We start from the raw sequence: 72,089 nt of genomic DNA, 5'->3' as shown, positions 1-72,089 counted from the left end.
TGATTTGATGTTCCTGAGTCTTTAAACTTTGGCCTTGATGGATTGAAAATTATTGTTCTTGAATGAGAGAGAAGTTTGCTTCTAAGATGGATTAGTAATTATACCACAAAATTACTGTGACCACTGAGAGTAACTATGGATAATCAAGATGTGGACCAAAGTAAATAAAACTGTTACTAAACTGATCCTTACAATGGAAGGGTGAGGTTGCTTATGTACAATGGAAGTGAGAAGAATGATTCTGGAACTCAAATGATTAATAGAGATGTCTCTTAGTGCTTCCATGCCTTAAAAGTGCAATGAACTATCAACTGCAGTAAACACAGCCTGAAGATGTCATGAAATCAAGGACCAAACCCCTCACATGTGAAGGTCTTACTGACCACATCAGGCAAACATAACAGATTATATAGTTCTGCCTGAGGATGAGAAAATTTTAGAATCTATGATGGAGAAAATTGATGATCAATTTCTAAGATGCTAATATGCAGCTGTAACAAGAACAGTGACTATTTTTCCATTCAAAGCTTTTGGTTAGCTCTCTTGTAGAGATTGAGGCCAGTAGCCATCTTGAAGACTTCAGTGGGTTAGATTCAGTGTGTGGTATAGGAAAATTTGAATATGGAAGGTTGGATATTATCAGCTACTTCTGCTTGTATCCTGACTCGCATATGTGTTATCTGTGACCACAGCTGCTGCTGGAGGAAATAGTTCCATGTGAGCTTCAACTCTCTTTGTACTATCTGCATTTTCCGTAAGCATGTATCACACAACTCCTTTAATTTCTGGTTCTATAGAGTTGAGCACCTGAAAAAAAGCTTCAGGACACCCCTGTACAGCCTGAAAGTCAAGAAGATATAAAGACAATATCTCACCCCAGAGACAACCTCAAACCAAAGGAATCCAAAGTTAATGGAAAAATGTTCCCTCCTATCATCTTTGGAGGAAAATTCTAACAAGCATCCAAACCACTCCATAATATACTCTATAATGAATTTGTATTGTTTTTTCTTCTTTCTGTTTTAGTACTGATAGTTTTAAAATTCTATGAAACTACATCACAAATAAACTTGTTGGAATATAGTTCCTAGTCTCAAACTTTCTTTCAGGGGAACCCTAAGCCAGAGTCATATGTGACCAAACTATTTGCTTCAAGAGACTCAAAACTCACATTCTATGAAAGAAAAGGATCAATCCTCCTTTGAGATGTAGATGTCACTGTGATAAAATTTACCACAAGCCAATACTTATCAATTGGCTGGTTCTAAAATGAAACACCTAGCAATTACATACTGAAGGACTGGAGGTGACATCATTAATGACACTGTATAAATGAGTCTCCTGAATAAAAGTGAATTTAGTGTTAAGTAGCTGTAAAAGCTGCCCCTAAAATGAATGCTACTGAGACAAACATAAGCAACTTATGACTCTATACTGGAACATCCTGACCATAGGTAGAAGGTTTAGTATCTCTTGTAAGCATAGAAACAAACATACAGGTCTAGGTTTCTTAGAAGAATAATTTAATCAATATTTTATACTTACAGATAAAGGGAGCATGGCAAAACTATTATTGATTTTACTTTCTGTGCAAAGATTTTCTGTGGTGGTGGTGGTGGTGGTGGTTCACAACCTCTTCCTAAATGTTGGTAGAAAAGAAAATGGAAGAGGGACAGGGAATTAAGCCATCTTCTCAGAGAAGATGGGCCATGCTTTCCATGAGCCAAGTTAAGTGTTTTGAGGAAGAAGATGTAAGTGGTAAAATTAGCAAGTAACAAAGGTAATATCAAGTACATATTTTCGAATGGAAACCTTCCCAAGAATTTTAAAATAACACCCAAATGTCTTACTTTAAAATAGTAATTTCTAACTTTTCTTGTAAAGAATTATATTCACTCAATATTATAATTCTCCAAATTTAGTGCAATATCTCTTTTTTAGTTGATTTTTAAATCATAAGATAATCTAATGACAGGGAAATATTGACTAGTAACTGAACATTAACTATTAAAATATTGTCTCTGAGAATTCAGAACAGAATTCCAACTTTCCTCCTGGGGCAATTTTAACTCATTATCTCCTATAATCTTCAAAGCCTTCAGAACTATACCCATATCCATTTTAAGGGTCAGGATTTCACTACATACAATGAGCCATTCTATAATTATTTGAAACTTAAAACATACTGAAATTGCAAAGATAAGCTAATTTGTTCTGATTAAGAATGAGTTAATGCACTGATCCTTGAAAATCATCAACACATTTTAACTATTTTATTTTCAATGAAAACTACAATGCAAGCTAAATAATATTTGTCATTTAATTTGTAAATCCTCAAAGAAATATCACTTCCTAGGTTTGAGGCATTAACAATTAACCAGATTTCTTAATATAACAATTGAATGAGATGAAACCTTGAGTTTTATGCAGCTCTATAATTTTTTTTCTTTATTTTTGACACTAAAATCATATTATTTCCAAAATCAGACTCAATGAGTGATAGCTTAAAAACAAAATTTATGCTTGGATCCAAAGGAGGGATTACAGCATCTTGCATATATTCTTATTTAAGTAAAATAGCATATTTTTAGATTCAATAAATCTCCCTAATATTTGAGTACATATTTATTTGCCAACAGAAATGAATGTCGATAAAATTTATCAGTCAAGAACAGCCAAGAGTAACTTCCTTAGATAAGCCATGTAAAATACACTTCAGGACAAATGATATCCAAGTATCTCTTTCCCTCCCCTGCATCTTCCATTCTAGAACAGCAGAGGGAGAAACTACTGCCATCAGATGAATGGCATCTAGGGCCAGAGGATGTCCATGTTTTTATTTTACCAGGCTAGGCCCTCCTTTGCATACCTCACATGAGCACCCAGTCAAATCAAATCAGCATAGTCAGTGCTGAGATGCCAAGGAGCCACCAGATGGCAGCAATGCTTTTATGAATAATGCAGCATTCTGTGTAGTCCGTCTAAGATTTCCTGTTAATAATAGAACGATCCTTACTTTAGCAAAAGGACAAATTTGTTCATAATGAAGCCAGCCATTATTTTCACATCACTGGGTATATTTTGTGGGGCTCATTTGTTTTAAAGTATTTGGGCTCCCCAAATGTTAATTTTCACATACATTAAACATTAAACTGCTGCTGGATTTTAGTTTGATACTGTGGTATAAAATGCCTGTGGCTTGAAACAAATACTTCCTTTTCTGGTGGACAAATAACATTTGCAGTTATCAATGTTGCCATATAGTTGTCAAAAGACAAGGGCTTCCTACAATTTTCTGCTATCCTGCTCAGGGTCTTCTATACATTGAGTGTATTCATCACCTTGCTTTCTACTATTTGATCTTAAATCGTCAATCAAGTATCAGAAGGGTGTAGAATTTTAAAATGAAGCACTGCTTGAATTCACATTCTAAACAAAACCAAGCCTCTCAGGTCTTCCTAAGTTGCTTGAGAAGAGAATCCTCAGTGTCAGTGTTTCTTTCCTTTTGGGAGATATCTCTGTTTTTTCTTAATTCTGCCACTGTGAAAGTCCTAGTTTCAGAATCAAATAGTTCACTGCTAAATAAATGCTCTAAATGCTCCCTGTGAATGTCCCTTCTCTGGTAGAGTAACTTCATACCTATCTGTTGACACGTTATCCAAAAAGAGTTTGAAAAGCTTCCTCCACAGTTATTCCCCAATATCAGCCATTTCATTTCATTGTTTCACTTGGGCCATCTCTCAACATACTCTGTTGCTGAGATAAAACAGCGACCTCCTCCCCTCTTCAGATACCAAGAATCCTTAACTTTCCTGTACCGTTTTATATCCTTGCTTTTGAATAGTTGTTATTTAACATGTTTTCAGTACCATGTTTCCCTGTCATGTCAGGAGTCTCTAAACACAAATCCTGCAAGTGGCCTCTCCAGTTCTGCGTGAGTGCTGGTGTTTTCCTTTCATCATAAACTTAGTGTATTTCCCTTGTATTCATTTCCAGCCTTTGTTTATGGATGTTTGCTTTATTATTTTCTTACACTGCCTTAAACATTGCTCTGAGGTTTCAGCGTTTTGTTCACCACTGCCCAGATTTTTCTCCTGCTCAGTGGCTTGTGGCATAATAAACAGTGAATATTTCTCTTACCTTCGGATCCAACCTCATTGCCTTACACTTCCCAGAATGGAATGGCACAGGCTACTTATCTGCCAGTGACCCTATGCTCTCTAAAAGCACTCAATTTTATTTCACCTTGTGTCATCGTTATGGACATAAAATGTGATACCATTTATTGGACCCATCTATTGTGTACCAGCTTTAGGGATTTTTGAAAATTAAACTGTACCTTTTTCTGGAATAGGTCTGTTTGTACAAAAAAAAAATCATACTCAGCATGAAGTTAATATGACTATTCTCTTTCACAAATATAAAGTAAGAATTTTCAAACAGATAATAAAAAGAGATCCCTCGGTTTGCACACTGTCTTGCCATAATCAATGTAATATTTTCTTTACATAAGATGAAAATCACAAGCGGAAAAAGAACATAACACTTGATGATTTTACTTCTAACCCGGAAAGTGCCTCAGCAGCAGTGGTCAATTTTGCTCAGGTTGTTGTATGTGGTCTAAAGTCGAGGGTTTGATCCCTATGTGGCTAGTTGGCCTCACTCTGACTATGTGGAGAGGGGGAAAATGTACCATTAGCCAAAGGAATGGATGGTACAAAATCCATCACACTTCTCTACCAAAATATCAAGAAATAGAGTATTTTCTGAGAGAGGGGATTCATAGCATGATGCCAGCAAACGAAGAATAGCTTGTTGCATTTCACCTGGTGTCAGTCTGAAACTCAGAATTCATTCCAAAGTCTCAATTCTTATCTTTGAGCACATAAAGTCAGCAATTCCAGAAGGTGAGGCAAAGTGACTGAGCCTAGCAGTGATCTAAGTTCATTAGATCACATGCATCCATTCTTTTCCTAGAATGTCAGAAACAGAATAAGCCACGCTGATAATTTTCCCTTTCATTTTTAAATTTTGATAGATTTTAGAAACTTTAAATTTTGGTTCCCTTGACTGATTTTAGAAAATTATGTATCAATGTGGCTATTGTAAACTTTTAGTTTTATTCTGCCTTGATGCTAGGTCAAAGAAAAATAATACAGTAAGGTTGCATTATGCCCTTCAGTAGTTGTAGAATGACAAAGTGTACAAATGAGTTCAGATCCTGAGCTAAGGCTTCAACCTGTGTGCTTCACAGAATCACACTTGGTATTGTTTTTGCTACCAATCTACCTAATTTATATATATAGAATCCAGGTTACATATACTTTTAAAAAGAACTTCATTGTTTTCCAAAATTAAATCTGCAAAGAGACATTGATTCTCAAGTCACCTGGTCTGAACTGAATGGCATATGCATCTCTAAGGAGTATGCTTTCTACCCTTCTACTCCATTTCGTTTCTCTTTGAATTCAGCAGAGCTAACATGTTCTTTCTGTCTCACTAAAATTGTTACAATCAGTTTTATTCCCTGCTCTTTATCTCTCTTTTCTGCAATCTTTCATATCCCTAACTTCCATAATACTAAATCATATCCCTCATTATAAAATTATGTCCTTCCTTCAGAAAAAAAAATTGTGTGATCCTACCAATCACAGTAAAAACAAACATCACAAAAATAATCATCTCTCTCTCCTTCCAATCAGACATAATTACCATTCCAATCTCAGTAGAGAGGCAATGTTAACATTGTCTCTGTCATTTGGGGGCATCCGTTTTGCACTTGTCTCTCAGTTACCTTTTACAAGTTGCTGTTTCATAGTTTGATAGAAGCTCCTTCAGAAAAGAAATGCTTTTCTCAAAGGGTTAACTTTGATATACTATTAACTAATTAACATATTGATTAGATAGTACATCATTGATACTATTTATTTTAAAAAGCATAATACTAAAAGTGATTTAAGTAAGGTTTGAAGACATAGTCTTTGTTACACAATGAATCAGAAGCCTTTCACATGGTGTATTAAAGTTTGGTCTATGGTTGAGAATGCATTAAAAAGAAATATTCAGAAATTCTGAGCTGCCTTTTACAAATATCCCCCTAATCTTGATTATTCTGAAATCCACATCTTGAATTTCCCTCAAAATATTATGAGATGATGTGGTTAGTAGTTGAATAATGACATCTTGTTGTACTTATATAAAACTCACTCCTTTGTAGTTGCTTTAAAATACATCAAAGAGTCACTTTATTTTAACATTAACACAGATGGGAGGTAGGTAGGGGGAGGCCTATTATCTCTTATTTTCTTGGTGTGACAAACTGTAAGGTAGAGGAGTGATCCTGCCCTGGTTCTACAAAAAGTTACAACTGACAAATCCAAAACTGGAACTCAGGTCCCCAGGCTCAGGGGCTCTCATCACCATATCTTCTGAATAATGGATGGATATCTAATAGGTAGATAAAATGATTGAGGACAAGCTATAAAGCAAAAAACAACTGTATTAGACATTAATGCTTCTCTTACTCTAGTTTATTTTTAATGTCATGCCTTTTAAGATCCTGTGAATAATTCTCTGAAGTGAAACCAGCTTTACTCAAAACCTAATGCATGTATAAATGTGAAGAATCATCCTTTTGCATTTAGTTTAACTACAAGCATTGAAAAATGAAAGAGAAAATCGGTAAAAGCTCAGATTTATTTTTAAACCACCACTTTTAACACAAGGAAATGGATAAAAGCAAAATACCAGTAGTTTTCCTTTTGGCTTAAAATGGTATTTTCCAAGATGTTATTAAATTATCTTCGCATTAATAAACTTAAGTAGTACTTAAACATTTTAAGCTAAGACATATTCAGATCAGGAAGAGCAATCAAATAATTTTTAAATGTAATGCATATCCATGGAAAATATTACATGAATATGTTTAATATACATTATAGCCAGAAGACTTCATCCAAACTCAGAAAAGTAATCCAAGTAATGATAAACCTGTTATGAGGACTAATTTACTTGTAGAGGAAAGAATCTGGAGCAGCCTGCAGCAGGGCCCGGAGAGCCAGGCCAACTGATTCGCCTGGCCTGCCCTGCGGCTACAGAAGGAGTGGCGCCTCAGTGAAGCCATTAATTGGCAAGCAGGGAGGTTAGGGAAGGCCATTAGGTGGAATCCCACCAGCCAAGCCCACACGGACCCTTGGGCCGAGCACGGGTTCTCAGAAGGGGAAGGAAGCGGTACAGTCCCATCCCCCACAGCGGACACTCCGCCGAGCCAGTCAGCGGCCACCATCCGGGAAAGCTGAAGGATACACCGCCACTCTCCTTCAGAGTGCGACATCAAAACAGGTCGGTGTCATTCAGCTCACCCCCCAGACAGCGGGAATTCGCATAAAATCTCTCCTAGGCTTGCCGGGAGAGGGAGTATCAAGCTGAGCCTCCATACAGGCTAGGGGGAAACCAGAGACACCTGACCTCCAACCCCTCCTCCCAGTAGCAGCCAAAAAGAAACCTGGCTAGCCAGCGCTGGGGGAGGGGCAAGCAGAAAAAATCAAAGTGATAGAGTGCCAGGGATCCCAGCAGCCTGCAGCAGGGCCCGGAGAGCCAGGCCAACTGATTCGCGTGGCCTGCCCTGCGGCTACAGAAGGAGTGGCGCCTCAGTGAAGCCATTAATTGGCAAGCAGGGAGGTTAGGGAAGGCCATTAGGTGGAATCCCACCAGCCAAGCCCACACGGACCCTTGGGCCGAGCACGGGTTCTCAGAAGGGGAAGGAAGCGGTACAGTCCCATCCCCCACAGCGGACACTCCGCCGAGCCAGTCAGCGGCCACCATCCGGGAAAGCTGAAGGATACACCGCCACTCTCCTTCAGAGTGCGACATCAAAACAGGTCGGTGTCATTCAGCTCACCCCCCAGACAGCGGGAATTCGCATAAAATCTCTCCTAGGCTTGCCGGGAGAGGGAGTATCAAGCTGAGCCTCCATACAGGCTAGGGGGAAACCAGAGACACCTGACCTCCAACCCCTCCTCCCAGTAGCAGCCAAAAGGAAACCTGGCTAGCCAGCGCTGGGGGAGGGGCAAGCAGAAAAAATCAAAGTGATAGAGTGCCAGGGATCCCAGCAGCCTGCAGCAGGGCCCGGAGAGCCAGGCCAACTGATTCGCGTGGCCTGCCCTGCGGCTACAGAAGGCGTGGCGCCTCAGTGAAGCCATTAATTGGCAAGCAGGGAGGTTAGGGAAGGCCATTAGGTGGAATCCCACCAGCCAAGCCCACACGGACCCTTGGGCCGAGCACGGGTTCTCAGAAGGGGAAGGAAGCGGTACAGTCCCATCCCCCACAGCGGACACTCCGCCGAGCCAGTCAGCGGCCACCATCCGGGAAAGCTGAAGGATACACCGCCACTCTCCTTCAGAGTGCGACATCAAAACAGGTCGGTGTCATTCAGCTCACCCCCCAGACAGCGGGAATTCGCATAAAATCTCTCCTAGGCTTGCCGGGAGAGGGAGTATCAAGCTGAGCCTCCATACAGGCTAGGGGGAAACCAGAGACACCTGACCTCCAACCCCTCCTCCCAGTAGCAGCCAAAAAGAAACCTGGCTAGCCAGCGCTGGGGGAGGGGCAAGCAGAAAAAATCAAAGTGATAGAGTGCCAGGGATCCCAGCAGCCTGCAGCAGGGCCCGGAGAGCCAGGCCAACTGATTCGCGTGGCCTGCCCTGCGGCTACAGAAGGCGTGGCGCCTCAGTGAAGCCATTAATTGGCAAGCAGGGAGGTTAGGGAAGGCCATTAGGTGGAATCCCACCAGCCAAGCCCACACGGACCCTTGGGCCGAGCACGGGTTCTCAGAAGGGGAAGGAAGCGGTACAGTCCCATCCCCCACAGCGGACACTCCGCCGAGCCAGTCAGCGGCCACCATCCGGGAAAGCTGAAGGATACACCGCCACTCTCCTTCAGAGTGCGACATCAAAACAGGTCGGTGTCATTCAGCTCACCCCCCAGACAGCGGGAATTCGCATAAAATCTCTCCTAGGCTTGCCGGGAGAGGGAGTATCAAGCTGAGCCTCCATACAGGCTAGGGGGAAACCAGAGACACCTGACCTCCAACCCCTCCTCCCAGTAGCAGCCAAAAGGAAACCTGGCTAGCCAGCACTGGGGGAGGGGCAAGCAGAAAAAATCAAAGTGATAGAGTGCCAGGGATCCCAGCAGCCTGCAGCAGGGCCCGGAGAGCCAGGCCAACTGATTCGCGTGGCCTGCCCTGCGGCTACAGAAGGCGTGGCGCCTCAGTGAAGCCATTAATTGGCAAGCAGGGAGGTTAGGGAAGGCCATTAGGTGGAATCCCACCAGCCAAGCCCTCACGGACCCTTGGGCCGAGCTCGGGTTCTCAGAAGGGGAAGAAAGCGGCACAGTCCCATCCCCCACAGCGGACACTCCACCGAGGCAGTCAGCGGCCACCATCCGGGAAACCTGAAGGATACACTGCCACTCTCCTTCAGAGTGCAACATCAAAACAGCGGACACTCCATCCAGGCAGTCAGTGGCCACCATCCGGGAAAGCTGAAGAATACACCACCACTCTCCAACAGCTTGTAGCATCAAAACAGCCAGCAGCAGGACCCCGGAGATCCAGGCCAACTGATTCGCGCGGCCTGCCCCGCAGCTACAGAAGGCGTGGCGCCTCAGAGAAGCCATTAATTAGCAAGCAGGGAGGTTAGGGACTGCCATTAGGTGGAATCCCACCAGCCAAGCCCACCGCCCACGCCCGGAAGAGGCCCAGTGATCTGCCAGCATTGTAGTCACGACACCCCAATTGGAATACGGACAGAGCAGAGCCGCCTTCCACTCCTGGAACAGGCCCAGAGAGCCGCCAGCGTGATAGACACGTCACCCCAATTGGAGTAGGGGCACAGCCGCCGCCCGCACCTGCAAGGGAGACTTTTCAAGTATACAAGAGCAACATAAATAAATAGGGGGTAAATTTCAAAACACAACAGTTGCACCAAGCAGAAAGAAACGCGGGCAGTATGAAAAGACAAGGAAAGAAAGGACCACAAGCAATGCAGGTCAACTCAACTTTAGAAGAGGTAATAGCTGCAACAGATGGAATATCAGATAAAGAGTTCAGGATATATATGCTTCAGATGATCTGGAGTCTCAAGGAAGACATGAGACAGCAAAATCAGACAATGAAAGATCACATTGACAAACAAATCCAGGAAGTCAAAGATCAATTTCACAGGGAGATAGAGGTAATAAAAAACAAACAAATTGAAATTCTAGAAATGCAGGAAACAATAAACCAACTTAAAAACTCAATTGACAATACTACCAGCAGAGTAGATCACTTAGAGGAGAGAACATCAGACAATGAAGACAAAGTATTTCAACTGGAAAAGAACATAGACAGCTCAGCAAGTCTGCTAAGAAACCATGAGCAGAACATCCAAGAATTATGGGACAATATCAAAAGACCAAATTTAAGAGTCATTGGGATACAGGAAGGCACAGAGCTCCATTCCAAAGGAATAAACAGTCTATTCAGTGAAATAATACGAGAAAACTTCCCAGAATTGAAGATTGAGACAGAATCCCAAATCCTAGAAGCCTACAGGACGCCGAATGTGCAAAATCATAAGAGATCCACACCTAGACACATTATAATGAAGATGTCCAACATACAGAATAAGGAGAGAATTTTAAAAGCTGCAAGAGAAAGAAAGCAGATTACATTTAGGGGTAAACCAATCAGGATAACAGCTGATCTCTCAACACAGACTCTGAAAGCTAGAAGATCCTGGAATAACATATTTCAAACACTGAAAGACAATGGGCTCCAACCAAGAATCGTGTATCCGGCGAAATTAAGCTTCAGGTTAGAAGATGAAATTAAAACCTTCCACAATAAACAAAAGTTAAAAGAATTCGCAGCTAGAAAACCATCTCTTCAAAAAATCCTTGGCAAAACATTACAGGAAGAGGAAATGGAAAACAACATTGAAAACCAACAATGGGAGGTAGGACAGTAAAGGGGGGAAAGTAGTCATAGAGGATAACAAATCAGGTTTAGTAACATCAATAAACAAATATGGATAGAAGAACAAACCATATCTCAATAATAACCCTAAATGTTAATGGCTTAAACTCACCAATTAAGAGACACAGGCTAGTAGAATGGATCAAAAAACAAGACCCAACAATATGCTGTCTACAGGAGACGCATTTGATAGGAAAAGATATACATAGACTGAAGGTGAAAGGTTGGGAAAAATCATATCACTCATATGGACCGCGGAAACAAGCAGGAGTGTCCATACTCATATCTAATAAAATAGATTTCAAGCCAAAGCTAATCAAAAGGGATATAGAAGGACACTTCATACTGCTCAAGGGAACCATACACCAACAAGACATAACAATCATAAATATATATGCCCCAAATAATGGTGCAGCTGTATTCATCAAGCAAACTCTTCTCAAGTTCAAGAGTCTAATAGACCAACATACAATAATCATGGGAGACTTCAACACACCTCTCTCACCACTGGACAGATCTTCCAAACAAAAGTTAAATAAGGAAACTATAGAACTCAATAACACAATTAACAACCTAGACTTAATTGACATATATAGACTATACCACCCAACATCAAGTAGCTACACTTTTTTCTCAGCAGCACATGGAACCTTCTCAAAAATAGACCATATACTATGTCACAGGGCAACTCTTAGACAATACAAAGGGGTAGAGATAATACCATGCATCTTATCTGATCATAATGGAATGAAACTGAAAATCAATGATAAAAGAAGAAAGGAAAAAGCAAGCATCACCTGGAGAATGAACAATAGGTTGCTGAGTGATCAATGGGTTTTAGAAGACATCAAGGAGGAAATTAAAAAATTCCTAGAGTTAAATGAAAACACAGACACAACATATCGGAATCTATGGGACACATTGAAAGCAGTTCTAAGAGGAAAATTCATTGCTTGGAGTTCATTCCTCAAAAAAAGAAAAAACCAACAAATAAATGATCTCATACTTCATCTCAAAATCCTAGAAAAAGAAGAGCAAAACAACAGCAAAAGAAGTAGAAGGCAAGAAATAATTAAAATCAGAGCTGAAATTAATGAAATTGAAACAAAAGAAACAATTGAAAAAATTGACAAAACTAAAAGCTGGTTCTTTGAAAAAATAAATAAAATTGACAGACCCTTAGCCATGCTAACGAAGAGAAGAAGAGAGAGAACCCAAATTACTAGCATACGGGATGAAAAAGGCAATATCACAACAGACACTTCAGAAATACAGAAGATAATCAGAAATTACTTTGAATCCTTATAGTCCAATAAAATAGAAGATAGTGAAGGCATAGATAAATTCCTTGAGTCCTATGATCTGCCCAGATTGAGCCAGGAGGATATAGACAACCTAAACAGACCAATAACAATAGAGGAAATAGAAGAAACCATCAAAAGACTACCAACTAAGAAAAGCCCAGGACCGGATGGGTATACAGCAGAGTTTTACAAAACCTTTAAAGAGGAACTAACACCAATACTTTTCAAGCTATTTCAGGAAATAGAAAAAGAGGGAGAACTTCCAAATTCATTCTACGAAGCCAACATCACCCTGATTCCGAAACCAGACAAAGACACATCAAAGAAGGAAAACTACAGACCAATATCTCTAATGAACCTTGACGCAAAAATCCTCAATAAAATTCTGGCGAATCGGATTCAAATACATATCAAAAAAATTATACATCATGATCAAGTAGGATTCATCCCTGGGATGCAAGGCTGGTTTAATATACGGAAATCAATAAATGTTATTCACCACATCAATAGACTTAAAAATAAGAACCATATGATCATCTCAATAGATGCAGAAAAAGCATTCGACAAAGTACAGCATCCCTTTATGTTCAAAACGCTAGAAAAATTAGGGATAACAGGATCATACCTCAACATTGTAAAAGCAATCTATGATAAGCCACAGGCCAGCATCATTCTGAATGGAGAAAAATTGAAGGCATTCCCTCTAAGATCTGGTACAAGACAGGGATGCCCTCTCTCACCACTTCTGTTCAACATAGTCCTCGAAACACTGGCCAGAGCAATTAGACAGTCAAAAGAAATTAAAGGCATAAAAATAGGAAAAGAAGAACTTAAATTATCACTATTTGCAGATGATATGATTCTATACCTAGCAGACCCAAAAGAGTCTACAAAGAAGCTATTAGAGCTAATAAATGAATTCAGCAAAGTGGCAGGATATAAGATCAACACGCATAAATCAAAGGCGTTCCTGTATATGAGCGACAAATCCTCTGAAACGGAAATGAGGACAACTACTCCATTCACAATATCCCCCCAAAAAATAAAATACTTGGGAATCAACCTAACAAAAGAGGTGAAAGATTTATACAATGAAAATTACAGAACCCTAAAGAAAGACATAGAAGAAGACCTTAGAAGATGGAAAAACATACCCTGCTCATGGATAGGCAGAACTAACATCATCAAAATGGCGATATTACCAAAAGTTCTCTATAAGTTCAATGCAATGCCAATCAAAATCCCAACAGCATATCTTGTAGAAATAGATAAAAGAATCATGAAATACATATGGAATAATAAAAGACCCAGAATAGCAAAAACAATACTAAGCAGGAAGTGTGAATCAGGCGGTATAGCGATACCAGACTTCAAGCTATACTACAGAGCAATAGTAACAAAAACAGCATGGTACTGGTACCAAAACAGGCGGGTGGACCAATGGTACAGAATAGAGGACACAGTAACTAATCCACAAAACTACAACTATCTTATTTTTGATAAAGGGGCTAAAAGCATGCAATGGAGGAAGGATAGCATCTTCAACAAATGGTGCTGGGAAAACTGGAAATCCATTTGCACCAAAATGAATCTGAATCCCTATCTCTCGCCGTGCACAAAAGTTAACTCAAAATGGATCAAGGAGCTTGATATTAAATCAGAGACACGGCATCTGATAGAAGAAAAAGTTGGTTATGATCTACACGCTGTGGGATGGGGCTCCAAATTCCTCAATAGGACACCCATAGCGCTAGAGTTAACAAATAGAATCAACAAATGGGACTTACTCAAACTAAAAAGTTTTTTCTCAGCAAAAGAAACAATAAGAGAGATAAATAGGGAGCCTACATCCTGGGAACAAATCTTTACTCCACACACTTCAGATAGAGCCCTAATAACCAGAATATACAAAGAACTCAAAAAATTAGACAATAAGATAACAAATAACCCAATCAATAAATGGGCCAAGGACCTGAACAGACACTTCTCAGAGGAGGACATACAATCAATCAACAAGTACATGAAAAAATGCTCACCATCGCTAGCAGTCAGAGAAATGCAAATCAAAACTACCCTAAGATACCATCTCACTCCAGTAAGACTGGCAGCCATTCGGAAGTCAAACAACAATAAGTGCTGGAGAGGATGCGGGGAAAAGGGCACTCTTGTTCATTGCTGGTGGGACTGCAAATTGGTGCAGCCAATTTGGAAAGCAGTATGGAGATTTCTCGGAAAGCTGGGAATGGAACCACCATTTGACCCAGCTATTCCCCTTCTCGGTCTATTCCCTAAAGCCCTAACAAGAGCATGCTACAGGGACACTGCTACATCGATGTTCATAGCAGCTCAATTCACGATAGCAAGACTGTGGAACCAGCCTAGATGCCCTTCAATAGATGAATGGATAAAAAAAATGTGGCATTTATACACTATGGAGTATTACTCTGCATTAAAAAATGACAAAATTATAGAATTTGGAGGGAAATGGATGGCATTAGAGCAGATTATGCTAAGTGAAGCTAGTCAATCTTTAAAAAACAAATACCAAATGACTCCTTTGATATAAGGGGTGTAAACAAGGACAGGGTAGGGACGAAGAGCTTGAGAAGAATATGTACAGTAAACAGGGATGAGAGATGGGAGGGAAAGGGAGTGAGAAGGGAAATTGCATGGAAATGGAAGGCGATCCTCAGGGTTATACAAAATGTCATATAAGAGGTAAGGAGGGGTAAGTCAAGAGAATACAAATGGAAGACATGATTTACAGTAGAAGGGGTAGAGAGAGAAAAGGGGAGGGGAGGGGAGGGGAGGGGAGGGGGGATAGTAGACAATAGGACAGACAGCAGAATACATCAGACACTAGAAAGGCAATATGTCAATCAATGGAAGGGTAACTGATGTGATACAGCAATTTGTATACGGGGTAAAAGCGGGAGTTCATAATCCACATGAATCAAACCGTGTAATATGATGTATTAAGAACTATGTAATGTTATGAACGACCAATAAAAAAAAAAAAAAAAAAAAAAAGAATCTGTCTCCTGAGAGGTATTAATGTATTAAAAAAAAGAATCTCAACTGGGAAATTCGACCATGATATTTGTTGAGGTTATAAATTGATTATTGGGGAAGATGAATAGACTTATCTATTCTAGTCATTTAATTTTTTCTGCCTTTCAAGTAAACAATTGACATATTCCTTATCAGCCATAATTCATTAATTTATAGAATTATCTTATTTGATAATGAATGAATGAATGCATGAATCTATAGAGGAGTCCAATGCATATTCAAAAGTAAAATTTTATTAAATATTATTTTAAATGTAAATAAAAATCTGAGGCCTAGTCACTGACTGCCTTGAGAAAAGATAAGACTTTAGAGTACAAAGAAATGAACCATTTAAATGAATAAATGGCTTGCTACTCTCTTATACCTTATAATGAAAAGTACCAATATCTTCATGTTCTATATTCCTGTTTCAACCTTGGGAATCTTTTACTACAAGGTCTGTATTGTGGACAAAATATCCTAAATATTTCATGAAAAAGATTGCTTTTCCTGAATGAATGCAACTTTAGCCTTAAAAAGTAATAGTTTAATCAGTTAAAATATGTCCAATCTTCTAGTATAGTAAATGTAGGGCAGTATTTGATATAGTTTTTCTTCATATTTTCTTTGGGAGGCAAAACTAATTTACATGACAGAATAAAGAATATTTAAATGCTAAATTAAACAGCATGGAATTAATTACACTGCATTAGAACTCTCGTATATTTAGTAAAGGGGTACTCCCATGGAGATTGGGGACTGTGTAAGAGGCATATCATCTATTTGATAACCATGTCAGGAAGTCCCTTTTCCTAGACTTTTGAAGGAAAAGAGGAAATATAAGAAACAATATAAGTAAACATTTTCTTTCAACTTTGAACCGGAAGGATATTAAAAACTAAAAAAATTCTGTATCATTTTAAACCATTTTTCAGTCATGTTCTCAGATGAATTTCCTATGAAAAGGCTTTGGAAGCCTAATGTGCCCAGTAAAGAGAAAGAAGGTGGAAGAAGCACTGTTTGTGTCAAGGATGCTGCCTGAGAGTACTGCTATCCTTCAACATGGTTTTATTTAGTTATTACAACTCTCTCTGTGTAAATGACATTTAGGATTATTTAAGATTATGTTGTAATCCTTTTAATCCTTAGTGCTTTAAATTTCAGGCTAAACACCAAAGAGCAAACTAGCACTTAGGAAGAATGTTTAAAGCATGTGATTTGAACATAAATCTTTTTATTCACTTCTTCCCTGATGAAGACCTAGTGTTGCTCTTAAGTTCACTGAGAAAACTTGTACCACAGTTCATTACAAATCACTTGGTTGCTAAATGTTTTATCAAGCAACAAATTTGTGATGGTCCTTGACAGTTATGCTTTCTGCAGAATTAAGCAAAAGTTAGCAGCAATGAACATTTACTAATTTGACTTAGAATTTGTGTTGAATTTATAACACAAAGTATCTTTCTGTGTTTGTGCATGTGTATGTGTGTATGTGTGTGTGTGTGTGTGTATACATAAATGCTCACTTTACTAAACTCAAGTATTAGATGCGTGTATACACATACACACATACATTATACACACAATATATATATATATTTACACATACTTATTTTAACATGTTATAACATTACTATATATTCCTTTGTACAGAAGTTAACAGTAATTTTAAAAATACATCACTTTTTATTAAGTATTATCAATTGGATCAAAGATGGTTCTGTTACAAAGTAGGTAGGTGTTCTTGAATTCAGCAAAAGAGCAACATTTTGATTTGATTGACCAAAAGTTCTTAAATACTAAAACCTAGTCATTAATGTTGTCACTGTAATGTCAACATGTGCCAATCAAATAAGGCTGAATTCACACAATGAGTTTGATAGGACTTTGACTATGAAGGAAATATAGCCTTTAATACAAAGAAAAAATGAACAAATATCCAAGCAGCATATAGAAACAAATGAAGCTAGTGAAATCTTCCAACATGTGTGTGTATGTGTGTGTGTGTGTGTGTGTGTGTGTGTGTGTGTGTTTATGTGTGTGTATGTGTATTTGAGACAAATGTGTGCCCATGTGGCTTTCAATTATCTCAGGCACTCGAAATTTTTTGTTTGTTTTTGTATTCATTTTAAGTTGGACTTCTCTGCAGACACTGTAATTATGTGACATATAATTGCTAATCCATCACCTTTCTAAAGACAGATTTCAAATTTTAAATTATTTCTAATTTTGCACTTCTTTGATTTTTCTTGAACTAAAAATCTCAATAGTCATTTGCTATCTGTAATCTATAATTCATAGACTGAGATTGAACACCAAGCCTAATTCAAACTTGGAATTTTAAAGCTATTTCTGATGTAGCGCATCAGCTGAAGCTCTGATGGTCTTTTTGTCAGGAAGAAACACTTCATTATTCTTAAGGTAATGAAACCCCTGCACACACACACTTCAACATCCACCAATGCCTTAATACCATGTTTTTGAGATATAATAGTGTTTATTCTGATCATTTGAGAGTTAGACCAGCTAATGTATCTAATCAAATATTGATGTAAGTCATCTAGATTTAGCTCTCTGGCAAATTCTTCCCAATGCTTTTTTGTTAACAGAACTACAAAAGCTGTTTATATTGTTCCTCGAAAGGCTTACTCTCATAGCTTGTATCTATGGATACATACTAGTAAATTTTACTTAAGTTTGTACATTTTGGTGATGAAATATTTTAGCATTACCAGAAACCTAATGATTCATCCATAAAGAATAAAGCAGAAAACAAAACTTGAATCATTTTTAAGCTTTGCTCATTCTTTTGTTTCTCCAAAGGATCTAAGACCATATGCATATAATCACCGAGGTCCCATGAATTGTTCAGTTACACTACAAACAATGCTAGCTACTGAGATTTTCATTCCCCAAAAGTTACAAAAAATGAGAATAATTTAAATTTTTTGGAAGTATCTATATTTAGAAATGTGGAAAGTAAGGAAAATTACAAATTGAGATATTTAGTGATATTCATGAAATCTTATGATTTTATATTCCACTAGTATAAGCAATTTTATTGTATAACTATGCTTACTATACCCATAAACCTTTTTCTTCTTGTAGCCCTGTATACATGATGTATAGATGACTGTCAACATCAATCGTGACCATTCACAAGGTCAACAGGATAGTTTAGCCCATTTTCAAAAGTTTCTATCATTCAAGATTTATGTCCATAAATTTGAATTTAATGTATTTCTTTTACAACTATGGTGATGAGGATGCTAAAATCACAATACTTATGAAGACTACAACACTTAGCATACCTGATCCTCTAGGTTGTTATACAGATTATGATTATAATCTTCAAAATTATTATTTATAGCAGATTAACAAAAAGAGCAAGAGTGGAGAAAGAATATATCACTGATATACCATTGCTCACTTTAAAGCAAATTTATTTCTCCTATTTTAATCTCACAAACCACTTTTTCATCACTCTTGGGATTAGACCATTGATTTCTGGGTGTGTTGGGCTGTCCAGATAGTTTGCCTGCCTTCCTGCCTTTCCTCTTTCCTCCTGTCTTTTAAATTTTATTTTTATTAAAAAATAATAATTGTATATATTCTCTCAATTTCATTTCTTTTTGGTAATAAAATATCTCTTCACCTAAGTAGAATAAAAACTAGAACCAAAAAAAAATATTCCAGAATATGACAAAAATTGTTGGTTTCTTTTAAAAATCTAAATGGTCCCAAATTAGTTGGCCATACCTGAATTACTATTTGGAAAAAGCAGCCTATACTGGAAAAGAGTATTTTTCCCCTCTAGTAAGAATGTAGGTATCAAATTTCACCTATCTATAAGATACATACTATAAGACTCCATATATTAATCTCACCACAAAATTTAAGAACAGAAGAATTTACTTTTCTTCAAGAACCTGATTGTTGTTAAAAGATACTTTATGAAAAAGTGCAATAATCTGGCTCCATTGGCTGCTAAATGATATAAAATGTGAAATATGCTTATAAAGTTATGGGTTATTTTAGAAATATAAAAGTTAAATTTCATTTAAAAGTGTAAAAAATATTAACCTCTATATTCTCAAATTATTAATTGCCAAAGAAAACCATGCCATATGATGTAGTTTGGTAACATATGTGAAAAAATTACCAATTTCTATTCTTTCAAGGATTTCATCTGGTTCTTTCCATTCAATGGAATATAATTATAATTTTTAACCACAGTGTTTTTTTTTCCAAAAACTTTATGCAATGTAAAATGATATAATTTTCATAGCTGTTCAGCTCTCTTCATCCTCACTACTTACACTGGTGAATGTAATTAATGACCAGAAGACAGTTGTGACAATGAATCAAAATAGTTTGTAATTAGTGAATCTTCATTTATGTACATTTGAAAATTTGACAACATATCTATTTAAGTAAAGCATTCTAGGTTGGAACTCCAAACAGCTATCAAATTCATTTCAAAATTCAATGGCCTATGTGTAAAGCTAATCAAAATCAACATGCAACATGTATTTTGTGTTTAGATAGCAACCAGACACCAGGGAAAAACAAAAAACAAACCAAAGATTCAACAAGGAAGAGAAGTCAGTCTTTCATAATGACCTTCAGACAACTAGTTCATGCACATGAAAACATCACAAGAAGGTAGTCTGATTTTGATTACCCAAGAGACATCAGATTTAGAAGGAATAGGAATAAATTGAATATATGTAACATTCTTACCTGAAAGACATTCTTTCTGCTTGATTTTTCTTTGGCCCATTCAATATGTGCTCCACACAAATCCACACTTTCTGGTTTGTGCCCACTTTTCTGTAAATAAAAATGAAATAAGAATAAAAAGCACACATCATTGGAGATACATGTCAGAGAAAATAAGAGTTTATTGAGTTAGAAGCTATACATATTTATGATTAAAAAGCCTATCTATTTTTTCTTATAGAAGAAACCCAATTTATAAGATTTGGGATGGAGAGAGACTTCATAATTTTAACTCTCTAAACTTCAAAGTCCATTTTAAAATTTCATTAATTCTAGATAATGACAAAAACAAATACATAAAATGTTGTTTTCTGATGTTATTTAGTAATCCTAAAGAAATGCAAGCTTTAAAATGTTTCCTTAAGAATGAATGTTGCTATTCAATGGCTAATGCAATGTAAAAGCATTTAAAGTCATATACTTAGACCTAAGAGGAAACATAAAGTTAGTAAATCATAATGTAATGGAAACCCCACACAGAGATTTAGCTTTGTGACTTTAACAAAGTTACTTGGGATTTGGCTACATCATCTAGAAAACAGATCAGGTGCATTAATAAATCTCAAAATCCTTTTGTAGGTTTGCCTTTTGCAGGTTTGTGTTTCATATGCTAACAAATCCAACAAGTATTTATTAATTGTCAACTATGTGCCTTTTATGAGTTCACTTTTTAAACTTGGAAGACTAAAGACTATGCACATGACTATATGTATACTTTTATCTAATAAGTTTAGTTTAGACCAAATAGATTATAGTGTGTGTGCTTCTAGTTACATGGTGACAATGTGGATACTACTTAAAAGTTGTTTTATGTCAATAATTCTTAATAGTCCATTAATAGAAATATTAATTCTGTTTGCCAAAATATTTTCATTTTAATCTGATTCAAGTGCATAACAATTAGAAAACATTAAATTCATACAACATAGCAAGTTTCTTCATTATTTTTCAAAGACATGTCACATTTGAAAGACTTTTCAACTATTTTCATAGTTTCACTCTAGGTTTCTCTATAGATGAGTTCAGTAACTTTCTTTCCTCAAGTATTTTTCCATAGACTATATTAAAATCTTAGCATACAAAGCTTATAATACTTTAGGCAGTATTTTCAATGGCAGGAACTTCAGGTTAAAACATGAAATTATGAATAAAATTATAAAATATTAAAATAAATTATCTATCCATAATTGTTTCCTTATAGTCACTGTGTCCAATTTTATCAGTTTAAAGAAATAAGTTTTTTTTTTTCAGAAAAAGCTGAAAAATCCATTTTTATAGTAAATTGTGAGATTTTAGTTTTGGGCAACTCAATCAATTTTTGAAGAAATATCATAAATCCCAGTGTACCATTCCTTCAGAATAAATTCAGCTGGCAAGACAGAGTTGATAGCATATTATTTCCATGTTATTTAATAGGAATCTCATGAAAAACCCAACAAAATAAGACATATCCCTTAAAGATATTTCAAATTGTGACAGATTTTTATTGGTTCACTCATCTTCTGCCACCAGGTGACCACTATTATGAATGATCCCCAAAATGATAATGATAATTATTGCCAAGGGATTTCTGGTAAAATAAATGTTTAAAATCAAATGCTTCTTGTAGAGTTCATTGAATTATAGGATAATCCAAACCAACAAAAATAACCATTAAGAGTATAAGATATAGCAAGACCCTCAGCAACTGAGGGCTGGTGATGTAGCTCAATGGTTAAGTGTCCCTAGGTTTGATGTGCCAAAACAAACAAACAAAGAAAAACCAAACAAAAGAGCTTATGTTTCCCATATAATATAGTTGGTAGTCGGGGGGGGGGGAGACCAAATTATTTCAAATAAGAGGCATTTTTAATATGCCAAGCCTTTTCCTTAGGCCTTTCATCTAGGAATTCATTTAATTCTTACAATTGTTAAGGTCATTATTATCAGTACAAATTATTAACAACTGAGGTGGCTATTATTATTATCAACATTCTAGTTAGGTAAGAAAGTATGCCAGAATGGTTCTGGCATGGCAGAACTTTCCCAAGGTAACACAGCTACAAAAGAAAAGGCCAGAATTTAAATGCAAGTAGCGTCACTTCTAAGTCTATTCTTAACCACTACTGGTCCTTGAAAATTGAATACACACTGTGATCATCCTCATTCTGAAACACAGAAGAATTTGGGAAAGCTACAGCTTTCTCACTAGAATCCAGGACAGACATATTGATCTTGTTTGTGTCCTCTGCTAAACTTGATCTTGCGTTAGGCCCTGTAAACCACCTGTTTATCTGGACTACCTCCCAATCTTCACATAGCTGGCTCCTTACCCAGTAGCTCCTAGTTGATTTCACCTTGCCAGAGAGTGTTCTTTGACTGTCTTTTATATAAAAGAGCTGTGCCCCAGAACTACTATCCTATGTCTTGTTTTAATTTCTTTCCTCCTAACTAAAATTAGCATATATATTTTTATATACTGACTGTTTGTGTTTCCCCCACTAGAATTAAGCTCCCTGAGTTAAGGCCTTGTTTGCCTTTTCCTCTGCTGTTTTTCCCAATGTATGGAACAGTGCCTGGCACATACTTGTTCAATGAGTATCTGCTGAATTCATGAATGAAGAAAAAATATCAAAATGCAACGAGTTTTTGTGCTTTGGAAAGAAGGGTTGAGTGTTTTAAAATTCCCAATTTTATAGCAATTAAGATTTGTAGTTTAAAAAAGTGTTAAGCAGTCTTTTGTTCATGATATAGAAAAATGATACAGTTTAATGGACTCCCGTGGGTTGAATGTGGAATTTCAGGGAATCATTGAATAAGTATTTACTGCATTCCTATTATGTGGCAATGTGTTAGTGACTTTCTCTGCTGGACACAAGCGCTGCAGAGTTAAGGAAAATAAGAATACCATATTAGATCTAGCTTTAACACAATTACCTGTAGACTCTATACGATTAATAGCTAGAGGAAACCAATTGAAAAGCAATCTAAGTTTGCATGGTGTTCTTGCCATCTAGTTATGCCAATCTATAACTGTTCTCTTCAGTATCATATGCTAAATCTCATGACCTTGGCACATGGCATGGGTTTATCACAAGTCAAATTCCGTGCATCACTCTCAGTCATCTCCAGGTGCTCATTCATGTGAATACTCCTTCCACAACTCTTACCCCATCTCCTGGCATTCTTTACAACCTCACTCCTCCACCTTCGCTGCAATTCACAGATCTTCACTATGCTTCATATCTAAGAAATTCCACTTTATGAGTTCTCTTTTCTCTCATCCTGTTCTCATGGTTGCCTCCTCCTTAGTACAGTCTCCCAGTTCCCAAGTCATTCCTGGCTCCCCTTCCTTTCATGTCCAAGCTGTATCCCATAGTCAGTTCAACCATGCCTTCACTAACCATCATCAAGTGACACCTCTCTCAACTATTTGTCCTTCTAATAATCTTTCTCATATATCCTCATTTTTGATAAGTGACTTTTGATTTCTCAGGGTAGCACTTTTATAAAGAATAACCACCTCCTTCACTGGGTCTTTGACTTTTCTTAAAAAATGTTTTGTGATCCTAGTCAATTTCTGTGCACATGACAATTCTATCCCAAAGCTTTAGCTCCTTGGATAGTTTGCTCTTCACACATAGAGATCAAAGGGCCTATTAATAAACAAAAATAAACAATTCATCTCAGAATGATATAATATTTCCATTTATCCTAACTTTAAGAAGAAACAAGTATTATGGAATAATCAAATTAAATAATAAAAATTTAGGGTGAATTTAGAAGTATGTTAGAACAACCAAAGTTATTAGGATAAAGTTAAAACAAATAAATAGATCAAATTCAAGAAGAGAAAACAAAAATTAATAGATAAAGAACTGTAAAACTGATGCTAATATGTACTTCATTTTCACAAACCTAATGTAGGCATAGACTGAAGAATAACTTTAGGGACAGAGGAGTATTAAAAGGAAAACATTTTTTAGTATTTAAGTGTTAAACATTGAAAAGAAGTAGTTCAGAAAAGTTGTAGAACTTTTTTGGAAGACAATCAAGATTTTATTCAAGAAGCCGGAAGTTAAAGCATCCTTTAATAAAAAACATATTTCTGATTCTACAGCTATACAACATACCAAAACGTCTGCTAATGAATTGCATGATGCCAATGGATCATATTGTACATCATTATAAAAATAAGTTTTTAAAATTTTGACTAAATATGGATTTGAATCTGAGAATGTATATATCAGATCTCTTCTGGGATAAACTTAAAATAGAAATGACTGATTTTTTAAATATTTAAACAGAATTATTTAGGAGTTACTACTTTTGGACAATAAAACATAAAAGCCTCTTTTGCTGGAGCAATATGAAGTCATTAAAAGCTGATCCTGGGTCTTAGCTACTTCTATTTTTTATTATTCTCTTAATCCATCTTCATCACTTCCTAATAATATAGCTGACAGAATATTCTATATATAACATTTTTTCTCTGACTTAAACTTTTGAGTTCAGCTTTTTTTTTTATTTGTGGGGTTATGGGGGTCCATAGTCTAATATATATTAAGAAAATATCAAAGAACAGCTGCTGTATTGCTAATATTTTCCATGGTGAAGACAGAGCATGTTTGTAAGCAACAAATCATCAGGCCAGTCGTTCTCATTCCCTCATTACAAGATGTGTTTTTTAAAAAAGATAAAGCTCAGATTTATGAAATAGGTTATTAGCTACCATTTTTTATTTTGGATTAATTGCTGTTCTAGAATATAGACTCAGATTGTCCTTATCATTTTGAAACATAAAACACAAAATCTGCTTAAAGGAATTAAGTTTTATCTCATAACTTGTTTTGATTCTGGAAAATTGTTCATGAAGGAGGACAAAACTCACTTATAAATTCTCATTTGGGCAAAATGATTTAGGAAAGAGTGCTGAATGGATACCTGATCTTATTAATGTCTAAAGTATGGCCCCTGTCAACAGAGAGAGGATACTTTGATTATAAGATGTGAGTTTTATGTATATGAATATAAATGATGTTAATAATAACTGAAATTGTTTCTACAGTGAAATTTCTCAATATATTACATGACCAAATCAAGCCAGATTTTCAGAAAAAGTAAACCTTTGCTAGTGATTTGGGTTATTAGAATGTTGTATACTGTTGGGTTTTTTGTTTATGTTTTTTATGAGAAAATATTCTCTACTTTTTAAGAAATTAACACTGTTTATTTCTGAATTAAAATCTCCCTAGAATAAACACAATAGCTTTTACTTAGTCTAGATTGGTTGTATGCTCATCCTGTTTTAAAAACGTACATTACATAACAAGCTAATTGGATTCTGCAAAGTAAACAGCTTGAGCATACTTTCAGCATCTCAGGTGCTTCTTAAGAGTCTGTTCTTAGATAGTTGTACACTGCATCAGCTATCACTTGTAGATGACTAACCCTGCTTGGGACATAAGAATGACCACTGGCCATCTTGAAATGCTAGGTCCTCATTCCAGACTGCCAGAGGGTAGGGCAAGCTTTTGCTTTCATCCGCAAATTCCAGATTTGGTTGAAATGCTACTTTTCAGGATGTTAGATCTGGCTTTCTGGGTAGCTACCCAACGGGGAGACCACTGTCTATATGAAGAAAGCAAGTAAAGGTGTTGCATAATGAAATTAAACCAAAGGGAAGTTGGAGATGGGAAAGAACACAGCAGATGAAATCTTTCTTCTTTTATTCCCTCATTCCCACAGTTACTTTAAGTTTTCTCCAGTCTATTTGCATCTTCTTTCTAAGCTGAGCAGGGTACCTACCAGTGATCCTCTTCATTGCTTTGAGGCGCACTGTAGAATGGCATGTATCATGGTAACACATCTCCTGCACCACTTTCCAACATTTCTTGCTCACTTTTTCTCTTATTTCATTCTCTGTGCCATCTAAGACACTGATGTTACTCTCCCTGTAGCAGAGATGGATACTTCTCCACCAAAATGTGTGCTGTGTTCCCTTCTTTGAGTGTCTAGAGATGTCACTGGTGAATAGCTCACCAGCTGGAGACACGTTTTTTTCTCAATTCCTTTTGCATCAAAATTTGGCATGTTCCTTATCTTTACCACTGAACATGAGCAAAAATGATGTCAGACATGTCAGATACTTCTAGGATAAAGACTTCTAGAGCATGCATATTTTTACCATTCTCCATCTGCAACTACTCATACCAATATATTGTTACATTTAGTAGTAATAACAATAATAAAAATATCAAATATAATTAAGATTTATTCTGTTTGTTATGTCCCAGAAGCATTACACCAACTTTGCAACATATAATTTTAAGTGGTAGGTACCCTTTATAGGTCCATGTTGCAGTTGAGCTAACCAAGGATTTTAGTAAAAAATAAATCTGATATTTCCAGCCTAGGTGTCTAACCTGAACACTCCTAAATCTACCTAATTTGGTATCCTGCTACATAATGCATTTCATTTCAGTAGTAAATTTTTAAGGAAGACTAAATGAATATATTCTGTAAATTTAAAAATTGCTCTGCACGGAAAAAGTCCATTTTATCTTAGATAAATGCAAGCTCTAAAACAGATGTATTACATTGACCAAAATGATAAACCACAGAAAGTCAAGCTTCATAATTAAAATAGTTTCCTGAGAGTGCCTAAGGTGAGGTTTATTGAGGGACAATAAGCTATTATCCATTTATAAGGAGTCCTATCAATTTCATAGATTTTTGTGGTTATAAAAATTATGTAAGATATAGAATTTATTATACTTAATGGCCAAATCTTGAGAAAATTATAACCAGAGAACATGGCTTCATTTATAATAATATCGATCACTGGATTTCATTTTTTTCTCACAAAGTTTATGTAAATAATATACTAGAATTCAATTTCTTTTTTCCTTTCTTCTTTTATTTCTATTTCTACCTGCCATCTTCCACAATGTGGGTGGTAGCATTGTTTCTCAATACTGGTTTCATGATGAAGGCTTGTGATGATGCACCCATGACAATGCTGCTAAGCTGCACTGATGACAACCATGCTGATGCTGCCACAGTGCTAACATTTCAAGAATCACAACACCAGGCAGAGATTTTAAAATGTCTGTTAGGCAAAGGTTGGTAGCTCTGTTGTTACCCCTCCATTCCTCATAAAATCTTGAACAAGGGTCTGTGTAAGGGCTCAATACTCATCTACAAAGATAAAATTATTTCATATTCATTTTGCTCAGAATACTCAATAATTCATGAATAGCTTTCTGATTGAAACTATTTTCATCTTTTTACTAAATCACATCATTTCACTCCCATAAATAAGTTCATTTTGTTGCTAAAAGTCATACTACAGTGAATGAACATTAGATGTATTGCATTATTTAATTAATGCTTGTGTGCATTATTCACACTGAAAGCAAACAGTATTAAAAAGAGTAAACAAATTATTTTAATGAGAACTTTTATATTATTACTTTTTTTGCTTCCAAAGTTATGACTGAATGAAGGGTTTGGTAAAATTAATAAGTTTATAAAATGCTTTGGAAAGTTCTCTGCTTTAAGAAAGAAGTCATAGAAGTAGAGAGTAGAATGATGGTTACCAGAAGCTGAGAGTGTGAAGAAGGGTATGTGGAGATGTTGGTCAAATGGCACATAGTTTCAGTTAGACAACAGGAAAAAGTTCTGGAGATGCACTGTATAACATGTGTGGGAGACAACCTTGCACGTGACTGAGTCATAATCCCCAGCTGGGTGCTGAGGCACTCAGTCACAGAAATGTGGCAGAGCTTTCCCCACCCTTCTTGGGATTGAGGGTCAGTGTCTCATGGGTGGGTGTGTCTTGCTACAGCCCCATAGGTGAAGCTATGCTCACCTGTTCCTTTGTAATATAACCCCTTGCCCTGTTTAGGATAGAATGTTCCATGCAAGGGCTTTGTGTGTGTCCCCTTCTCTTACTGTGCCCTTGGGTGTGGTCTACCCAGGTGTCAGTCAATCTACTGACAGTGGACATCATGAAGATAGACTCAGCCCCCTGAAACCTGACCCCTTGCCTCATTTGAATAGCTTCTCCTCAATAAAAGGTGTCAGCACGTGCTCTCACTCTCTGCCTTCCTGCGAACCCTTAAGGTCAGCCATCACAGCGACCCCAAAGAAAAAGGTATTTGTGTCTTTTGTGTGGTTATTTTGCACTGCCCAGTTAGCCCAGTTTACCTGAAGTGACCCCTGAGCCTTTTAGTCTCAAGAACAGAAACCTGGCAAACATGGGCATTATATTTGATGATAATTTTGTATGCTTGAGTATTGCTAAGAGAGTACATTTTATTTGTTCTAAGCATAAAAAAATAGAAAATATGTGAAATGATGGACACATTAATGGGTTTGACTTATTCATCCCATGATGTATAAATACATCAAACAATATGCCACAGTAACATACATACACAATTTTAAATTAAAATTTGCCAATTGTGTGTCCAATTAAAAGTATTGGTACAATTTAAAATGAGATATATACAAGTAGCAAAAAAAGAGTCTGGTAAACAATGAGTAGAGTATATAAAATATTTATAGTATTTGCTTCTATTAGGCTACGGTAGGTAGTCTATTGTTGCACCTCCATTTTTTACAATCGTCCATTTCTCAAAATAGTATAATGAAATGTTTATTGTGCTTCTGAATTCATGTCAAAAATGATACTAAGTTTTCAGAGCAGTAAGTAATCAATAGAATAGAAACAGGGGATCTCACCCATCTAACCAAGGAGCAGGAATTCCACTTGATCTAATTGTTGGTGAATGTGAAGACAAGAGAATATTTTTTAATGTAGAAAGACTTTACACAATCTGTTTGTTTTAATAGGGTGTAACACTGAACAAATCTTCTGTAGCAGTATAAATAAATTTCCTTCTATGTTTGCAACTGGGACTCATTATTGTACTAATACACCTAGGTTCTTAGGACAATTTATTTTTAGTTCTCCTAAGACGAATTGCCCTGCTTGTTTACTTTGCACTAGAACTTCTGTAAAAATGACTATATTGTTAAAGGTCAAAGACATATAAGAATATTGAAATTTTTTCAGTGAAAAGATGGTCTGTTATTTACTAAATATATCTGAGACACAATGATGACAAAGTTAGCCATTTTGCAATTATATCTATCAATAAGAGTCCAATCCTTACTGTTCTCATCCATATTTGCACTATGTGATGCCTGGCAGTAATTATTAATTGTTCATAGAATAAATTATCCTTTGACTCTAGGATAATTTCACATGTCCTATGTTGTTTTTTTAATTTCAATTAACATGTTGTTGAAAACTCTGAATCTCTCTTAATATGGTAATGCTTTTGTTTATTATTGATTACAAATGGCTCCATATCACCTAAAGAACAAAATCATCTTTTCTCATCTTGCTCTTCAAGGTCTTTTGTAAGCCAGTTCTGTGTTGACTTTGTAACCAAATTCTATTCCTTGCTGTTTCAGAACTTAGTTCCTCACCTGTTATGAAGCATTGCTGGCATTGCTCCCAGGCATTTTGTAGAAGAAATACAAAACAGTCTGGACTGGGGCACATTCACTCTAGGCCTCAGGGAACCTCCATTAAAATGTTTTCAAGACATGACCAGCACACAGTGCATTGAGGAAGGCATGAGATCTATAATCTCTATAAAGTAAACCTACCATTTAAGAAATTAATTTCTAATATTTTACCATTGTTTTCTCTTATTTCTATACAAAATTACTTATGTTCCCATATCTGCATCAAAATCTCATTTATCAAAAACATGTTCAAATATCACTTCCTCTACAAATATACTGAGAAGGCTTTCTAGTCAGAACCAATTCTGGTTCCTCTGAGTTACCAAACACTAACACAGGCCCCTTTTGTGCCATTTTAGGGAAACTACTAATGCCTGTTTTTTTTTTTTCTGTAGTTACTTAATTTATGGGCATACTTTCTATTTGCTTTTAGACCTTCCATAAAATGTTCTGAGTCTGATTTATATTTTTTTAAACTTTCAGAACAATTAGAATAGTAGCTTAAATGTTGAAGCTGCCCAATGATATTTGCAGCATGATCAAATGGAGTCATATAGGCTGAGCATTACTTGCAAAATCAGTTCTTAACAAGGACTATCTATACTTAAATCTATGGCTCTATCTAACATGTTTCCCTATAATTTTTATGACTTTGATTATGGTTTATTATAATAAAATATTTATGTCCACATCACCTTTACCATATTGTAAATGCCTTGGGAGCAGGGGTTATATGTTTATTATTCATGTGAATTTCCCTGTGTTTTAAAAAAATGATATTTGATACCTGGCAGTAATTGTTAATTGTTCATAGAATAAACATATGAGGGATTCTCTAAATTAAACAAATAAAAAAAACATTCTTATTCATGAGGCCATCCATTAATGGGTTTGGTCTAACCAGGAACACACATTTATAATGTCCCATGCACACAGTCAGATATTTACTCCACACACCAGTCAAAAACTCTAAATTCACAAACCCAACAAAGTACTTTAGGAGCAAGCTGCATTTGAAGTGACAGAATCAACTGAAAAACTTCACTGATAGTAATATGAGTAACTATATCTGAAAAATGCAAGCAGTGTGGGTCAAGGCCTCAGAGGGAACATCAAACTAACTAACAACTGTTAGTCTCTAAGACTTATCTAGCCCCAGATTAAAAATAAATAGATATGTCAGTGTTTTCAAGGCAAAAGATTTTGATCCAGCACTAAATGAAATTGAGCTAGGATTCTAGAAGAATCAGCTTTCCCTCTTACTTTGGATCCCTAATAGGCTTGACTCTTTTAAGACACATTACATTGGGTTGTAGTGCTATTTGGTATATGTTTTGCTAAAAGAAAAGCACAGTAGATTATTCTAGGATGAAGATGCCTGGAGAATACTAATGTAACCTTTTGAAGATTTGCCCCTATAGCGTATCTCAGCCCATGGCCCTCATTTCAAGACTTTTCTTTTATCCTTCCAATTAAACCAAAAAATTCATTTCTCTTTGTAGCACACATACTCTGCCTATTCTCAGTCATTGTTCCTGTTTTTCATTCCCCTGTATTCCCTGCCCACAAATCTTCACATATTGAAATCATAACCATCCTTCAAGGCCCAATTCAAATCATTCACAGATGTGAGCTCTCCCTCTTTTAAATATATAAAAAAATCCAAAAAAAAAAAAACAGAAACAAAAAACAAAAACAAAACTCTATTTGTCTTACTTCATCTCATTCTATTTTTTGGCACAGATTTTTATAAGGCAAAGACTATCTTGATTATATCTCTATGCCTTATATGTAGCCCTAACGAGCAAGCTGTTCATTGTAGAATTTCAATACATATTCTTATGAAGTCTTTTCCCACCAAGGCTTATATAAATAGCACAAACTTGATTAACCAAATGCATACTTAAATTAAAGTGAGGTAGAATATAATGAGAAATGTTATTTGGATCAACTCTTCCACTGAAAATAATGAAAAACGATGGATAAAAGATTTTTTTAGATTACCTTAAAAGAATTGCAAGTCTAAAAAGACAGTGGGGACTGCCAGAGTAAATATTTTTGTGAGGTCAGAATTTGAACCTAGAGAGGGAAGCTGAATATCAAAGCAACATTACCACCCTTATTCTCAGGTTATTTATTTATCCTATACATTTGAGCTTTAGTTAATCAACCTCATAGAATAACAGAACATGGGCTTGCCCAAGGTCTTATGAAAGGATAACACAGATCCAATATTAAATGTGTTTCCTCTTTTCAATTACAGAGGAATTTTAAAAAGACATCCATGGTAAATGAGTGGTAAAGAGATGAAAAAAAGGAAAAGTGAAGAACAATCCTGTGAGGTGGTGGCATAGCTGTAGCCCTGCTATTCTGTAGATAGAACCTGAGAATTTTGTATTGTTAAATTGAAGTTAACAGTCATTGGAACCAGTCCCAGACTCCTTGAGAAAAATGTAAAACTTTATAGAGTAGGAAACATTTATCTTAGGCTTCAGAGAACCTCCTATGATAAAGGTCCAATCACAATGATTCATATACAATGATAAGTGGATACACAAAGGAAAAAAGGAACATAAGTAAGAACCAGCAGACACAGATAGACACAGACTTCTGATATTAAATAACAAGAAACAGATTATAAAACAAGTATGCCTCCTACTTTTAACAAATGAAAGAATAGTCTTAAAAATACCTTCAGGAGCCAGGTACAGTGGCACACACCTGTAATCTCAGTGTCTTGGGAGGCTGAAGCAGGAGGGTCACGAGTTCAAAACCAGCTTCAGCAATGGCAAGGCGCTAAGCAACTCAGTGAGACACTATCTCTAAATAAATACAAAACAGGGATCGGGATGTGGCTCAGTGGTTGAGTACCCTGAGTTCAATCTCAGGTACCCCCTCAAAAAAAGGTAATGAGAAAACTATAGGCAGCAACTGGAGAACAGCAGTTATACTGACTGGTAACTTCTTGATTGCAATAATGCATGACAGAAAACAATGGAATGATATCTTTGATGTCTTAAAAGAAAATGAATTAGAAGTTCTATTTCTAGACAGAATATGTATTTCCAGAATGAGGAAGAATTGGAGACTTTTTTGAATAAGCAGACACTGAGGCAGGATCTTACTACAGTATCTTTAATACAAGAATTTTTCAGAATATATTCCAAACAGAAGGAAAAGTGATTTTAGAAAGCAAATCTCAAATTTAAGAGGAAGTAAATACTAAAGAACACTGCAAATATTGGGAAATATAAACCAATACTGGTTTTGAAAGAAACAATAATGTCTCTTGGTGTTAAAAAAATTATGATATCAAACAGGAATAGCATGTACATTGAGATGGGGATAAATGGATTAAAAATTATAAGGTAATATTAAGAAGAGTATAAAGGATTGGACTAGCTCTAGTCTTTGATACATATGATAAATAACTTTGATAAGTATGTTGTAATCCTAGGATAATTGCTAAAAGAACAGAAATCAAACTAGTAGAGAAAAATGATGGAAAGATGACGTATTAAAGAACAGCAACAAAAAGACCTACATACTGATAAAAGCAAGAAAAGAAAAAAAGAAAGAAGCATACAATATGATTTCATTTACATAAATTCAAAGCAAACTGTTTTTAAGGGGTTTTGATATAGGTGAGAAAATTAAAATTATAATTAAATTTTTTTATAATTTTTATAATAAGATACTGACCGAAACGCAAGCCAATGGCTAATTTTGGGGCAAGGAAGAGGCTGTGATGACAAAGGGACAGGTGACAGGTGGGGCTTGTGGAGGGCTGGCGGCGTCTGTATCTTGGCCTCAGCTGTGCTTACACAGGTGATTGAATAAGAATTATTGCAGTGTACATGGATGTGTTCTATTTTTAACTAAAAATGGCTTCTGCATTATTTTGTAGCATCTTTTAAAATTTATCTTGAGTTTTAAGTCACAGTACATTTCTTTTAAATTATGAGAATATGAACACCATTCTTTCTTTCATAACCCAGAAAATTGTGTCCAGAGACACCAGCAGTTTTCAAATGCTCCTCCTGACCAGCCATCCTGGACCAAGCTTGTTCTGGTTTGAGGTAAATTGAACAAAATAGAGACGTGCATGCAGATGCACAAGGGAGACAATTTTCTTTCTCCATAAAATATGTCTCCTTTTCCGAAATTTTATCCTTCCTAGATGTTGGATTGTGATATTTTATAAAGTCCTTTCGGTTATAGCATGATAATGATAGTAGGTGGTTGGTTACTCTTTAATTTCTATCAAAAAATAAAAAAATAAAATAGATGAATCATTCTTTTTCTTTAATAGGTTCCTGAGGACCTACAGAATGCAAATCACTAATCTCCTCAGATCAGGGAGGTAATTCTGTATCTATTTTTAGGAGAAGGTTCCTTTTGATAAAAATGTGACTTCAATTTGTTTATGAACTGAATGCTGTGTCCCCTAAATGCAAGTGTTGAGTCCTAACCTTCAGTGTCATGATATCAGGAGTGAAGCCATTGGGAGGTGATTAGGCAATGGAGGGACAGCCCTCATGATAGGACTATTGCCTTTACATGAAGACATGAAGAGCAATAAGAGCTTGGTCTCTCTCTACCCTCTATCACATGAGGTTACAGCAGAATGATGGCCAAATGCACCCACACTGAGTACCCTCAGCAGACACCAGATCTCTCCATGCCTTGACTTTGGACTTCCTGGTATTCAGAACTGTTAGAAGTAAATCTCTGCTTAAGCCACCCAGTCTGTGTTATTCTATAAAGCAGTTCTAAGTGAAGAAAACTGACATGAACTGAAAGAACTGCAGGGAGAAAAAGAGGTAGTCAAACATGGAATGTAGGTTCAGGCACAATATTCTGTGACATGCATATTAAATATGAAAATGGGAAGAGTGAGACCCAGTGAAATAAGAAAGGGGCTCTCAGAAAATATGCAGAAGTTTACTTCTGGATATACAAATGGATGGGTTTCTTCATTTTTAGTATTAGTGTCTGCAAACAATATTTTATGCTGCCCATCGATACACATTTCTTTGTTGGAAAGCCATGCATGTTGGTGTTCCTTGAATTAATAAATTCCTTCTTCTATAAATGTCTGAATCAACTCAAGTACAATAATATCATAATTCAACAGAATAATAATATCATAATTATACCATATTCTAAGTTATGTACAGTATATTTTTAAGTAGAACATTAATAATTGTTTTATTTTATATATTTTGTATATTATTTTATATTTTATTTTATATATTGTCTTAATTGTTTTATATTAAATATTTAATTTTTTTATATATTTTAATTGTTTTATATGTTTATGTATTCTTTTAAATGTTTTATATATTTTTGTTTTTATTATATTACTTTTATTACTTACGAATTATTTTGGCAGATAGCATGATCTCCATTTTTATAGGTGAGGGTTGGAAACTCAACTTTGTCAACTACAAAGTAGTAAAAATAGAATTATATCCCTTCTTGTCCAACTTCAAAGCTTGCTCTTAGCTACTTTGCTTCTTTGTCTTGCTGCTGCATTAACAGATCATTCTATAAAGATTAAAATACTATTTATGCTTTTAAACCACATTCTACATCACTCAGACAGCTTCTACTGACCCCTTGGAGGAATGGATTTTTTTTAACCAGAAGCACAATGAACACCAGGACATGTCAAAGGGGGAGCAAAGGAAATTCAGAAACTTGAGCATAAATCTTTTAAAATAAAACCACGACATCTTTAATCAAGGCCTGGCAATCATCGTATCGTTTCTTTGAGGCTCCAATTGGTAAATGTGGGCTATCCCACTAGGCCTTTAATACTTGGTTAGAAATGAATCCAAGAAGTTGACTAGCAAGACAATTCATGCAGTACAAACACGAATCTGTAATTCTCTTCCCCATTACCACAAAACAGTTAGTTCCTGCACTGAATTCACTTTGAAGACAATGAGTGCCTGGGAGAAACCATAAGAGCATTGAAAATGGGGCCAGAAGTAATAAATAGGGACTGCCAAAAAAATGCTTTCGAATTTCTTCTACAAGTCAGAGCTATTGTCAATTCGTAACAATTCTGAAGGTTGAACTGGAGGCATACAATTAGTGAGCTAACTTGCAAGGTTTGCCTACAATCTAAAAGCAGTTTTCTTTTACCTGTATATAATTAAACAGCTGAGAATTATATCTCCTGGTACGAGGAGATTAAAATAATAAAATAAAAGTAAACCAAATGCTTTAAAATGGAGTCTAATCTCTCTCCATTATCCCAGCACATTCACATAAACTCTGCTCCAAAGGAATTCTTCTCACTCAGCAGGAGGAAGATCATCTTCTCAGCAGCCAAACCCAGCAAGGCCAGCCACTCTCCTCCCTTCCCAACATCCCCTTAGAACACATTCAAAGGGAAGACAAAGGCCCTGCAAGTAGATGAGGTTGTTTTGTGCCTGGCCCTTAGGGGTATTTTATTTTCTTAAAAAGATTATCTCAAACTTACTGTAGCCAAAAAATGAAAACAAAACAGAACCTAAAACAAATTTCCGAGGCAGTTTAAAAATACAAAGGACTGAGATATATTTTTAATTTATTCATAATTAGTTTACAGATTGGACCACACCAAGACACCAAAACAGCAAGCCACTTTGGGGATAAAGGCTATTGCAATTATCAGGAGCAAGCCAAATGTTACCTTTTGTTCTCACTAAAATCTCCTTTAAAAAAACATGTCTTAGCAAATGATTTTCTATTTTCTATTTAAAGAGGATTACATAGCAAACATGACTAGTGGCTGTACAGCAAAGAACTTTTCATTGTTTTTTTACCTGCCAAATATAAATTAGTTCAATTTGGTCCACTCCTGCCAGGCAATATGGTCCATACAGTGATGGGCTATGGCAGGTTGGTTCCTGCCTGGAGTCCTTACTAATCAGGAGGCTGTCAGGTACATTGCCTGACCACTGTCTCCTACATCTTTTGGCAAGCAGTTCTTATGTTTGTGAAGCAAGGTATGGGGCTTGAATTGCCCTCGTAACTCTCTCCAAATTGCTCCTACTTACAAACACTGTCAAATCTCAATAGGCATGAAAGAAGCCCTCATCCAGGTACAATGAAGAAACTCTACAAATTTCACTTTGTAATAACTACAGAATACAGAAATTGTATTAGCTCCATTAGATGGAGTCATAGAAATATTCCAAAAGGTTAGCTGGATATAGTGAATGTCAGAGTTAGAATAAGATAAAAAATCACTTTGTTAACTTAGAGTGTTTTCTCATTGGTAACATCCTATATTAAGGTGTCATTTATAAAGAGTTTATTATTATTTATTAATGTGTGGAGCACTTTATAGCATACTAGATAACAACTTAAATTCATGTATTAAAGATGCACATACATGGTTTAATACGATTTACATCTTATAATATTCTTTAAAACAGCTTCCCATGGTCTCATCCGTTAAGCATTTATTACTAATGCATTTTATAACATACTTTATAATACATTATTTGAGCAAGTAGCTACATTTAGTGATTATTTCATAAATAAGAATAAAGCATTTATAAGTGGCACCTTAATTTAAAGCGTTACCTTCACATTACTAGGGAGCTGCTCACCATTCATCTCATTTTGTGATTATTCTCCAAATGCACCACTTAATAAAACAGACACTAAGTTCTATTTTCCCTTCATCCGATTAAAAGTTTATTGAGTCATTTCCTCTATCTGCTTTCAGATGTTTGTAGCTTAGAAGCCTTAGGGTGATTTCTGATGAAACCAAAATTTTAATTCAACAGTATTTCTGAAAAGATAATAATAGTAAAAACAGAGAAATACTCACTGCATTGGACAGAGCCTGTTGCTTGGATTCTTTGTAAAATTCAAGTTTTCGACTAGAAAGAACTATCCAGGAAGATGACCAGTTTTTCCTTAGAAAAAGAAACAGGAAAAAAAATATCATCAGTAGAAAAAAATACATACACAATAGAATAGGAGCAACATTTGAGACTATGTTTTGAACTTGTTTTCCTAAAATTCTCTTCTCTATTAAAAGCAATATTGGTATGAAACTCAGATAATAATAAAAACATTTTATTATTTTAGAAAAGTATGACATTTATATAGATGTTTCTCTCTCCATAAAATCTTTTCAACTACTAAGCACCCAATTTTTGGTGTGTTCAAACACCCCACTTCCCACAAAAAGTGTTAAACTAAAAGTAGCAAAGTAAAACTAGAGAACAGAAACCTTTCCTCCATTGTTTCTTCTTTACAATGGTTTAGTATATTTCAGAGTCTGAAAAACTAATCAGCTCATGTCATTACTTATTCAAAATAGTTTTATATTGTTAGATCCCACTGGAAATCAAAGAAATGTAACTAAAATTGCTGACATGTTTTTTCCCTCTATGCCTATCATATTGCTTAGGATTAATGAGGGTATAGGAGATGGATTCTCTGGTATTGTATTTTACCAATACAATAGTGTAAATTGGTGCATCTTTCTGGAGTGCAATTTAAAAATATGATTTTCTTAAAAAATTATTAAGATGTTCATGTACCCCAAAAGTACATGTGATATATGTTTATATTGTGTTATTTTTTCATTCCTTATTTGTTCTTGGTAAAAATACATGAGAGTAGAGTGTATTTTGACATAGCATACATTCATGGAGCATTAATAAATCTTTAAAAACTTCTGTCTTTTGACTAAACATGTCCATTACTATGAATTTAAATTTATTCTAGAGATATATTCTCACAAGTTGCTAAAGCTTTGCGCATAAGGATGAAGTACACCATCATTTGTTAATTCTGCACAAAACATAAAAAGTTAAGAAACTGCTTAAGTAAATTGCACATAACAAATTTATTTCAAGAATAATGAACCCTGAGCTACAGAAGGACTGGTGTGGGAAGATTTTAATTCAGATCATAATATACATATTTCATAACACCATGCTGTGCTATTTACTTAGAATATCTTCACCCATCCAAGCCACTTCTAATTAATAATTACATTCATCACAAGTCCAAGTGTTTCCTAAGTGTGCCTTTCATGACTTTCTTGCATATGGCTTATAGGAAATTTTTAATATATTTTTTTTAAATTTCACTCTGATATCCCCCACTAAAAAGTGAGACCACAAATGGCAGAAGTCTTTTTGTTCTTAACAGAGGTATCTTTATTGTGTAGTACAGAGCCTTGGATATAAGTACAAAACTTATATCTGTTGAGTTAAAAATTGTACTGGTCTGCAAAACAATTCACGAGTATAACCATAGTAAACCAAGTAGTAAAATCATGGCTTTTGATTTTCCGTTGTATTTCTTAGTCTTTACCAAACTTCCTCCATTGGACGTGCATTACTGCTATAGTTAGAATAAGTAGGTGTTAGTGTCATCAAGAGTCGTGTTTTTTTGATGGAAAAAAACTAGAGTTTATATTCATATATAAATTATTTACCCAATATATCATATTATTGCAGTTTGCTTTGGTTTAACATTCAAAATAATTTAATTTGGTTTACAAAACAAAAAGGCTACAGAAATTCTTTATTCAAGTCAATAGAAACCACACAAAAATATATGAAAAATAACTTCAAGATAGTTGTGCAATTTATTTATTTATTGCCTCTTACAATCTAGGATCCTGATTGAAAGGGCTGCTTTGATTCAGTAAGGTTAATATTTACAAAAAGAATTAGGTTACTCTAACATGCCTGAAGCTTTCTTAATGATACACGATTGTGTTAAAAAGGAATAGGATAAACAGGCACACAAGAAACACAATGTGAATTTTCCAATGTATAAATACAAATGTTATGTTCTTGTACCCACTTGTCTTCAAATAAAGAGACAAGTTTTCAATTAGATGATATAAAGTTAAAAAAAGAAAAAGAAAACCTGCTTAGATATTTTCCTTCTGTCTTAGTGCCCATTTCTCCATCAAGGTACCAGTGGCAATATGGTAAATTGAACAGCCATTTCCTTCTCTTTATGCAGGTTATGATATTAGATGATCCAGAACAAGGAAGAGAGAAAAATCCGCAGAAACTCTGGTCTAGGCCCTGAGTCTTTCACCATCATCCTTCTTTGTACCATATGTAGTCCTGGGTATGGAACACCTCAGACATGATGGATCCATATTTAACCTGCCTGTTACATTCCTCACTATATTTTTCATCTTCTGGCAGAGAGAAACTATACCTTACTTGCTTCCTATCTATAGAAAGTCCTGGATAAATGATTCTGATTTGAATCTGTTTCAGATGTTGATCGTTTATAGAACTTGCTGGCAAAACTCTCTCTTTCTTTAAACTTGGAACTGGAACTAGTTAGAACTAAAGCTGCATGAAATTCAATTATCTCATTGTTCTGTGTTAGGACTTTGAACTTCTGTGAACTGTGTCCCTGTTAGGTAAACCAGATGAATGAGCTGAAGAGGGTCTTAGAAGCTTAGTAATGCAAACTTCTCTCACACCTTACATACAGTGCTATTTCATCTTGAATTTATAAATGGCAAGCACTGAACCATATTAGAATGAAAGTGAAAGCTATTCCAAGGGTAGAATTCTATTGCTTAGAAAGAATTTCATTTCAAAATGAAGAATAAAGTGCTACTGACAAACATTTGGATGCTTCCCTTTCATTTCACTTATCCCAAGATTTCTTTTAAAATGATAATTAGCATGAATTATTCTAAATAACTAGTATAAGTTTGATTTTGTAGCTATGGTTAACTTCCCAAACATAAATAGGGTGAAGGTAACTAATATTTCCACGTAATAACATGGAAATCAAGGCTCAGAGAATTTAGGTAACTTGATTAAGGCCACAAAGCCACACACTTACATTGAAAATCAATCCAGTTTCTCTGACAACGAAATCAAGACAACAAAGTCTGTAATCTATTTATTAGTTTATACTTTTTAAAAGCCTATGCAGTGGAAATGGAAGGCGATCCTCAGGGTTATACAAAATGACATATAAGAGGAAAGGAGGGGTAAGACAAGATAATACAAATGGAAGAAATGATTTACAGTAGAAGGGGTAGAGAGAGAAAAGGGGAGGGGAGGGGATGGGAGGGGGGATAGTAGAGAATAGGACAGACAGCAGAATTCATCAGACACTAGAAAGGCAATATGTCAATCAATGGAAGGGTAACTGATGTGATTCAGCAATCTGTATACGGGGTAAAAGTGGGAGTTCATAACCCACTTGAATCAAACCGTGTAATATGATGTATTAAGAACTATGTAATGTTTTGAACGACCAGTAATAAAAAAAAGAAAAAAAAATAGAATACATTAAAAAAAAATAAAAGCCTATGCAGTGCTAATTTGGTTAAAGATATCATAAGTATCAGATTTTACCATAGGTCTGGTTGAAATTCTCAAATCATAAAATCTTGTGTGTGAAGCCTGTTACAACACATCAGCAATCTGTCACTCTTATTAGCTATTTTACATTTTTTTAAGAAATATTGGCAAAACCCCATCCATCCCAAACTCAATACCTGTGCATACTTTAGAAGTCTTCCTTATTTCTTAGACATAAGTCAGTTATATGAGCTCTCAGGCTGTAATGGCCACTCTGTCCCAGGTATGCCACAGCTATTTCACATGCATCACATAATTTAATCACACAGCCAGTCACAAATATCCATTGAACATTTACACTATTATCAAACACATTTTTTCAACACATGTATCAAACAAAATTCAAAGGGCTGACTATAAAGGAAGATAAGAAGAGACCTCAATGATTTTATCTCTAACTAGAAGACAGGGAAAAAACATAGAAACAAATCCTCTGAATAACTCAGGGAGGTGGACTGTGTCCTAACCACAGGCACACATGCTATGAAGATGGGAATCAGGCCACATCTCCTGGACCTTGGAGCTTATGCTCATTCAAAGGTATCAGCTGTCTCTAGAGCAGGTGGCACCAACTCTCCCTTTAGTCTTATCTAGTATGTCTTGCAGAGTATCATGACAGAAGTTAAGAAAGGGAGACAGAAACTTTTTCTCCTTACCACAAAGCTATATCCTAATCTGACCTGGACTGTTTTGCAATGCCAGTCATTTTATCCCTGCCTTCCATCCCCATCCTGATGATCAGCAGGTAAATTCATCCATAACACATGTATTATGTGTTAATGCCCCCACATTTCATCCCAACATTTGGAACACTGTTTTTGTTTTTTAAAAAAAATATTTATTTTTTAGTCATAGTTGGACACAATATCTTTATTTGTTTTTATGTGGTACTGAGGATAGAACCCAGGGCCTCGTGTTTGCTAAGTGAGCACACTACCACTGAGCCACGACAGCCCTGGAACACTGTGTTTTACCATATACATGATAAAAACTAAATTGCTCAAGAGACGTCACCATTAAGCAAGATATGTAATTCAGAAAATATCCATCTTAATAAGTCAGAGTTCCCAGGAATAAGTAAGGCTATTCCAGGTCTCTGCACAGACTAAGAGGTAAAAATCAGGTGAAAGACCCATGCTAGACTCAGTGTAGAAAACAGATCTTGGGACAAAAAAAAAAAAAAAAAAAAAAAATGCAGGCATCTTTAACTTTTCACATACAAAGCAAATCATATCTAAGGGGAAATTACAATTTAAGAAAAATCTTGTCTAACACATGCAATTGCTGAGACATTTTATCTGAGTGGAACACTCAGAGAACTTTCCTAAAACAAATCCTGAGCATGACATTGGAAAATGAAAAAAAGCAAAATAAAACTCGACACAGACATCATCTTGACATTCTACAAAATGGACACCGGATGGCAGCACATAATAACAGCAACTTTGTAACTGCTTTTCTGGAGAATGCTGGATGGAAAATGGCCCTTAAAATATTCAATGTCATTATAAGAGCCTGTGAGCATAAGTTCTGAGTTTAACACATTTATTTGCTCTAAACATCAACACTTTGTATTCTATCCTCATCACTCGTGCATCCTTTAGCTAATGACAAAATGACAGACCAATAAGAGGAAAGTATCTGAGATAACTTCATAAATTTCAGATACTGTTACCTGACTTGGTCATGCTGGATTTGGCTTGATCCTCCACCAGTGATTTTACTGTAGTGTCCCTGACCAATTTACCACAAAATCACTCAAACACTTAAATGTCCTGACTCATCTCAGACTGGTAGCTCTAGAATCTTATTTTTTCTCTCTCATATTCTAAGCTTCTTATAATTTGCAACTGCTAAAAGGTGGGTCCAAGAGACATACATATATATCAGTGTGGCAAGAATATAGAAAAAGACAGGTTTAGCCTGGAAGAATTTATTACCATAGTGAGCAGAAAGTACTAAGGAAAAAATAATAATAAATTCACATGAGGAGGGTACCATAGTATCAGCTCCTAAAATAAGTTCATTCTGAGTAACAATTGTTTTGAAACACACGCATACACACACACATCCCCACAAAATCCAAGGTCTAAGATTCATGGGCCCTATAATGAAGGCAGGCACTAAGAGACACAACCACAGCAAAACCCTTATATGTATTTATTTTCAAACCCATCTCTGTCCATGTTTTCACCCCCATGTATTCTCATGTCCCTCTGAAGAAGACAGCAGAGTGAGAATCTATACATGATATGTGCAGATCCACAAACTAAAGATCAGAGTTCAGAGACAGAAGTGTGAGGTACTCAAAGAGCATAATCACACTGACAGGTGCCATTTGTAATTTAAGCCTTCAAAAAAACTTTTTACTAAGGCCTCATAGAATTTCATAGAGGCCAGTGCAACTTACAGTTTTGGAGATGGAATTCCCCAAATGAAGAAATTCCTAAGCTTCTTCAGAAAAGCTGAAGCATAATTTCTATGTTCATAATTAAAAATTAAATTTGAATGCTGAATGTATTCTGCTTTCAAGCCTGTCAGGGTATCACAAGGGAAATGTGCATAACCTCATTTTGAAATAAGACTAAATTTAGGGCCTTTTATGAATATAAGATGTAGCCAACAAGTTCTCCTTCCTGTCACCTTCTCCTGTTCATATTGAGATAAATCAAAATACAAAATTTTAGAGAAAATACATGAAAGAAAGGAATAAAGACAAATAAAAAGGAGAATAAAGAGGGGGAATAAAAAGATAATACTACAAGATGTAGATGACCTAAAATGGATTTATGAGTCAAAAATTTGATAGAAATTTAAACAATAATATTTATCAAGTGACAATTGAAGAAGACCTTGGTATTATGCATGGCAGAAAACAAAAGGACCTTTTTTTTTTAACTTCTTGGCCTTAAATAGCTTAAAAATACAAAGATAAAGCAAACATGTTCGAAACAGATAATAGGGCTAAAATATATGATAGGATCCTTTAATAAAATCTGGGGGAAAGAAGAGGTTAATATGGTAACTAAGTTTCTTCATTTGTGCAGTAGGAAATGATAATAAAGTCAATGTGCTAGTGTTATTTCAGCATTACTAGTAAAGCATTTGGTCACATGTATCTAGTAAGATTGCTTGTCAAATCAATAAAATGTATTACAATGATATAAAGATCCTTGATGATGCAAGGTATGGTAGTGTATGCCTGTAATTCCAGTGGCTTTGGAGGCTGAGGCAGGAGACTCACAAGTTCAAAGCCAGCCTCAGCAAAAGTGAAGTGCTAAGCAACTCAATGAAACCCTGTCTTTAAATAAAATACAAAATAAGGCTGGGGGTGTGGCTTAGCAGTCAAGTGCCCCTGAGTTCAAACCTGGGTGCCCCCCAACAAAAAAAGAACCTTGTTGAATGGGAAACCACCTACCAAAAGAAATTTCACATAAGAAATACAAATTATAGTGACTGTGGTATATTACTTAATAATTACTAAACTATCAATGAGATAAGACCTATACAATTTTTCAAGATTATGAGTAAACTGGTCATTTTGTTGCTAATGATAAAAGCAAACAGACTCCTTGGGCTAGGAATATTGTAATACATAGCATGATTCCTTTAAAAATAGTTATGGAATTTGATCATGTAATACAGGCTTAGAATCTATCTTTACAAAATATAAAAGAAAAATTGACAAGCTTTAGGAGATTTACTACAATTTTAACTATTTTAATATAAAACTAGACTCAACTTAAAAATCAAATTTAAAAAAGAAGGGTAGGGATTATTTTGTATATCATAGGCTACAAACACTGTGGAAAATCATGTGCTATTAAATATAGTGATCATATATACAAAGTTCAATTTGTAAACTATATAAAATAAAAACAGAAACCAAATATACTTGGAAGACATATCTACAATGTCTAAATTTGATAAAATATTACCATTTAGAATATAATTAATTCCCTCAATTTATCAAAAAAATAAAAGGAAGAGATTCAATAGAAAATAATCAAAGTTTATGAATAGATAAGTCTCAGGATGCAGAATCTGAATGATTCTACATTTAAAAAAAATGTAGGCTTCACTGAAATAGAAACAGTGAAAAATACTAGCAACATTGAAGTTAAATTCTATGGTCATGAATTTGTCAAAATTGAAAGTGTGGTAATGCTGTTTGCTAATGAGATTGTGGGGAAGTAGGATCCCTTCTGCAGTGCAGAGTGAACTGTCACACTCATTCAGGAGAAAGTCTGGCAATGGCACTCGGTGACTTTCCAAGAAAGCCTACACTCTTGATTATAGTCCCCAGATAATTTCTAACAGGTTCAAAGAGATATGTATGTGGCTGTTTCTGCAATGTTGCTTGGGATACAAGGAGTTACAGACAACTTCAATATTCATACCTGCAATATTGCATAAGTAAAATTTGGTACAAATACACGATAAAAAAATGGCAGCAACTGGAAGAAATAAAGTAATTTTAAATATAGTAGCATACATAGATATGAACAAGCACTTACACTGAATGAGAGTAGTAAGAAACCTGAGATTTATAATAGGAAAATGTTTATTAACTATGGAACACATTCAAACATTCAATTGTTTTTTATTAGAATACCACACATATATCCAAATACATATGGAGTGTGGATTTATTCTACAATTAGATTGTATGTCTACAGATTACTGACTTGAGAGTTGCAGACTGAGAATAAAATAAACAGCTCTAGGGGTCTTGCTTCAAATGATGGTAACACAAGGCCACAAACTGAAGGGAGTAATCAACTCAACTCTGTGCACCTGGGATTTTCAGAAAAGGAAAACTAAAATTTATGTGACTTTAAATGATGAAAGCTGAAAGAATGCATAATGCTATGCAAACTGATTGGAATAACAATAAAATAGAACATACTGAAGTTTATGTAAATGTAAAGTATAAATTAAAACTTGTATGGAAACTGATTAAGTTTGTTGTGCAAATAAGACAAATACAAAATTGTGACCACACTGATTGAAAGTACCTAAAAATGTATTCATGAGTGTTGGTTGGGGGAAGGGCCCAAGTGCCTCGGCCTCCTCTTAATATCCTCTTATATAATAAAATGCTATAAAGTTGGCTTATGAATAGCTTATGGGTAAGGATGATTTACAAAACTATCACCACAGGGCATCATCTTGTTTTGTTTTGTTTTGTTTTGTTTTTAAATTTTCTTCTGTTCTTTGCATGAGCCCAAAGGGTAGCACTGATGTGAGCTGCCACCTCCTCTCTCCTACCAAGTGCCAGTGAAGGGATGATTAGACAAATTCTTGAAAATCACATGGCAGGGGAGGTTAAGAAAGGCTATTGATATATTCATCTAGGGAGAGGCATAACATTTTTATACTCTTTCATGGGTTGATAAGATTGGACTGAAGTGTATGGGAAAGAAGAACACTCAGGTTGGATAGTCAAGTGACTCCCTCCTGTTGCCCTTTTAGAACTTGATTCACTAGGTTAGTTCCTCAAGGAAGCAAAGATTAGCCCTACCTCTTGAATCATGTCTGCATTTGATCTTGTATCCTGTGCTTCTCTTGTGCACCCTGGGAAAGGTGGCTACAGGACCATTGCCAAGAAACAGTCAAGGAAAAGATTCACAGCCCTGTTTGCAAAGCCAAAGACTTGATATGGGCAGAAAACATAGTTTGTTGCTTATAATAAGAATTGTTATTTTAAGTAGTGGGATTATGGGTGAACCCCTTCAAGTTAACTTATTTAAAATAAATAGGCACATAATTCATTAAACAAAACATTTTATTCTCTAGTGTTGGCCAGAGTGCCATTCTAGTAATAAATTGTATTATATAATTGACAAGTGTCCCCTTGTGTAGCTAATTAGTACATTTATATCATGTAGACTTAACTGTTAATAATAAACTCATGAGTACATGCCTTGTCTCCCCATTTCAGCACTTTTTACATAATTTTCTAGCTTGCATATTACCTACTTACCTACTGCAAAGCTGAATACAAAATAAGACTGTCATGAGAACTATTTCTAAATATCCAACGTATACAATATAACCAACAACTTAATTCTCATGTCAACATTTTTTTCTTCAATGTCTTTTGTTGTCATTGTATTGTGAGTTCTTATTCTCTTTTAAAATTTATCTCACCTACCCTGTGTTCATGATTTCATTTTTTCCAATATTTTCTCAAATTGTTTTTATTTTGATCTATAAATGTAGTTCTGATCCTTTATCCTTCAATTTTTTTCTTCTCATTGTGTTGTATTGAGATTTTTTATATATTGTGAATAAGTCCATCCATGGCCTAAACTGTCAATCACAGAAATTAAGATCCTCTACCTTGTTTTTTTATTATTTTAAAAAGATTGTAAGTCCCAGGAAGATAAGAAACATTTCATTTATGTATTCTGTGCAACAATTATAAAAATATAGAAGTAGCACCTTCCTTTGAAAACCATAATTATGTTAAAAACAATGCTGTTCACAGTCATAGAAGAGGAGATAATTTTATTCTAGTCTAGTACCATAGGGTCTTCCTTTCCAAACAATAAGAGTGACACAAGTTGGGGATATAGGAAACTAGTATAGTTATATAATAGTGAGTTGAAGAACTCCTATTACCTTATTTTCTTTCCTCCATCTGCAATTTTGGCTTTTTGAAGATAACCTTCTTTTTCAACCATCTGCAAAAAGAATGCATACATTAAAACTTAGACAAACTCCTATTCATTTTTAGTTTGAATAAACTTATGCTTTCGAAGAGTCATTGCAGTGATGGAAATTTCCAGTCACAGCACTATATTAATAATGCGTATATAGCTTATGGGAAGTACCTGCAAGATCACAGTCATTACAAGCTGTTAAATATCCAAAAGATAAATTATGAAGAGGGATGTGAATGATTTGTTAGATAGTGATACACCTTTACTCACTTTTCTTTCTGTGCAATGAAATCACTTGCTTTAAAAAAAAAATGGGCTCCAAGTGTAAAACAAAGACAAATGTAATGTCTTTCTTAATTTTACCAACCATTCTTAGAAAAGCTCTTCCTTTTCATGTTCCCCATATACCTGCTGAAGCCAGGGCAAAAGAAGAATTCAATAGAATCTAGTAACTGAGTTAGCTGAATCATGAAAAGTCATTAAAAATAGCAACATAGCATGCATTTAGGTCCCTTGGAGACCTTGTAGTAATAGTGTCTCATTGTCTCCTTCCATGATGCATAGTTGCCTTCCTTTTCCTACCTGTGTATATGGGCTTCAACTGATAGATAATACATCTGCAAGCTTCTGAAAAAAAGACTCCACTATTTATTATGCCACAGGTGTGTTTGTGAAGTTCTAGGGTGTGTTTTAATCTCTTGGCACTCTATCCTTCTCTGCCTGCCTCATGCTCCACTGAAGATCCTTACCCTATCATACTCTCTCCTCAGGCTGTATGCAAAATGCTGTAAAAAATCACCTAATAGTAGAGGACCATACTCCCTCAGTGCCACCCCTGTGCATATACACCCTGTTTCTAGCTCAGGCTCTCCTAAGTACACAAAATTGACTTTAACAATAAATTCATATGGCATTTATTAGAGGGTCTTTCCATGATTCATCTGTAATCTCTTTTAGGTATTCCTGTTCTGACCTTCCATTTTCACTCTGCATTTATCCCAAGGATAGCATTTGTCAGATCACACTGTAATTGTCTGCTTAATCTCTGTGCCTCCGCCTTGTTTGAATCACTGAAGGCCAAGGGCTGAACCTTTCACACCTGGATTCCCAGCTCCTACAGTACTTGCTGGCATGATAGTCACAAGGATAAGTTCTACTTCAACAAAGCAACAAATGAATGAGTGTACATTTAAATGTTTATTCAAATAGTTATGGGAGACTAGACAAACCAAAACAATTCATATGCAATGACAGATTAGAAGAAAATATATTTGGATGTAAATGAGTTGTCCCAAACCACTAAAATCTCAGAATTGCCTGTTTACAAGACACACTCTGATATGCATGAGAACTTTCCTGACTTGTTCATCATTAGGTTCCAAATATATATATTGTACAGTACTTAGCTTTTAAATATATATCTGATGGATAAATTTTAGATTGACTAAATTATGATGATGATGATAATGAATTTGATGATCATAACAAAGCATTTTTCATGCATCTACAAATTTTCTTTTACTTCAGTATCTTTTTTCCACAAGTCTAAAAGAGTCTAGGGAAGCTTTCTTAGATCATTTTTAGAACTATGGTGCTCAATGGTGTCACTTTTTTTAATGTGTCTGGATATATGCACTCATTTACTTTGCCCACCTCTTATTCTATGTATACTTTCCCTTTTTCTTGGTGCCAGGGAATTTTGCCTACCCTCTAAAGACCATATAATAAGTTCAGTGCTTAACTCTGGGCAACACTGGCTTCTATAAATGTTTGGAAGAAAGATGCTTTCAGTAGCAATTAGCATCACAGAGGAGGTTCCTTTCTTTAGGAAAGTATACTGAAAAAATTTGTTGTGTAACCTTATTTATTGTTTTAGTGAAAATTTCTTCTAATGAAAATAAAATAGTTATCTAAATAGTGGATTTATGCAGACAGTTACAAAATCTCAACCCATTATAAAAATTGATGCATGCATTTCCAGCTAACAATGTTGCCATTATTTTTTCAAAAATATTCACCAGAAGACCCATAGGTAGACATTGTGACATTTGATATCCACAGAAATTTATTATTGATGACCATTCCTCTAAAACAAAAATGGAAATGTAAAAAGAAAAAGCTAATATTTTTACAGAAAGAAATCAACACAAAGAGGCTTGAGATATATTCTCTAAAACTCTCTTCCTTGAATACATAAGTAATATTCCATCAGACACAGATGAAAATACCTGAGACTGAAGTGGCCAACGGATTTATTTCTTATCACACTAATAAATGTGATATCAATGACATTAATAGCTGATTCAGTTTGCATGGTCTTGGATTAATGTCATAAAGTTTTCATGAGTGACTACCCAGAGGTCTTGAGAAAATGATGAAGGAAAAGATGAATAGCAAGTTAGATATCATCTTACAAATTCAAACTGCCTTCCAAATCATGAGAAGAAGCTAATAAAATTATCTACTATGTACTATAACTTACTGCATTTACTATTTTGGTGTAATTTTTTACATATCTACATGCATCTGATATACATTACTACATGCAATATATATTAATACAATTATATACATACATATATAATTATATTAATTGTATGTATATAATTAATTATATATATATATAAATTGTGTGTAATTTTTTACATATCTACATGCATCTGATATACATTACTACATGCAATATATATTAATACAATTATATACATACATATATAATTATATTAATTGTATGTATATAATTAATTATATGTGTATATATATATATATATATATATATATATATATATAAATTTTGCATATATTATGACTCCTGGGATCAAGTGTTTATTTCGTTCCTTGTCTCCATTTTCTCTTTCACATTGGATGTACACACATTCATTCCTTAAAAAAATTTAACAACCAATAAAAATAAATAAATAAATAAATAAATAAAATTTTTAAATTAATCACATTTCCTTGTCCCAAATACTAGCCACTATGTTTATAACTGGTGTGTAAACATTTATAGGACAGTCTTACTATTATTGAGACTTAAATTCTTGTGAACTCACATTAAGATACTCTTCTTCCTCTTATTTTGGTACTGATACCATAGTCCCTCCAGCTATCTCAATGACTCATGCCATTGTTAGCATGGATTAGAAAACTTCAATTCAGTTTCCTTCACTGAAAATACTGCGTTGTTCTAGGTCCCATCCTGGCAAGCGAAGCCCCCAGGAGATGCAATTAATTACTTCACTATACCTTATCATCATACTTTGAAATACCTCCCAATGTTCCAGGCACCAGGCACCAGGAAGTAGCTATTCTGAGAAGCTCGCAGTGAGCTAAAAGAAATATTAGGGTAAGCAAAAGCTTGTATGTAAGTCTATATATGGAACCTTATTAATTATTCTAATTATGTTCAGCCATTCTCATGATCAGAAGGGAAAATGATCTATAAATTGCAGTTGAACATGTTGATCATCTAGAATCAAATGTCTCATGCTTCGAGATTTACGAAATTATGGATAGCTTTAGATGTAAGTTTGGGATTCTATATACTAAGTCCTAGTACAATTTGAAGTTTTTTAAAGCAGAAGCACTCCCTAAACTGTGTACACTTAAGAAATGTCAACCTATCTTCAGATGCTAAATCTGGCTTTGGGAGTTATTTGTCCAATGTCCCTTAGAAGCCCTATTTAACATTACATGGCAGGAAAGATCAGCAATTTGTCCAGATTGGATGTGAGCCAGTCTGCCAGCATTGAGGAAGTGCTCAGCAGATATATCATGAGATATAGATGAGAAGAATGAATGGCAGTGGGATAGCTAGATAGCACCTGTTTATCAACTTACGTTGGAGGCAACAAATGAGGCAGGAGAAGAGACAACAACCTTTGATAAATGATAACAATCATGGCAGAAAGACCAGCCTGTAATCCTACATACAGACACTGCAATTTTTTATATAAAGTCTTCCTGTTGTGCTCATATACAATTGCAAATAATAGGTTTTCATCTATACCAGTCTATCAAAAGGGTTCTGTTAGAATATATGTTTATAAATGGAAAGGAACTGAACCAGAGACTTCCACCAGATTTTCTTGAGAAGAGTTTGGCTTTTAACACCTGAACCACACAATCCTTTTTTCCTCATAACATTTGTTGTAAGTTATTGTTATCATCCCCTTTGTTCTGACTTTGTGATAATCAGCAACCATCTGCCTCCAGATTCACCTTCTTAGGTCATTGGATGTACACAGTGGGTGACTTTAATAGTAAGTGTCATAATACCCCTCATATTTTGTGAAATTGTGTCAAAGGACCATCAGCTCTGCAAACCCTGATATTATTGACAAGTGTAATTTTCCTGGATTCACAAAGCTGTGACGGGCCCCAGCCCTAAACTGGGATGATCACTCAGAAGGGGTATTTCATCCTGTGAAACCTGCTGTATGACTCATGTTTCACTAAGATAACTTTGTCTCATTTCTCCATGACTACAATCCTGGGCCACTGTAGTTTTCAAACAGATCTGCCACTTAATTGATTTTCTATTTAATAATGAGGTGATTGAGGATCTATTAAATTTTAATAGATCACAGTAATTTTTTGGCAATCTTGTTTGTTTTGGTGACTTTTATTAAAAATCAGAGAATGGAGATACATTTGGTTATATCATTTTGCCCCCTGTAATGGTTTGGATGTGAGGTGTCCCCAGAAGTTCATGTGTGAAACAATATGAGATGGTTTAGGAGAGAAATGATTGGGTTGTGAGAGTCTTAACACAATCAGTGAATGAATCCACTGATAAGGATTAACTGAGTGGAAACTGAAGTGGTAAGGTGTGGCTGGAGAAGGTGGGAATAAGGGAGTTGCTTTGGAGTCTATATTTGTATCTGGCACCTGGAGTTCTCTCTCTCTGTTTTCTGATCACCATGATGTGAGGTGCTTCCCTGTGCCACACAATCTGCCATGGTGTTCAGCCTCATTTATGAGGTTTCTATGGACAAAAACATCTGAAACCATGAGCCCTTAAATAAACTCTTCCTCCTCGATGATAATTGTGATAGTCAGGTCCTTTAATCACAGCAACGAAATAGCTAAACAACCCCAAATGGGGTTTCTCTTTCCTTCTTAAATTTCTCTCTCTCCTTCTTCCCCTCCCTCTCTCCCTCCCCATTCTCCCTCTATTTCACTACTACCTACAGAGAGAATTGTGCCATTTTGTGCCATTCTTTCCATTACTTTCTTTTTCTTGACTATATCTTTAAGTTATAATCTTTTCTTCTTTGGAACTTGTTGCTTAGGTTTTCTTCTCAGTATGCAATTATTTTTATAGTGGTTCTGCATTTCCTTTTATATTTGATCTGCTAATCACACACATACATTGATGGTGGACACAAGCCATTAGGAACAGTATAAAAGCAGGAAAAAAACTTAAAAATCTAGTTTTTTTGTTTGGTTATTTTTTTTTTTTTTAGATAATGTACAGCACTAGTAGTTTAAAGAAATCCAACTGCTTAGTTTTAGAACCTTACACCTAGATCAGAAATGAAAAGGATGCCTTTGGAGACATGTGATTTGATGTTTTGGCTTCATGTAAGTGTACAACTTATTGTGTATATATTCTTTTAAAAAGTGGTGAACCAAAATTCCCAAGTTGGATAAAACAAGCGAGAAAGTATTCCATTGTACATGAATGGAGCCCAGAGAGGCACAAAGAAGATTTTCAAAGAAGTTCTTAAGAAGCTGATCTTGATCTCAAGTCTGAGCCAGGCATGGTTTAATCTCTGCAGCCTATTTATACTCCTTAGTATACTAGTTAAGCAATGTTTTCTTGGGTATTTGTCCTCTCTTACTTTGTCTCATTATGGCTGGGAAAGCATGTCAGGCTTTGGGGTCCTGCTGAAAATCTTGGACTGTTTTCCAAATGCTGGGTTTGGCGGGGCACACATTATGTTTTGCCAAGAGCTTTCCCCATCATATTAAACCCCTGTGTATTTCAAGGGAAATTTTATCCTTGCATCTCTGATTTATTTACCCCTAACTCATCAAAATGTCATCTTGAAAATCCTACTATTTGATGTTTAAGAACTCTTAGGAGCTTTGTTCCCAAACCTTTTCATCTAGCAACGAGTGTGTTTCATTTGTTTTCCACTAAGAAATCCAGATTCTATTTGGAGATGGGCTGGTCAGGGCACCTCTTTGTATCTGATGAACTTTCTTCAGTTTTCTGGAAGCCTTCCTTGTATTTCATTTCTCCTTCCTCACCCTCAATTTCTTTATTCTTCTTTTGGGAATTCTATTTGTGTGTGTGTGTCTTTGATTTAACATGCTCCTTATTCCTTGCCTCTCCTTGGAGTTCTGTAAGAATGGCTTTCCTGGTTACTGTCTAGGCAATTTATTGGTATAATCCAATTGTTGTGTAATAACCTAATTTCAGTCAGGGCAGCAGGGAAGAAAGAAAGAATTGCTCAATGTTAATAGTCTGTTGCTGTGGTGGTGTGTGTACTTCTTCTCTGCTTTGGAGCTAAATGAGTTGCAAATGTGAGCTTGGATGAGAGAAGAATTTTAACTAGTGCCTGGGTTTCCATGGCTTCAGAACATCTTACTATCACCTCAAGGCCCTCAGCATCTGGGCACTGGCCTCCTCTCTCCACACCCCCTGCCCTGTTGCTTTTGTTCCTCATGTTCTAGCCAGCATAGAATTCTGCAGTTTTCCAAATATGGAAACTTTGTTCCTACCTCCAGACCCTTGTGCTTTCTGTTCCTGGTACTTGTAAGGTTTTTCTTCCAAGTCTTTGCTTGATAAACTACACTCATCCTGACAATTGAAATGCCCTTTTCAAAGCCTGGTTTTATGACTACTTAATCCAAGGTAGGTTCTTCCTCTCTCACAGAAACTTGTTTTTCTCTAATGACAACACATTTCATAATTTGCAGGAACAGAATGATGCCTTCCTTTACTTTCTTAATACCTCTGTACATCCCTGCAGTGAAAGATCTTCAAGAAAGGACATCAGTAGTTAGCCTCTCATTGCATAGTATAAGCCCAGAACACGTCTTAGCACTGGAATGGCCTAAACAAATATTTGAATTAATAAACACACTTGTGCTTGTGAAAAGGGAGGGAATATGAAACTGTGAAATCCTGGAGATTATTTCTGATAGAATTATTCAATTACATAATATATTGAATATGGGAGAAGATATTTCAGTAAAACTAATTTTCTTAATAGATTTTTGAAAGGTTGAAGTGCTTTTGGAATTTTTTTGCAATTCAGGGAAAACCCAGCCTGATCAGTAGAATTATTCCTGCCCCCCAAAAGCTGTCCTTTGTTTTAAAATAAGAAAACTGTATTCTCACAACCTCTTTCATCCTCAAAGCCTTCACAAGTATTAATTAATCCACAAAATGGTATCTGGCTCTAAAAGGTAGAATCTGTGACTTAAGGTTTATCTGCAAAAGCCTGCTTTGCCCCCAAGCCATGGCAACTTCCTGAGCTCTGTCCTCAAAATCCTCCTAGCTCAGGAGGAAGCAGATGATTCTCTGAAACCTGCCACAGGCTTTTGACTCCTGCAGGGTTATCCATAGACATGTCTTATTTCTTTTGATAAAAATAAATAAGATAAAGGTTTAACATGCTATAAACAGGGTTATGTTCCCTGAATAACTCTTTAGGGAGAGGGAAATTACTCTGAAAATAATTGGGTTTCATGAACAGTTGTATTATAGTATATATAAGATCAAGAAATAAATCCATTAGTATATTTAATGTTTCATGTTTAAAGTTGATGCTGCATTCTAAACATTTCTTAAGCAATCACACTGGTTCTCAGGAAATTATTTTAATCTTTCACTGAAAGCCTGTGGGTTTGCATACCATGTGGCATAAATGACATCAACTTCCAGCAAACTGGGTAGTGTCCATCATGAGATTTTTAGACTCCAATTAGCGAAGTTTCCTGGATATTACTTGAAAGAAATGCATTGGGTTTTTTTTTTTTTTTGGGGGGGGGGTTAACCCTGGACACAATCAACTTTATTAAAGAGAACTTTAAATAAGAGATGAAGCACCCTTCCCAAAGGAGATTGGCATATATTGGAGCATCCACATGAAAGATTTCATTTTAAAGTGCATCTTTTTCCTCCAAAGGGGGTGGATCTAATGGGATGTTTCCAAGTTATACCTAAAGCTAAAGTCTCTTATGAGTCCTGGAAAATGTTCTGGAGAGTTCTCTGGATATGAGATAAAGGAAGTAAGATTTGTAATGTAGCACATTTTAGAAATAAATAAGCTTGAGGATTCATATGATAAAAATAATAAATAATCACACCAATTTAAAAGTATTTGTTAAGTTTTCTACGGGATCTGTATGTATATTATGCCATATGAAAATTCCTCCTGGTAGGTATTGCCAAGAGAAACTAAAGCAAGAATAAAGGAATATAAAGTTATGGGGTAAAGGAATATAAGGTTATATTAGATGTACAAAAGATTTTATGGGTTCTTGGAAACAATTCAAGTCTTAGTAAATGGCAATGTAGAGTTCAAAATTAATCAGATTTGCTTTTTTTTCCTTGTGGGGAGGGGTTGATGGTTAATTGGCATTGCACCCACAATGGAAAATTCATCAATAGGAGTTTGTAGTAAAGATGACATTTCTATCTTTAAAATAACATTGATACAGACATGCAATGTAAGTAGATGTGGATGGATAAAAGTTGAATATTACCTGTGTTTAAAAGACACAGTAAGATAAATTATTACTCAGAGAATCTAGGGAAACCCAAGTCAGGACTATGACATAAACTGATTAGTAATTTCAAAAGTTTATAGAACTAATGGGTGTGGGTGTGTGGGTGTGTGTGTGTGTGTGTGTGTGTGTGGAGAGAGAGAGAGAGAGAGAGAGAAAGAGAGAAACAGAAACAGAAATATACATATATGCATATAAAAGGATTTAGAGCAATTACAGAATAAGGGCTTAAAAATTATAGCTTTACTATTAGGAACATATCTATGAACATCTGAGGTCAACATTATTTCAATAAACCTTTAATATCTTTCTGTTACATCAATTGACTAATATGTGTTTCACACTAGTGCCAAAGCAATAGAAGTAAAAGAACAATATAATAAATAAAATACAAATCATGGCCTTTAACTACAAGGCATTTGCAGTCCAGTCATGGAATGGAACAACTATATTGTGAATAACACAAATTTGTATATGAACATGTGCTAAGATGAAAGAAAGATAATTTCTACAGAAAATTCCAGTTCTTTCAGGTAAGAGCCATGCCTTAATCACATTATTCCTGGCATGAGGGTATGTATTTGGAAGTATATAATAATATAAATCAGAATCCATGAGAGAAGTCTATAGACTTAATACCAAAGAAGAATGAAAGCTTTCATTTGAGAGTTGTAATAAGGAAAATGAAGTAATTATGATAGTATTGAGGGAAGGTTAGTCTGGAATCACTGCCTGTGATCAGTGGAGTAGCATGATGAAGTGTGGAAAGATCAGAAACACTGGAAAGCCTCATGAGGGTGTGTGTGTATGTGCACAGTATAAACATAGGAAATCCAGAAACATAGGGGCTGAACTTGGTGACATATGTGAAGGGTCATAGGGAAAATGAAGAATCCAAAGAAAACGTGTTTTAGGTATCAATAAATATTTGCTGCTAATAAAGATGGACTTGATGGAAAGGGGAACTCTGGAAGGTTCTGCTGATGGGTTCCCATTGGGAAATCTCACTTCTGTTACAACACTGGGAAAGAAGTCTTGAAACAAATGACAAGGTAGTGCTCAGCAATATAAGATAAAATAAAAAGAGAAAATATCCAAGTATATATCTGTATATTATAAACTTGCAAGTAAAACCAAAAGTCATTAACTTTTAATTCATGAACTCATTCAATACATATTTATGGCATTTTTACCATTATTCTAGAAGTCATTTATTGCAATCACTAAATTAATAATGATTACTAATTTTAATATTCTAGCAACCTTTAGAATAACAGGAACAGAATAATGAACATAGGAGACAAAACTTCTGCCCTCAAAGAACTAACATTCTTTGTTAGTTAATGGAATGACATCTAAAATTGTATAGTATGCCAAATGGTGGTAAAGTCTACAGAGAACATTTAAAAGGATAAGAAAGAAGGACTGTGGATGAAAATGTCATGCATTTATTTGTGTGTTTATTTAAAGTAGATTATGGCAGACCTATTTTTAAAAGGTAATATTAGAACAGAGATGTGAAGTAAATGAAAAATGAGACTTACAAATTACTGGGTATTAGATGAATTGCATTGTAAACAGAAAAGAAAAGCTAAATGGAATGGCCTTGCAGAAGTAAGAAGTTATCAGCTTAGTTGGAGGAAAATAAGCCAGAGAGAAGAGGGGGAGGGGTAAGGACAGAGAAATTGTGGGACTTATAAAATATGTGAACTACTGGGTGTTTTTCAACTTTTATCTTGGAAGTCACAGAGTATTTGAGACAAGAAATGATATGGACTGAAAATTTGTGTCCTCCTCAAAGTTCACATGTTAAAATCTTAAACTCCAATATGAATGTATTGGAGGTGACAACTTTGGGAGTTAGTTTATGAGTAGGGAGCCTTTGTGAATGGGATTAGTGATTTTACAAAAGTCAACTTGGAGAGCTCTCACTCTCTACCTCGTGAGGGTATAGTGAGAAGTCTATAGCTTTAAATTAGGAACCTGACCATGCTGGTACACTGATCTAGGGCTTTCAGATTCCAGAACCATATGAAATATATCTCTGTTGTTTATACACCACTGGGTCTGTGGTACTTTGCCATAGCAGCTTGAATGGACTAAGACAGTGGTATAGCAGCCTCTGGACAGCAGGCATATCCTGCCAACACCATGTAAGTGAGCTTGAAAGCAGATGCCTCCCAGGAAGAAGTTCAGATGTGATCCTTGTTCTAGCCGCCATCTTGATTGCCACCTTTGAGTATCTCTGAGCTAGAGGGTACTGGTAAGACATGCCCAGATTCCTGAACCACAGAACATGAGATAATAACACAAGCTGTTTTAAGTTGCTGAGCTTAGTGATAATTTATTTTGTAGCAGTACATCAAAGCATACATTAGTGTAGTAAATTCATCACTCACCAGTTGTTCCAGTGGAGGAATTACTTCTTTCAAGACATGCTGTGAATGGTTCCTTCTGTGTCGGGATATCTGCAAATATATTGGCATTTGATACCATTACATTATTTTCTTTAAAAAGCTATAAATGATTTAAAAGTTCATAATTCAGTAAGTATGCTCATGAAAATAAACATATTCAGATTCACTCAAGAAGGTTAATATAATACTTATAAAATCAGAAGTATTTTAGATGTCAATTGATTTGAATAAAGTTTGTATTTAAACATAACTAGCTGCCACAACATCTTGTATCCTATATAGTCTTTTAACTGTTTAACCTTGACACCTCTTTCATCAAGTAGTGAGATCTATGATCTCTCATTTTGAAACTGGCTATAGCTTTACGCCAAAAAACATGATAGAAGTACCACTACATGGTTTCAAAGGTTGGAACATTATGCACTCCCCACTTGAAACTCTCATCTTGTAAAATGGTTGCCATGTTGTGAGGAAATGCAAATCACTCCCCGCAGAATGACCATAAGGAGAGGCTTCATAGGACTTCATAGGTCACAGCAACCACCATTTTTCTCCAATCCTCTGAGTATGAAGACTTCCTGATGATCTTAGCACCCAGCCATGGAGACACCTCAGCCTTCAAGTGTCCCAGGAGAGCCCTCAAACATCATAGGATAGAAATAAGCTGTTCCAAGTATATCTAAAGTATTTTACTGACATAAATATAACATTATAAAGTAAGTGTTTAACATAATAAAGTGTTTTACACCTCTGTGTTTCAGGTTATTTAAAAATGCAGCAATAATAAGTGGAACAAAATATTTCATACTGAAACTATTTTGTCTTCATGATATGACCTCAGCTTTTTCAGAATCAATGTTAGTCAAATTTTTCTTATGTTACTGAGATGTAATTTAAAACAAAAATCACATGATAATTACTCATGGAATAAATAAAAATTAGCATTTTTGTTCTTTCCCCTGAAGAGATATCATAGACAAATTCTATTATAAAACAGGAAAAGGAAAAGAAGGAACTTATGAAAAGAAAATAGGGAAGGAGGAGGAAGTGAGGAAGAATAGAAGATAGGAGGGAAAGCGGGGGGGGGGAGAGAGGGGTGAGAGAGAAGTTAGAATAAAAAGTGACTAAGTACTTGATGTAGAAAAGGACTTGGCTGTCTTTGCTCTGGTTACTGGCACATGTAACTGAAGGAATTAGATCAATGTCTATGAATATTTTAAGGTAATCATATTACCAAAGAAACCAGCAGCCTCGCCTAAAAAAATTCCATGACTATACAATCCTGGAACCCCATATCTGCTCCACAAATATTGGATTATAAAGGAAGTATAAAACCAAAGAGATGGTTTTCCCCACTGTCCACTCCATATATGGTTCATGGAAGATAATACAGAAGGAATAACCTGTAAAAGGAAGAGCCAGAAACCCTAGAGAACAAAATATTTAGGGAATTCTCCTAGAAAGGAGAACCAGATCTATCACTAAGGCCAGTGTAGGAGTTTCAAAATCCTGCCACCAAGGATCTAATTATTGATTTGGTCCAATAATTGATGGATGTTTACCATTTTGCTTTTTAACTAGGAAGAGGGTTTTTGGCATATTTATTTCAGTTATCAAATTCTTGCTCCATCGTTGCATACAGGAAGTCATGGCTAAAGTGGAACAAATAACTTTTTTTGAAGTTCTAAATCCCTCAAAAAAGACCTGAACCTTATGGAAAGAGTTATTTCTTACTGTAGATTATGGTAATAGAGCTTGATGCATAAATTGGATGAGATTTTGGATGTCTCTTTACAGAGGTGAATGATGATAGCTAAGTGTTGAAAGATATGTGCAAAGTGGCAAATGGTGAAGGGGAAGAAATATTTTGTATTCTGACTCTGAGGCACATACTTTGACCACCTTTCTCAGACTACCTTACCATTGGAGTGGACATGTGACTAGGTCAGACCAATGGAATATGAGCAGAAACAATGAAGCAATAATACTAGAGCTATTATCCAGTGAGTGCTTCCCTTCCATTCCCTCTTTATTCATATGCTGACTAGGAGGAAATAATGAACTAGTCTCTATGAAATGATGAATATATAAGAGGAATAAGTTTGGGTTCTGAATCTTCAAATTGAGAAAGCCAGACCCAGATGCAAAAAGATCATTTTGTTTTCATCCGTAAACTTTTTATTTGTAATAGTTTTATATTTAGAGAAAAGTTGCAGAGAGTTTCTACAGAAAACTTCCTTCTTTTAGGTAAGTGATAAATAAATTCCTATTTCTTGGAGGCATCATATATTTAAGAGAATTTTATAGCTGCTAGCAATATTTTAAAAACAAGATGACCATGATTAGAGCTCAATTGATGTCAAAATGAAAGGTCTTATGCATAAGGAAACTGAAAACAAAATAGTAACTTAATGGGAAGGAACCCAGAAACTCTAACTTCATTCTGGTTATCCACTGATATTTCAGGTTCTCAGCAGTGGTAGAATTGTTTATTTGGCATTTAAATCTCTTAAAGAACCAGAAATTCACTTTCTACTGTTACAAATTCAGAGTTTACATCTCTTAGCTACTCATTATACTAAGATTTGTTCTCTCCATTGAAAATTTAATACATGTTTTACATTCAACTTAAAAGAGTGGAAGAGTTCTGGGATGGGGGAGTTTTTATTTTATTTCCTAAAAACTTAACTAGATGTCCAGTCTTAGGGCAAAAGTCATTCTCCTGGCATGTAAAGCACTTCACATGTAAAAAAAAAAAAAATAGCACTAAGCAAATGGTGCACAGTACTGATGAACAGGCCCCTGGCCATTTGCCCATGTTAGTTTTACCATTTCTTCTATGGCCAATATTTCTCCTTTTACATCACCAGAGCTGGGATTTGATAGGTACATTGCTCTACCATATTCTAAGTGTTTCCTTCCACTTATCTGTAGAATAAGCTTTTTTTCTAAGGCAGTGCATCTAATTGTGTTTTATACATATCATCAAGAGCACAAGAGATTATTTCAGCTGGTGACTTTTAAAGTTTTATTTATTATTTATAAAATCTTAAGATTTAGTAGAAAAAAATATCACATTGAAGCCATTTTACTAGTTTCCTTTAAAATAAAACTATTCAGGTTTAAATAATATAATTATATAAGTAGTATATAGTATGAAATATGGGCAAAAGCTCACTAACATACTAAGTTAATGACTAAAGTTTTGGAATAATTTTATTAAGAAATCAGAACAGAAATGCTCTTTCACAGAAAACATATTTATATCTCTGTAAAAAAAAAAAGAGTCCCATTGAGTCCATGGTGTAAAGAAGAATGTGAGTTGGACATTATCTAAAGATGATGCTATCTGCTAACATTAATTTGAGTACTTACTGTTTTCCAAAAACTGCTCTATGTCTTTTGCATACACTAACATATTTAATTCTAACCCGAACCCTTAAGAGGTCAATGATCTTGTTTCATAAGTATGGGAATACAGCCCCAGAGAGATTCAACAATATTAGTAAATCCATAGCTTGTAAAAGACTGAAGTGACTTTTAATCTAGATCTAACACTGTACTATTCTGTTTTATTTTATACACACACACACACACACACACACGTGTGTGCACACACATATGTATATCAGCAGTCACTAAATTCATAGGGACCTAGAATGTTCAGACCTCTGTGTATGCAGAAGAAAATGTTTCTAGGGTGGGAATTTAAAAGAGAGTCAAAATTATAAATTTGCACACATTTATATGGGAACTTAAGAATCAGGTTTCAAATCTGTTATGAATCAGCTTTATATTCCTTTAGGGGAAGTAATATTGCTGATCATTCCTAAATCAATAAGCTAGCCAATCTATCATGTTCAACCAAGTTATGAAGATGTTGGAAAAAGAGAATTTTCATCACCTGTCTTTTGCTGCAATGCTCTTTTCATAAAAGCATTAGACAAAGAAATATATCATCCCAAATCAGATTATACTGACTGAGACTGATGTTAAGAAATCTGCATCTGAAACAGCTTAATTGCCTCATATGTATATCATGAAAAGTTAGAATATGTCAAATTTAATGACTGTAAAGAAATATATATATAAAATTAAAAGAAAACTAGGGGTCAACCAAGATCTTATGAGTTAAGTATGAAGGGAAAAAATGCTTTCCTAAGCCATATTATGAAGAATAGAACATTTCATAGTGCTCATGTAAGTATTTATCAATAACTTATTATTATCATATAATTGTGCAATTATTATAGGACATCCTCTTGGGAAATACTGCAATAAAAGATGTTCTTTTGATCCATTCCTGTTCAGCCAGAAGCATACTCATGTCAGTAATTTCTAGTAGTAGATATTTAAAATATACTTGCTTATGGTATCAAATATCTCTACTATTATCATGGCAAAAAGCATAATTCAATTTAGACTTTGCTATTCTTTTTCAAGAATTTTAAAACTTTTAAACGTATCTGATAGGGAAAATGTATATTTTTATATTAATTGTATCCGATAACTAATTTTCTTCTATAAATTGCTTCAAGATAAATTTTAGAATCTGGCCACAGTGCACTAAGTCCTTCTCACTTTGGATGGAAATGTTAAATAATTATTGAAGTTTGAAAACTAGATAGCAACATTAATATTAGCAGTAAGTTGATCCAACTTTATTTTAATAAATCAATTTCTCAATCACAAAAGTATTTATTCTGGGAAATACTGGGAAGCCTTAAAGTATTGTTTTTATGCATAAATTCTTTCTTTTTTGGTTTCCAAATGTTCTTAAATAGTATAGAGATCCTCCCTATAAACATAGATGCACGTGTATGGATGTCTATCACATATTTAAGTGTTCACAGCCTCATTCTGTTTACTAGATTTACAATCCTTGTAAATTATGAAATGTTGGCTTTGATATCATGAAGAGGTTCAATATCATGAACCTCTATATTTATTTACAATTTTCTAGCACAAAGAGAGCTTGACAATTCAAAGTTTGTCTAGCCTATTTATTGAGAACATCACTTAAGAGTTTCTTTTGAGGTGACATGTTTATGTCCTAAGCTGTTTTCCTGTCACCACCTTCTGCATCTTAAGTAACTAAGCTTTGATGATAAACATGTGACCCTCACTGAGAAAGAAAGATAATGTCATGTCAGAACTCATCTGTGTTGGTGTGTGAGCAATCCTTTTTCTCGGTGATGCCATCTTCCTACTGAATCACCATGTCCTGTAAATAGGAATGTACCATTGAAAAAGTTTGAAATATAAATGTGCTCTGACATGATTCCCTTGAACCCAATATCAGATTGATCTATATGACTTAAAAATTTTATATCAAATCTGTATTTTCTTTCCTTACAACCACCCATCACCCTCCTCTTAAACTCCTGCTCTGCATGTTCCCAGGTTCTTTACTTTTATAATTGTGCAAACTAAACTGGAAAAACAAGGTATTCAGCATGCATAATGCACATTTTACTTTAAATCCATGTTTGTTCTTATTAGAATAGGCATCATAACTAAGTTTTTCAGATATCTTTTCCTCCAAAAAGAGGAATTAAAAGTCAATTTTTCAAATTGTCGTCATCTTTTCTTTCATTCCTTTATCATCTTTATCTATTTAAAGAATATGACACTGATGGGTGGGATTAGTATGTAATATATTACATATTGTAAAAATAACAGAATTTGAACATATTCTTTTCCTTGTGTAGGAGGGTCTACTATGAAAGTTATATATAAACATGAAACATTCCACATAACTCTGATTTTAAATAGATTAGCATTTTTGATGAAAGTTTATATCTTGTGGCTTAGAATTGAAATGAAATCACTTGAAGGAAAGCATTGGTTTGTTCCAACATTTTCACAGACATGTACATTTTCTGAGGCATACCTCCCATTAGCAAACTCCCTGGATACTTGGATGAAAAACAGAAATAAATCTGTGGTTAAGTTTAGTTTTTATCTTCACAGTTTCTCAAAGTTTTTTTGGTGTATCCCAATTCTTATATTCAGATTTTCATTTGTTTTGCCAAATTCTATTTCTTAAAGCTATCACAATCAGAAATTAAGGAAAGTTAGTGATGCTTTATTTTATTTCATTTTGGAATGTGGAGATGTGGCAAATATTTCTTTTACTCACAATCATTTAGTTGTTTAGAAATAATAAACATCAATCCAAATGATGGCTACATTTTTAAACCATATGTATGTGGTAGATAACAGCTTTTCAGAAGGAAAGGAAAGTTAAGAGATTGGAGGACTATACCTTACCATGCATTTCATCTTCTAAATTTAACTATATGTAGATGTGTAAAATTCATCCAGGTTCACAATTATTCTAACACTACTTTAAATTTATCTTATCATAGTCTTAGGGAGGCAATGACATAAACTGGAGGAATCCAAACTCCTCTATTTTGCAACTTTTTAGTGTATAACAAATAAATTGTTTAACATTTATACATTCTTCCCTCCTATTGTCAGTCATATACCTGAAACTATTTATTATGTCTTTTATGCCTTGCAGAAAATGAAAAGGAACAATCCAAAAAACTTCTTGAGGACACATTAAAGTTTATCAGCATACTAGAAATCTGTTGAATGCTCTGCTAAGCATCTGTGTCACCTGCAGTACTCTAGAGACTCACAGCCCGGGGTGAGTCCAGTGAGTTTGACTCAGCCTCACCACATTTTTTCTATCTCCCAGAGAGCCAAAGGGAAGCACTTAGCATTTCTTATCCTTTCCCAACTGCTTGGAATTATTTCCTTGCTTTATTTCATCCCAAATGCATATGTTTCTCCAAGAGAAAAATCAGACTGTCTCATGATTTTCCTATTTCAATAAAAATTCATTGTATATGGTATGTACATTTGCTTGTTTTTAGTGAACATTATTTCCTTTAGTCTGGTTATATCTTTGTCAGTTACTTTGAGTATAAGTTAATCTCCAAGAATTTTCTCAAACTGAGAGGTGCCATTCATATGAAACCTGGACATACCACAACTTTAGTTTTCAAAAAGGCTCTTCAGATGAGAACCATCAAAATTGAGAAATGTAGACGCATCTGAATAATATAGTTTTCTACATTTCTTTCATATGAAGTACATTTATGTATTGCCTTAAATTTTAGTTTGTTTTTTCCTTCTAGAATCACCTATATTTAGTCAAGAATTTCATATTCAATATATATTTCACATATATATTATTTTACCTCATGTGTTCCTAATTTTAAAAAAAATTGATACACAAAAACAGTACATTTTTATGAAGTACAGTGTGAGAGTTCAATATAGGTATACAATGTAAAATAATCAGATGAGGGCAATTAACATTCATCAACTTAAATATTTATCATGTTATTGTGTTAAGAACACTCAAAATACTTTATATTAAGCTATTTAGAAATAAACAAGTAATTGTTATCAATCATAGCTATCTTGCTATGCTATAGAACATTAGATGAAAATCCTATTCAACTACATCTATGTTCCTATTAACTATCATCACTTCATCACCTCCTCCCATTACTTTTTACCCTTCCCAAGCTCTGGCAACCACTATTCTACTTTTTACTTCTATGAAATCAACTTTTTAGATTTCAAAAATGTATTAGTAAGATTTTTACCACTATAAGGAAATACTTGAGATTATACTTGAGCTTATAAAGAGAAAAGGTTCACTTAGGATAACAATTTTGAAGGTTTCAGTCCTTGATCAAATGATTCCATTGGTTTAAGTCTGTGGTGAAGCAGTAGTACATCATGGAGGAAGCATATGATAGAAAACCCTGTTCACCTCATCAGCCAGTAATCAAAAGAGGGAAAGAGGACAGGCCAGTGCCCCACAATCCCTATCAGAGGCATGTTCCTAATGACCTAAAGACTGCTCATAGGATTTTCCTTCCTACAGGTCCATAGTACCCTCTAATAGCACATACTGAGGAACAAGCCCTAACAGGTCTTTGGGGCCCACTACCTAAGTTCAAATCATAGCAACATATAAATGAGAACATGCAATATTTGTTTTTCTATGCCTAACTTATTTTACTTACTTTATGTCCTCCCCTTTCATCCATGCTTCCATCAATGACATGATTTCTTCCTTCCTTATGTTTAAATGATATTCCAGTGTATATTTACCATAATTTCATTATCCATTGATGGATATCTTGGTTGATTCCACATCTTTTTTTTTTTTTGTATCAGAATTAAACCCAGGGGCGCATAACCACTTACTCACATTTCTAGCCCTTGGTCCTTTATTTTTATTTTTATTTTTTATTTTTACATGGGTCTCCTTAAGTTGTTTAGGGACTCAGTAAATTGATGAAGCTGGCTTTGAACTTGCAATACTCCTGCCTCAGCCTCCCAAGCCATTGGGATTACATGCATGTGCCACCACGCCTGGCTTTATTCCTTATCTTTAGCCATGAAGTACTAAACAAATTTATCCAGGAATGATGTTCAAAATAGACACATAAATATTTAATTCTACTCATAATACTACTAACAGTATTAGATCTAAGATATTATATTATTTTTTCAAGTCACAGATATGATTTCTACCATCAGAAAAGAAAATAACTTACTCATCGTTTTCATTCCGTACAGTAGAGATCTTTTCTTTGTTGATAAAAACAAAAATAAATAGTTCAGAGAGCAGATTATGAAACTATGGATGAGTAATCTAGAACACTTGAGCTAAACTGAAATTTTGTCCACAACTGCAAGTCAGATGTTAACTTTTAAATAAAACATTTTAAGACATCGGAAAATAATACCAAGTAAACTAGCTCATGAATACCTCATAACAATGCAAAATAGAAAAAGATAAACAATTATTGATAGTCAAATTATCAAAATGTTCTGCTAATTTTAACCAAATAAAATGAATCACTGTCATGTCACCATTTGGCTATGTCTGACAGAAACAGCCTATATCTAATTTCACAATGTTTAACTATATGAAATTCTTAACAAATTAGAATCAGGCTTTGTTTTCAGTCTCAAATAAATTTTTTTCTTTCATTGCCCAGAGGGTTTAGTTTGAAATACCAAGTTCTCTTCTTACTGCAAGTGTATGTTCAATCAGTGAAGAAGGAATTCTTTTTTTGGAAAACTGTGATCCAATGTATATTAAGTTTAATCCATGCTATGCAAAATTTGACAAAGATATCTGCCCACAGTCTGATTTCTACAGTCTACTGACACATTTTTTTTCCAGGCAGCTTTATTTCTTAATTCAAAGGTAGAAAAATGCTCACTGAAAATGGTCTGCCTGTGCTAAAAGGTCATTTTCAAAGTATTGCAAGAGGCAAAGCATCTAAAACTATGACACACTTTCAAGAATTAACAGACTTTTGCCAAATACTTAAAATAAGCACATTGAATGCCCTCAGTGCATTTAGTCAATATCTAATAACTGTATCTTTCCAGTTTCCTTCCTTTACTTATTCTTTGAGGTTTTTAGGGACCCCAAACTCACCTTCTGCTGCCGAAAAAGCAGATTTAGTTCTGAAGGTTAATCCGACTCAGCAGGATTGAAGGATGGCACTTTTCCTTGGTCGTAAGTATGTTGGCTCAGGCCAGACAGCTGTTAGGACATTCTCCCCTGGGAATCGTGCCCTCAACACCCACCGTTGATGCACATACATGGTCTACTGGCTGCCGACTTCCATGCCCATCTGCTCCAATGGCATGGTGCCCACTCACAAGTTGGCTGGATCCTTGCCCTTAGTGTGTAGGTGCCAGGCAATGATGGGTTTAGATGGGCAGCCTGCATAATACTACAAGTGACAATTTTTTTTTTCTTTCACTCTCTGTGCAATATCTGTCCTCTGTGCCTTCCCTGAAAGAGAAACTTGTGTTTCTCCACCTTTGATTATACCCATGGACATATGTGGCCGTGTACAGGTAGATGTACGAGTGTACTCAACCTGCCACCAACAGGAAGATGAAAGGGAACAATTCACAGAGCTCCAAATGACAAGTTCTAACACTGAAACGGGTTGGATTGTGAAAATTCCGACCACCTGGAGTCTGTCAGAAGACATTTACCATGAGCGAAAGTACAGCAGGCTCACAGATAGCAGTGATACCAGGAAATAGCTTAAGTTACAGCACCTTTGTCTGTTGCAGTTACAGCACAAATCACTTGCCTTGCATTGAAAAGGCTCACACAACAGCAAACAAAATAAATCAGAAAATAGAACAAGCTTAATGGGAACACAATTTATATGTTCAATGGGGGCAAGGGTGCAAGCTATGATATTCAGACCTCAGCAATAACCCTGACCAGAGGTCCTAATGGAAAGAAACAGAAACAGAAATAGCATCTCTCTTTCTATTCTGCAGCAAACCCGTGGAGAGGAATAGATTGGCATAGGAGGTTGTGACTTTAATGATCCAAAGCATATGAATGCTTGTTAGCAGACAGCAGACAGACATAAGTAAGAACAACAGTAATGGCTGCATCTGCAGCCTGGCCTATGGCACTAAAACCAATCAGGCAGCATTGGAGAGCAGTGCCGGAAGGTATGTTAAAACCCACTTTCCTTGTGTGTTTATTTAAGGGTGATTGAATTCAGGGTGTTGTCAGTCCGCCTTGGAGAATGGTTATACAATGTGTAGGCATGATCTTTCTCTCTGAATATGCTCCGTTGAGTCAGTTAGTTATGTGTGACTACTTGATCTGTCCTAGTCTTTGCAGAGTGCCAAAATCCTCCAGTCCAAGTTCCAAAGGAACAGGGCCTAAAAACTTTTGGCTCCAGAATCAAATTAGGCTTCTCTGCTTCCCTAGCCAGAAATGCATAAATACCCAATGGCCAAAACCAAAGAATTTGACATTGTGGAATGAATAGAGCTGTCATATACCACTAAAGTGTGGAAATATCTACTGTTTGAAGTCAAGACTAGTTCAACATCTTCAGTAATCAGAACAGACTTCTTTGGACACCTTTATGGGGTAGTCTGGCATTTGGGAATGTTTCTGGCAAGCTGCTGATTCCAGATATCAGAAATGTAAGAACATACGGTTTATAAGAGAAAATCTGCCATTTTTTCTGTCCAAGAAGAAATCCTAAAAGGCAGCATATTTTCCATTAAAAAAATAAAGCAGAAGAAGAAGAAAAAGAAAGAAAAAGAATGGGTCCCTCATCCTGTCTATCTGATTGACCTTCAGGTTAGCACCAATTGCTTAGATGTATTCTTAAAAGAGAGCTAGTCAAAGAAAGAGTTAGTGGTATAGCTTGAAAAAATGTTATGTGAATAATATTTGAATTACTTTGAATTTGAAATTATCTAAGGAGTTGTTGGGGAAAATAGAAAAGAGAATGGGTACAGCCATCCTTAATCTGCTTACTAGGCTATGAGTTAACTATCAGAGTTCTCTGACTAATTTATTTCTTTCATAATGTGTCACACCTCAATGATAGAACTGCAAGAATCACAAATAACAATGTTATTGAAAATGAAGAAAAGCGAATGTCCAATCAAATGACTCTGAAGAGTAGAAACCATATTTGACTCCTCTTTAAATTTATAGTTCTTAAAACTTAAACCCTGATTATTATATATCATCTGCCTCATTCCTTAATAAATGGACAAATAAAATCTAGTAAAGGGGTAATTAACATAAAGCCAATGTCATTAGGAAATTATTCCATGTTTCCACAAACTCTTTTCAGACAATTTATTTCCTTCCTTGAAGAAACTTCAACCATTTCCTTCTAAGACACTTTAAAAGCATTTTATTAGAAAAAAAATATTTAAATATACAAGAAGATGTTGTACCATGCATGTATACCAGGAGGTGGGAATTTGGGCCTCATCTTAGAATCATGCCTACCTCAAACTCACCATTGACCCTCAATGAACTGCAGCCATCAGCCCTTTCATGATTCCCAAGAGTATTGATCTATCAGATAACTTGGCTCAGAGCCCAAAGTCTTATCATCCAAAACTAGATTTTATTCTTTCATAAGATTTAAGACAAAAGCCTAGTTATCTAAATCACCTAATTCCAGTTTTGAAAGAAGTTGAGCTTGTCTGAAATCAGACAGAAAGTAATAGAAGCAGGATTCAAACAAAGGTAATTTTGTTCTAGAGTCAGTGGTGTTAACAAGTTCTGTGTCCTCTCTGTGGTATGAGGTAGTCATTATTATTACATAGATTATAAATCTAAGGCAAGTGGGAAAAGATCACTAAGTTAGTCAGAAGTTGTATAGTTCAGACTCGTCTAACACAAAAACACATGCATTCTGACTTCAAAGCTTCAAAATGCTCAATCTATTGCCTCTCATTATAGATGTTCAACAAATACTTGTTGACTAACCAACAAGTTAACTTATTTGAAGACAGAGATATGGAATAATATCACTTACACTTCCACATAATTATTTTATAATTAATCTTGTGCCCATTTTCTATTTTTTATTATATTTCAGTTGTGACATCATTATTGCCATCTAGAATATTATAAGATGAAATAATAATACTAATCCTTTAGAAATCAGGAAGACTTATGTATTAAATGTATGTATATTTGACCATCATATCCATTAATAGAACTGCAAGAATCACAAATAACAATGTTATTGAAAATGAAGAAAAGCAAATGTTCAATCAAATGACTCTGAAGAGTAGAAACCACATTTGACTCCTCTTTAAATTTATAGTTCTTAACATAGTGTTCCATTCCTCAAAAAAATACAATAAATTTTAATTTGGTGAATCCTGGTACTGGAAAATTACTGTCAGTTTTCTATCTATTCTAGAAATTATACCAGCTGGAGTAATGATTTCTAGTCAAAAGCTATAGGTTGACCACACATCTTAACCTTTTATAACTATTAAAATCCAATTAAAGTCAGAGTAAAAGAAAGAATAAAAATGTTATCTTTACAAAATAACAGAAAGTAAAGCTATCAGTTGATATTTCTGGGGAAAAAAAGAAAGAAAACAAGTAGACAAAAATCTTTATATTTATTTAATAAAATAAAGAGAGTTATTCCTGAATTTGAAGTTGTGGGGAAAGGGAGTATTAATGATAAAAAAAAATATCAAGTCTCCTTTTCCCTCAGAACTTCTAAGAAATTTGTCACTCAGTAGAACCTAGTACCATGGAGGGCATGATCCAGATTGCCTATAACAACTCCCATTCAGAAAGGCTGGACTCCCTGACATACCCCCCCAACCAGTCTGGTGAC

The 72,089-nt window shown here is 35.1% G+C and overlaps 1 long non-coding RNA gene across 1 annotated transcript; it reads right to left on the bottom strand.

Moving 5' to 3' along the window:
* Positions 1-20,115: 20,115 nt before the first annotated feature.
* Positions 20,116-47,741, bottom strand: LOC144254817 (uncharacterized). Its single transcript, XR_013343600.1, has 3 exons — positions 47,679-47,741; positions 37,511-37,598; positions 20,116-20,205 (listed from the first exon to the last, which is right to left on the bottom strand). It is a non-coding gene; the product is annotated as an uncharacterized LOC144254817 (long non-coding RNA).
* Between the last annotated feature and the right edge of the window lie 24,348 nt (positions 47,742-72,089).

The sequence above is a fragment of the Urocitellus parryii genome, chromosome 1 (genome assembly GCF_045843805.1).
Source record: "Urocitellus parryii isolate mUroPar1 chromosome 1, mUroPar1.hap1, whole genome shotgun sequence".
NCBI lineage: Eukaryota > Metazoa > Chordata > Mammalia > Rodentia > Sciuridae > Urocitellus > Urocitellus parryii.
Note: the sequence above shows the minus strand (reverse complement) of the source record. Positions and strands in the feature narration are given on the sequence as shown.